At 47.9% G+C, this 72,089-nt stretch overlaps 1 long non-coding RNA gene across 1 annotated transcript; it reads left to right on the top strand.

Annotated features, from left to right (window-relative positions):
- Positions 1–14,079: 14,079 nt before the first annotated feature.
- On the top strand, positions 14,080–39,522 carry LOC129487299 (uncharacterized). Its single transcript, XR_008659285.2, has 3 exons — positions 14,080–14,232; positions 18,975–19,175; positions 39,146–39,522. It is a non-coding gene; the product is annotated as an uncharacterized lncRNA (long non-coding RNA).
- The last annotated feature ends 32,567 nt before the right edge of the window (positions 39,523–72,089 follow it).

Below are 72,089 nucleotides of genomic sequence, written 5' to 3'. Positions count from 1 at the left end.
AGTCAGCTGAGCTGCTTACGTAACCTGCAGGCTCTCCTGGGAGGACCGTGCCGTGAAAGGCAGCTCTGGTTTGCTTCCCCTCAGATGATGTTTATATGGCCTTTAGGTCAGAGAAGAAGGAAAGATAATCCCTCTGACCCTCAGGTTGAGGAGACACAGATCGGCCTTTGCTGTGGGTAGCACAGCAAATGAGGACGCATCTCCCAGCAGGCGACGTGCCCTGGTCCTGTGACTCATGCCCTTTATCCTAGTAAGTGATCTGGCTCTGGTACACTGCCCTAGGGGGCCTTGCCTGGACAAGGAGCACCTCGTGATGGTCTGCCCTGTGCAACCCGCTGCTGTTTCTGACGAGGTTAAGCTGAATTCAAATGCTAGGTGGCAGGGCCTCACCTTGCAAGATGGCTTCTTACCCCACAATATTCATCTCAGGGGTGAGCAGGCTAGCAGCATTCTTGGGTGACGTGGCCATTCTGGTGAGATGGTAAATGCTTGGGGCCTGGACTCTGAAGATCTTCACGAGGTCACTCCCGCATGACTGTCCTGAATAGGCAAAGCAGTCTGCCTGATGTAGCCACCCCACTTTCTAGGGTCAATGACCCACCTGTGGCTCCAAGCCTGGGAGTCCTAGATGCTTAGATTAGGTTCTTTTTCTCTCTTAGGGTTAAATGCAAACAAAAATGCTGTGAGGTGCAGCACATCAGGGGCATCCTAGGGCCTGAATATTCTTACTCTGACCAGAGCCGGCTCTGGGTAGCTGTCCACCATGCCTTAAAAATCAGAAGTCTGCACACTTTTTCTGTAAAGGGCCAGGTATTAAATCTTTCAGGTTCATGGGCCACATGTGGTCTCAGATGCAACTACCCATGCCATTGTGGCATGAAAGCAGCCATAGAGACTTTGCAAATGAATGGGCACGGTGGCAGTCCGATAAAACTTCACTTACAAAAACAAGCCATGGGCTGGATTTGGACTATGAGTTATACTTTGCCAACACCTGGTTTAAATTAAATCTGAACTTCCCTCGGAGGTGGACATATTTCCCCTTCTAAGTTCTCTCTCTTTTTTTTTTTTTTTTTGAGACGGAGTCTTGCTCTGTCACCCAGGATGGAATGCAGTGGCATGATCTCAGCCCACTGCAAACTCTGCCCCCCAAGTTCAAGCGATTCTCCTACCTCTTGAGTACCTGGGATTACAGGCACCTGCCACCATGCCTGGCTGATTTTTGTATTTTTACTAGAGACAGGGTTTCACCATGTTGGCCAGGCTGGTCTCAAACTCCTGACCTCAAGTGATTCGCCCGCCTCAGCCTCCCAAAGTGCCGGGATTACAGGCGTGAGCCAAGGCGCCTGGCCTCCCCTTCCATTACTAGCCACATGCCTGAAATGCTATTGAAACATACCTCTTAGTGGGTGTTTGGATTTGTGGTGCACAGGGGCTGCCAGATCGAATACAGGACACCCAATTAAAATTGAATTTCAGAGAAACAGCCCAGTGGCTATTTTTAGTTTAAGTGTGTCCCTTATACTAAAACACTATTGGTTATGTATCTGAAATTCACATTTAACTGGGCTTCTATCTTTGTATTTGCTGAATCTGTCAGCCCTGGGTGCATTAACTCTGGCTTGGGAGGCTGTGTGCAGCCAGCACAGCGACCGAAAGTGCCTGAGGATGACCCTGGGGACTTGTTCTCTCTTAGGAAGCCTCAGCGCAGATTTAGCAAGACCAATAATGGGAAGGAAGAATTGTCAAGGTGGGAGAGTGGCTGGGCCCACAGCTCCTGTGACTTCACGGTACAGTGCCCGGGGATGTGAGCCAGGCCAGGCCAGCTGAGCTGGCAGCCCCAGGTGACCCAGAGAACTCCAGCCGGCCTGCTGTGACCCCAGCCTTCCCTGCCCCAGAGAGAAGCCAGGTCCTTCTTCCAGACTCACAGTCCAGCGGCAGTTTCTGAGGTCAAAGATTGTAATCTCACCGAAGCAACAGCCTCCTTGTCACAACACTGTTACCCTCTGCTGTTTTCGTAAGAAAAAAAAAGTTATGGATGCACTCACCATTTATCCCCATCCTTCTCCATTAATGATCAGCCTAATTATTTCAATGTGCTGTGTCGGTGGTTTGGAATGTAATAGTTAAAACCTAATGAATTATTAATATGCGAATAAACAATGTTTAATGTTCAGTGATACATTTCATAAGTATAAAACTAACTTTTAAACTTTTAGAACAACATTGCTAAGGGCTGTTATTCCTTCTCTGTTTCAGTTAGGGAAGCTGAGGCACTGGGAAATTCAGGATCATGCATTGGTGGATGCTGTGGGGAAAACAGGATTGGAACTCAAGGAATCTAACACACCACCCTCAAAAAACAATCTTAAAGCACATTTATAATGTTTTCCAATTTAATATCCTCTAATAGTTCGTTTTGACCATATTTGCTTCTTTTTATTTTAGAAAATTTTGAAAATGGAAAATAAAGGGAAAACAACTGCCACCAAGTGTAAAATTGTTTAACTTTGTGGTATATGACTTTCTAGAGTGTTTTGCCCACACAGGTATATATACATACATACAAACACTCATAGACATGTGTGCCTCTATGTGTTTATATACCTTAACTCTTGTTAAATATATTTATTTAACAAAATTGAGAGACTCTTCTCTTACCTGTTAAGATATGCGATCGGTGCCCAGTTTAATATTCGAGAAATGGTATGCTATGACTGCACGGTTCCACAAAGCTGCCATGACTATGCCAGGGTTTAGAAAAGTTTGGGGTTTACACATGCTCCCCAGATACCAAGCAGCATCATCCACTCAGCATTTGAGACAAAGTGTGGTAGAAACGCATTCCCCCAGCCCGTGGGCTTCTGCCCATCTCGGAGATTCCAGCAGCTTTGAGACGCCTCCGTCCAGGCAGGTGGGGAAGGAGCAGAGCAGGCCTTGAGCGGGTCTGCCAAGATCCTGCAGGTGGAAATCCATCTCTGAGCCTGCAACAAGCCCTCCCTGCACTGGGGCCAGCACGTGCCGAGGGAGCAACAATCCAGGCCCCGGCTACCCATCCTGCCACCTCTCCCGCCCACTAGCTGCAGCTCCTTCCCTGCCCTGGTTCCCATCCGTCCCCAGGGGTTTGTTTTTCCTCCAGCTCCAAGTCCTTCTCAGATTTTGACAATGAGGAGCAGGTGCTGCCTTCGGCCCACTTGCTGCACAGACCCTCACATCCCGTCCTCTTTCTCCAGGGCAGTGGGACTCCACGGAAGTTACTCAGAAAGAAACAGCGCACAACTGTCTTTTGCAAATACCCTCTGTTCACAAAGGCCGCAGGAACTGTGTACCTGTTTGTCCTCATCGTGGTGTCATAGGCCAAAGGTCACGGCAAAACAACCAGGCCAGGCGCTGCCCAGGAACACAGAGAAGTGCCAATTCCTGTGCTTCTGTCATCTTTTATTCCTGAATTCACCGTTGCTGATGACAAGTTCAAAGTAGACACCACGACAGAGGGGGTGGGTGGGAGAGGAAAGGAAAGAAAACAAAGAAGAAAGAAAATAAAAAACGGCTGGCAGTGGAGAAACCATTTAACTATTAAGTGCTTGCCTAGGCCAGTGATGCAAAACAGAAATCTACGAAAGATCGGGAGGGCCATGGGCAGTCACTCATTTATTTATTCCGCCTTTCACCGGACACTTGGTGATCTCTAGCTCGCCCCAAATGTACATGGGCATCGGGCCAAGCTTCTCAAGGAGGGGAACGAACTGTCTCTCATGCAGGATCCGGTGTCAGGGAGAGGGAGACCCTCACATAGGGGACAATGGCACCAGGTAGCCAAGGCATGAAAAGGCAGGTGGGGTGAGATCAGTGAGGCAGGGGATGCCCCAGAGACCCGTCCCACCCTGGACACTGCCCAGCAGCTAGCCAAACGGTGGGAAGAGAGAACATGGCCCAGCTTGGATCCAGGTAGCTGAGGTTAGAATCTCTCTCTGGGACTTGCTAGTTGTGGAAACTAGAACAAGTTCCTTGGACCCTCAGGACCCTGGTGTGCACACGTGTAAAGTGAGGATCAGTTGCACTGCATGAAAATATCATCTAAAGCTCCTTGCACATAGTAGATGCTCAGCAAATATTACTTTCCTTCTCTGTGCTCTCTTTTTCCCCAAGCTTTTGAGAGGTGACAGTGTGCTGGCAGTCCTCACAGCCCTCGCTCGCTCTCGGCGCCTCCTCTGCCTGGGCTCCCACTTTGGCGGCACTTGAGGAGCCCTTCAGTCCACCGCTGCACTGTGGGAGCCCCTTTCTGGGCTGGCCAAGGCGGAAGCCGGCTCCCTCAGCTTGCAGGGAGTGTGGAGGGAGAGGTGCGAGCGGGAACCGGGGCTGCGCGTGGTGCTTGCAGGCAAGCTGGAGTTCCGGGTGGGCGTGGGCTTGGTGGGACCTGCACTCGGAGCAGCCGGCCGGCCCTGCTAGCCCTGGGCAATGAGGGGCTTAGCACCCAGGCCAGCAGCTGCGGAGGGTGTACTGGGTCCCCCAGCAGTGCCGATCCACCGGCACTGTGCTTGATTTCTCACCGGACCTTAGCTGCCTTCCCACGGGGCAGGGCTCGGGACCTGCAGCCCGCCATGCCTGAGCCTCCCACCCCCTCCATGGGCTGCTGTGAGGCCCGAGCCTCCCTGACGAGTGCCACCCCCTGCTCCACGGCACCCAGTCCCCTCAACCACCCAAGGGCTGAGGAGTGCGAGTGCATGGCATGAGACTGGCGGGCAGCTCCACCTGCAGCCCCGGTGCAGGATCCACTGGGTGAAGCCAGCTGGGCTCCTGAGTCTGGTGGAGATGTGGAGAACCTTTACGTCTAGCTCAGGGATTGTAAATACACCAATCAGCACCCTGTATCTAGCTCAAGGTTTGTGAACACACCAATCAGCACCCTGTGTCTAGCTCGAGGTTTGTGAATGCACCAATCGACACTCTGTTTCTAGCTGCTCTGGTGGGGCCTTGGAGAACCTTTGTGTCGATACTCTGTATCTAACTGATCTGATGGGGACGTGGAGAACCTTTGTTGTGTCTAGCTCAGGGATTGTAAACGCACCAATCAGTGCCCTGTCAGAACAGACCACTCGGCTCTACCAATCAGCAGGACGTGGGTGGGGCCAGATAAGAGAATAAAGGCAGGCTGCCCCAGCCAGCAGCAGCAACCTGCTTGGGTCCCCTTCCACACTGTGGAATTTTTGTTCTTTCGCTCTTTGCAATAAATCTTGCTACTGCTCACTCTGGGTCCACACTGCTTTTATGAGCTGTAACACTCACCGCGAGGGTCTGCAGCTTCACTCCTGAGCCAGCGAGACCATGAACCCAACAGAAGGAAGAAACTCCGAACACATCTGAACATCAGAAGGAACAAACAACTCCAGACGTGCCACCTTAAGAGCTGTAACACTCACCGCGAGGGTCCACGGCTTCATTCTCGAAGTCAGTGAGACCAAGAACCCACCAATTCCGGACACACTTTGGCGACTCTACCCTTTTTTTATTTTTACTTTTTGAGATGGGTTCTCACTCTGTCACCCAGGCTGGAGTGAACAGGCGTTGATCCTCCCAACTAGCTGGGACTGCAGGCATGCACCACCACGCCCAGCTAACTTTTAAAATTTTGGGTAGAGACAGAGTCTCACTCTGTCACACAGGCTGGTGAGCAATGGTGTGATCACTGCTCACTGCAGCCTCTTATCACCTGGACTCAAGTGATCCTCCCACCTCAGCCGCCAGAGTAGCTGGAAGTACAGGTGCCTGCCACCATGCCTGGCTAATTTTTTAATTTTTTGTAAAGACAGATTCTCACTATGTTGCCCAGGTTGGTCTCAAAATTCTGGGCTCAATCCATCCTCCTGCCTCAGCCTCCCAAGTGTTGGGATTACAGGCCTGAGCCACCGTGTGCAGCCTCAACCCATTTGCTTATCCAGTTTTTCAGCATTGACAACTTTCCCTTTGTTCCTTGCTTAAATCCTAATTCAGGGTTGAAAAAAAAAACAGTTGTGTGGGGGCCAGGGGCGGTGGTTCACACCTGTAATCTCAACATTTTGGGAGGCCAAGGCAGGCAGATTACTTGAGGTCAGGAGTTCGAGACCATCCTGGCCAACATGGTGAAACCCCATCTCCACTAAAAATACAAAAATTAGCCGGGCGTGGTGGCAGGTGCCTGTAATTCCAGCCACTCTGGAGGCTGAGGCAGAAGAATCGCTTGAACCCAGGAGGTGGAGGTTGCAGTGAGCCAAGATACTGCCACTGCACTCCAGCCTGGGTAACAGAGTGAGACTCTGTCAAAAAAACAAACAAACAACAACAACAACAAAACAGTTGTTTGGAGGGAACCTCAGACACATGACTGACAGCAACCAGTCCTGGCCAGAAACCTCACCACCAAGGGACAGCCCCATTTCTGCCCCACCTCACCATCACGTTTCCCCACAGTGCAGCCACACAGAGCTGTGGGCAAAGTCCCCAGCTCTCGGGTGCCAGGCTGTGCCAGGTGACACTCTCCTATGGCAGATCCATGCACTGTCCACCCTCCTCTGTCCCCAGGAGGGAGCTACATGGTGCTCAGGGGCCCAAGAACCCTCAACCTGATAAAGAGAAATGTCTTTCTCAGCGGACCTCATCCCCCGCCACCTTCACTGTCGCTGAGCACAGAGGGCCTTTGCTCCTGCCATCCACTTTCTCCTGCATGAGTATTCGATGCCATCATTGAGACACAGCATGTACTTTTGTGATGGGATCCTGAAAGAGGGGAGCAAGTGTGGGGACGAGGAAAAGTATGTCAGGAAGAAAAGCTGCAGGGCCGCCCAATTTGCTGACTGTCTAGACAATAAATCTCTATATCGTTCATTTCATAGACAAAGTCTGGAACAAATCGCAATATTTAATGCACAATTATAGCTTCAATAAATTGTTCCCGGATGGCTCAGGAAAACAGCATTAAGCGGAAGAAAGAAATGATCAGATTTTAATGAATGTTTGTTTCCCGTGCCTTGTTTCCGTCATAAATTCTAATTGAATCTGTGGTTCAAGAAGTGTGTCGGCATGCATGTGCATAGACATGTGTGAGGCATTAGGCTCACGTGCATATTCAACACATATAAATGCGCATGTAATGAGCGTATGAGGGCATCACGGTATGTACACGCGTATATTTATTCAGTGTGATTCGTATACTAGGCATTGTGCTAAGTTATGTGTATCATTATATTCTTCACGATTATGCAAGATGATATTCTTCCCATTTTACAAATGAGAAAACTGAGGCTAAGAGAGACAAGTAAGCCACTTGTCCAAGGTCACCCAAAAAAGGAGTGATGGAGGCAATAAGTGAACCTGCCTCTGTGTGACCCACAGGCCTTTGTCCTCTCACTGGCCACATCGTCTTTGCCTAAGAGAGGATCGAGATGTATCAGATGGACAGGCAGAATGGGGAAGGCGCCAGGTGAATGCATCATCTAAGAGAGCACCAGGAGAGCCTGAGCACACCAGGCTGGCTCACACTCAGCCCTGAAGCCAATCTCTGCAGGCAGTGGCCCGCTCCTTAGACGCCCATGGCCAGCCACCTCTGGGGACACTAGTCAGGTTTAAATGCCACATCCTAAGAAATGCTCTCCCTGACCCCTAGTCCAACCCCTCCAACTCCTCTATTAGGTCATCCTGTTCTATATTGGTATTGCAACTATACCTCTATTTAATAATTGCCTGACCTACCCCAAAACATAAACTCCATGAGTTCAGGGCCTCATCTGCCGCCTTCACTGCTGAACCCCTGCCTATATTTGCTCAATAAAAAATGAGGGCATGTTTGTCTCTACCCTGCTATCTACTACATCTTTGAGGCTTTTGGGTAAACCTCCTATAGACACCTCTCCCTGTGGTCCATGGGCCCCTGCAGTGGTGGCAACACTAATTCAGGCTATGTCCTCCTGTCCACAAGGGTCACAGGTCCATTGGGGGGAACACTTGTGTTCTTCACAGCCCAATTAAGGGGCACACACAAGAGGGACAGGGTTGCCAGTGAAGAGCTGCTCTGAGGTCTGAGGAAATCATATCAAGTGGAATCAAATGGAGAGCCCACTCCTTGCAGATGTGTGTCCCTCCTGGCTGAGAACAATGTTGATAATTAAGCTCCACACATGCGTAACAGCGCGTGGCTTGCAGCCTGGATAGGGTGGGTCACACTTTCCAAAAGCAGCTCACCGGAGGGCTCAGGGGCGTCGTGAGGACGGATTTCCCGCTGGCGATGTTGCTACAACAGCTCACCTCGGACGTCCTGCACTGTACCACATCTGCTCTGTGTTCTGGAGGACAGGTACAGACGTGGACATCTTACCTCATGTGGCGGCTAGTGTGGTCAAAGGAGCAGGTTCTGGGGACCTGGTGAAATCAGATGAATCTTGGCTCTGCCACTTTCAGACAAGAATGACAGGTGTGACTTCAGACATTCCTCACCTTCTCGGAGCCAGAATGTCCTCCTCTGCTGAGTGGTTGCTCTAGTTAGTCCTTCCGTGGGGCACTGAAGACCAAGAGGCAGTGTGTAGGCTGCTCCACTTGGGGCACAGCATCTATGATGTGCGCACTCCATCCTAACCTGCCCGCAGGTGTGAAGCACCTGTTAAAAACCAGGTATGGGCAGGTCCACCAACTCCCACTACCATTTTTTCTTTGTTCTTCTCAGTAAACAGCTTGTGTTCTGTCAGAGAGAAGGAGCCCCAGTTCTGGGCACAGTGATGGGCCAGTGGCTGCCCCTTCCCCCCTGAGTCTGCAGTTGGGAGAACCCCCACCATGTACAGCTGTGGAATCCGCCACCGACTAGCAGAGTGAAGGGAATCCGCCTGCTTTGCAAACTCCCATTCTTCTCCAGTCTCATTGTCAAGCTGTCCCTCAAGCCATCAAGGAAAGAGGCAAACACAACAAGTATGTTCTCCTTTCCCTCTGACTCCCTCTCACCTTGCTTTCCATCAGCATCCATGCCTGCGGATTTGTGCCTGTGGTTCCAAGCAGGTGCTCACCTGGGAACTGGAGGTCCTCATGCTCAGACAGGCTCTCTGTCAACTGCTTCCCCAGGACTCAGTAGTGAGCCCCCAAATTCCAGGACATGAGGAATATCTGAAGGAAGATGGAGAAGGGCTCATTAGAACCAATGTTTAGAGAAGCAAACAGTTGCCAAAACAACAATTCTTTATTGTTGCCAACTAAACAAGTGTCAACATATGAGCATCAATCAGCTCTTGCTAAATGTCAAGCACATGCACAATCTTTCTTATTTTTGGTAACAATCTTCAGAGGGGGGTGCAACTATGATTGTTCCCATTTTACGGATGAGAAAACCAAGGTTGAAAGAGGGTAAATGACTCAGGCAAGTTGCCCGGTTAGCAGGTAGTAGCTGTGAGCCCTGGCATCCTGCCATCCAAAGTGTGGTTCTCAGCAAGCATGATCCACATCTCCTGAGGGTTTGTTGGGAATGCAGGATCCGGGGCCCCAGCCATACCCACTGAATCAGAAGCTGCCCTTGAACAAGATCTCAAGCAATATATGTGCATGCTGAAGAGCGGAAGCTGGGGTTTGATAACCAACGGTCTGGCCCCCACATCCCACATTCTCCTTCCCTTACTGACTGCCTCATTCAGTTGTCCACACCCTTAGTGCACGTGTACTGAGTGCCCACCATGTAGAAGGCACTCCACAAGTCTCTGGGAATACAAAGGATGTGAAAATAAGCTTTGGCCTGGAATCCATTTTACTCAAAGTGGGGCAACAATAGAAAATCCTTCCAGCTATGAAAAAGCAATTACTTAATAATAAATTATAATGATATTATTTGCTGGGCACAGTGGCTTACACCTATAATTCCAGCCCTTCAGGAGGCCAACGCGGGTGGGTTGCCTTGGCTTCTTGAGCCCAGGAGTTTGAGACCAGCTTGGGCAACATGGTGAAACCCTGTCTCTACAAAAAAAAAAAAAAAAAAAATACAGAAAATTAGCCAGGCGTGGTGGTATGCACCTGTAATCCCAGCTACTAGGGAGGCTGAGGTGGAAAGATCTCTGAAGCCCAGAAGGTCAAGGCTGCAGTGAGCTGAGATCGCACCACTGCACTCTAGCCCGGGTGACACAGTAAGGCCCTGTCTCAAAAATAAATACATAAATAAACTTTGTTTAAAAATAAGAAATGGCCAGGTGCAGTGGCTCACGACTGTAATCCCAGCACTTTGGGAGGCCGAAGTGGGTGGATCACGACGTCAGGAGATCAAGACCATCCTGGCTAACACGGTAAGCCCCGTCTCTACTAAAAATACAAAAAATTAGCTGGGCATGGTGGCAGGTGCCTGTAGTCCCAGCTACTCAGGAGGCTGAGGCAGGAGAATGGCGTGAACCTGGGAGGCGGAGCTTGCAGTGAGCAGAGATCACACCACTGCACTCCAACCTGGGAGATAGAGTGAGGCTCCTCAAAAAAAAAAAAAAAAAAAAAAAAAAAGAAAGAAATGATAATGGTATTATATTTAGGGACATTGTTATCTGACTCAGTTTAAATGTCAAGAAAAATGCCACATTGCCTCATCTTAGTTTCTGTTAGACCTACAATAGTACCAGTCACAGAACTGGGGATTTTAAGATATGCTCCATGTAAGTGCTGAAAAAATGATGGAGGCTTGTAACAAAACAAAAACCAACCAAACAAGAAGAAGGCATTTTCAATAGACAAATCTGGGAAGATTTGAGCAATAAAATGAATAATGACATCAGTGAATTATAACCCACAGAATGAAAGAAATATCTATCCGTTCATAGTGATACAAAGAAGTAATTGAAGACGTAATTAAGCTCATCCTTACAAGAGAGTTCCAATTAACCAATGTAGAAGGAGTAGAAAGTAGAAATAGAAAATGATCCTTTCGCAACATCACAGTAGTAATTGTCATAGGCAAGTATCATCGATAGATGCTGAGTAGGCAAAAAGGATAATAAAAGACAGGATATTTGCATAGTTTTGAATCATCTCCCCGTAAGATACTTAATAAACACAAAGGGGAGGCCAGGCGCGGTGGCTCACGCTTGTAATCCCAGCACTTTCAGAGGCTGAGGCGGGCGGATCGTGAGGTCAGGAGATCAAGACCATCCTGGCTAACACAGTGAAACCCCGTCTCTACTAAAAATACACACACACACACACACAAAATTAGCTGTGCATGGTGGGGGGCACCTGTAGTCCCAGCTACTCAGGAGGCTGAGGCAGGAGAATGGCATGAACCCGGGAGGCAGAGCTTGCAGTGAGATGAGATTGTGCCACTGCACTCCAGCCTCGGTGACAGAGCAAGACTCCATCTCAAAACAAAACAAAACAAAACAAACAAACAAACGAAAAAAAACGAAGGGGAAAATAGTAACTGTGGAGAAATCTGGCAGATACCACCTTAACCGAGTAATGATCAGTAATGAGACATAGCGACATCACGTGTCTCCTGTTATGGTGCATTGAGAAGGTCATAGTATCATTTCTGTGGCATTCTTGCCAAAAGTACATCATCTTTTTTTAAAATTATTTATTTATTTATTTATTTATTTATTTATTTATTTGAGATGGAGTCTTGCTCTGTTGCCCAGGCTGGAGTGCAGTGTCAGGATCTTGGCTCACTGCAAGCTCTGTCTCCCAGGTTCACGGGATTCTACTGCCTCAGCCTCTTGAGTAACTGAGATTACAGGCATGCACTACCACACCCGGCTAATTTTTGTGCTTTTGGTAGAGATGGGGTTTCGGCGTGTTGGCCAGGCTGTCTTGAATTCCTGACCTCAAATGATCCCCCGGCCTTGGCCTCCCAAAGTGCTGGGATTACAGGCATAAGCCACCACACCCCGCCCCAAAAGTACATCATCTTAACCTAACTAGAAAACACAGAAAAACCCAATTTGAGGCACAGTCTATTTTAAAAAATAATAATAATAAAACAGAAACAAGCCAGTACTCTTAAAAATAACACCGAGGTCATAAAAGACAAAGAAAGATGGAAGAAGTGTTCCAAATTAAATATGAGAAAGGAACATGAGAAATAAATGCAATGAGGGATCCTGGGTTGGATCCTGAGGCAGAAAAATTATCTCGGGGACAACCGGTAAAATTCAAATAAGGTTTGTATACAATAGGGTTGTACTGATCATAAGACTCTGGTTTTGATCATTATAGTATAATGATCTGAACATTTGAGGAAGTTGGAGAAAGGGATTTAGAAACTCTGGGTACTGTTTTTACAATTTTTTTGTAGGTGTGTAGTTATTTAAAAATAAGAGTTTAAGAAAGACATGCCTCATGTGACCAGACTCAAGAGCTGCCAGACTGAATGGCACTCCAGAGCCTGCCTGCAGCACCCGAGAGGCCGTCAGGCAGAAACTCATGGAACAGTGCCACGAGCTCTTATGGAATTGTTGGAAATTAATTTGAATTATGCCATTAAACAGATGTGCTCCGTGGGGCATGGACAACTTTTTATTTCTTAAATGTCTAACCTGCTGCCGCATCAGATGGCATCAAATTAATTACACAGAGTTATCAAGGGACATGCCATAACAAGCCTGTGCATGGCTATACATCATCTCAAGTCACCGTGGAAGCGCTGCCAGGCTAGGGAGGGGCATGTTTTGCCATTCCTGGATCAGACCCACCTTGACAGTGCACCTGGTGACTCTTCACACAGTCCCAGAGGACATTCATGTGTGTCCAAAAACTTAAAACATGAGCTAAAAATAGAAGCACTCAAATAATCGGAGACCTATATCTATGATCACTAGAATTGGCTAATTAGCAAAATTTCATTACTCACACATGAAAATGCCAGGTACATATGTGGTATGCTTTATTCGTATACTTTATACTTTTCAATATAGTACTCTATATTTAGAGAACTGTTATATATGTGTGAATATTGTATGCAAGATATAACAGAACAAGATATGTAGAAACATGAGAATAAACAGTCTAAAGATGATTGATTGATAGACAGAGATGGATGGATGAGAGAGAGACATACATACACACATACTGGGAAAATAGAACTAAGATGAGTTAATAAACTACAAAATGGAAAAATGGTACATTATGCTTTCTTAAAAACAAAAACAATGAAAATAACAATAAAATATGCTCTGTTACCATAAGTCACTCTTTTAAAAACTATTTCTTTGTTGATGAATTACAAGGCACTCTAGATGATGCTTATCCTGAATTTTATTCTACAGAGAAAGCCTGATACAAATTTAAGCCAGAGCTAAGCTTTCTTAATGGTTAGTGCTCAGCTTCTCCAGGGAAATGGCAGGAACCGTGAGGCAGACCTCACCCAATGTGTGTTGAATGGATAAATGACTAGATGGATTCAGAGAAATCATACATACCTTTATTTTGGAGTAAGGATTAATGCAGAAGAAACTAACATAAAATACAATCTATTAAAAACATAAAATTTTCAACCCAACACAGGACTTGAGTCCTAACACAGAGAAATGGGCTGCATGCTCCCAGATCAGATTTCTATTTGCACTTACTCATTCCTTCATCCATCCATCCTTCCATCCATTCATCTGTTCCTCCTTCACTCCCTTCCTTCTACCCTTCTTCCTTCCCTTCCTCCCTCCCTTCCTTTCTCCCTCCCTTCCATTAATCCATCCATCCATTTATTCTTTCAGCAAATCCTTAGAGACCCCAGGGCACCATCATGAGTGATACCTCTACTAAGATGAACAAGATGCAGACTCGTTAGAGGGCTCACTAACTTTTGCAAAGGCAAACCTGTAAATCAACACTTGCTAGAATGGACCGCAGCAGCTCCTGTAAGGCCACTGACCCAGCTCCACATAGGCCTATTGAGACAGGCTGAATGACGGCTTGCCTGCCTGGTGCTGCTGCTCAGGGCTGTAGAATCGTGTCTTTAATTCATTCTATTGGCAATTATTTTTTAGGTCCTTATTATGATTCTGTGCTTGGCAACGATCCTACGGTTCTGCACAGGAGAGACTCAGTGGCTGTAACAGGACGAGCATTATGATGCGGATTATGGGGTCTTCAGGAGCACACTGGAGGGCATTTGCCCAGGTGGGCAGCCTCCTCAAGGAAGGGACATCTAACAGAGGCCTGGAAGATAAATGGGACGTGGACAGATGGGCGTGGCCAGCCAGGGGCCGGAGATGCAGGAAGTGTTCCACCCAGAGGAAACAGCAAGTGACAGAGCAGCAGGTACAGGACAACAAGGGCCTGAAGACCTTGGGCGAGGCTCTGGCAATGGTGGGGACAGGGTAGAAGGACATACTGGGTTTATCCCGAAAAGGAAAGGAAGCGGTGCTGGGTTTTGATAAGAAGTAGGTGACTTTGTCCTGAACCCAAGACCTGAGACAGAGCTCTGAAAATTTCCAAAGGCATTGCCCAGAACAGTAAGCACCAAGTCCTTGCACTATCAGGCCCTTCCACGGGACAGTTGTGACAGCAGGCCCAGGCCACACCAGAGGTGGAAGAGGCGAGTCATCAGCTGCTCACTTCTCTCCAGCCCTGGAAGCCAGAAGCTGGGGGCTGGAGAGAGGGAAGATGCTCTAAACTGGATGGAAACCTTTCAAAGTTTTGACATGACAACTTACAGGATTTTTTATTTATTAAAATGAGACTGATCTTGGAACTACATGCAGCTAGAGGGCTTTCAGTTATCTGGGAATGATGGACCAAAACAACCAAACAACGATGGCACTTTCCTCAATTCATTCGGGACAAGTCAACAAAGAAGCGTAAAGGGAGTTGCAGGGCATGTTGTTCCTTCCTGCTTCTCTGATTCTCCCTGTGTGCTAGAAGAGATGTGCCTTTCAGATGGGTTTTTCTGGCATTGGTGAGGGGAGATGATCAGTGGTGGCAGGGTGAGCTGAGAGTCAAGCCGGGAATGGCCTGGCAGGTGTGCTGTCATCCACACCACAGGTAAGATGGCCCAGTGACAGAGGACGGACAGGAGTGTGTGCAGGCTCTTGTCAATTTCTGGGGGTAGGAGAACCTCAGCAGGAAGGGAAACAGCATTTCAGAAGCCCAGAAATCTTTTAAATGGCCACCATGTCCATTGGCCACTATGAGAATGAAATGGAAAAGCTCAAAATGAGTAGCTTTGGCCTCTGGCAGTCTTTCTTCTGCTAACGTGTGTGTTCAAAGCCTGGCATTTTGCGTCACCTTACGATAAGAAAATCTGTGTATCGCGTTGCTGAGGCTGCCCTGTCTGTGCATAGAATCCCTGGGGAACTTCAGGCAAATGCAGATTCCTGAGCACCCTCCAAGGATTCTGGCATGGAAGGCCATACTCCTGAGGTTGGTCATCATTGTAATCAGATGATTACACCGCAGTGATCCTAAGGTGAAACTTTGAGACACGTTGCAGTGCAACCATAGACTTTAAAGAAGACACAACCGTTCCAGGGTTTGGGGATGTCCGGTGGGAATTCTGCTTTGTTATGTTGTAGACATCTTAGTCCCTCTAATCTGCAGAAATTCCTCATCATTTTCAGCCTGTTGATGGCAGCCTTTCTATTTTCCAGTGAAGATACAGAACTTTTCCTTTTCTCACATTTCTTTGATCATGCATGTGAATAAGGGGAGGGAGGAGTTAAACGCTCACAAGTTACGTACCCACCTTGCAACAGAAACCCATGCCCATATTTTTTAAGCCCTAATTAAGGCATGTCAGGATCAGCCACATTCAGAGCCTCCAGTTATATTCTCTAATAAGATAGTCAGTGCAGCTCACGGGATGATAAATGATTTTATCAGCATTATCAAATTACATGGAAAGAATGCAGGAGGGCCTTTAATATGCTGCCTGAGGAGGAAGCACACGTCCTGCGGGGAGTCTGGGCTCTCTGGGTTTCAATCCATTTCCAATTATCCTAAAAAATGACAAGACTAAGGGCACTGAACGGGCCAACTCTTCCTTCAAATTAATGTAGCTCCACTGCCACCCTTGTTTTCTGATCCTCGCTATCTTCAGGCAGAAGGTTGAATTACAGAGTCTCAGAGACCGCTCAGCATTTCAAGGCAACAGTGTGCCCTGTAACTCCCATTGTTGTTAGGTTGGTTGGTTTTTTTGGTCCATTATTCCCAGATAACTGAAAGCCTCATAAGTTCAAGCAGCACAAAGCAAATTCATTTATCTTAAAAAAAATTAATTAACTAATTGTGGAGGCAGTGTTTTCCATGGTCAGACCAAATTCTGCCTGCTTGAATTAAATCCCAGTTTTACCAAGTCTGAGCCATGGAACCTGGTTGGGCAAGTTCCTCTGCTTCTCCGTTGATTCAGTCTCAGTCTCCTCACCTGTAAAATGGGGATAAAATAGTGTTTACCATGTAAAATATTTGTGAGAATTAAATAAAATAATGCCTACAAAGCACTTTACACAGTACCTGGCATCTTGGAAGTGTGCAATAATTATGTGCTATCATTGTTTTTCACACTCTTGGTGAGACTTGGGACTTAGCAGATGGCGGGCTTGCCTCTCTATCCCCTGACTCCTCCATAAAAGCCCCTGAAGTAAAGCACTTATGAACATCTAGATTTTCATGGAGATGATCCCAGGGAACTAGAGCAAAAGACCAGAGGGAGTGAGAAGAGGAAGGAAAGCCAATATAAGTGTATGTTACTAAGATGCTCACCAAGGACAGGGAGAACTCAATCCCACCTGAGACCCTTGCAAGGACCCCTCCAGGGATTCAGGCTAAGGGGCCATCATCTATTGTCTTCCTTCCTCAGTGGTTGGGGGTTGCTCCCAGGCACTGCTCCCTAAATATCTACATTGCTAGTTAGACAATGGGTTTCTAGCAGAGTCTACTTGCTGGGAAGCCCTGGAAAGAAATTGAAAGACACCACTTGTGCTGGAGGATCTCAGGTACAGAGACTCTGCAGGGAATGGTTTGATACCCCCTCACCGAATTCAGACGGACGCGAGTTGGATAGCGCAGGCTTAGGAGCCTGGGCTGGCAAGATCCTTTCTAGAGACACAAGGGGTGCAGGTCAAGGTCAGTTCTGATGCTGTAGGGGTGGTGAGGATGGAGTGGCCAGAGCTTGTGGTGGATGACCCGAGTCAAGGAGTCAAGGTGCTAAAGATGTAGCCAAAGGGAAAAAGCTGAATATCAGCAATTCAGAGAATGCACAAGATAACGATGCAGGGAGCTGCAAGAGCATCCCAAGTTAACGGCCATGCTGTTTCCTTTCACACGCTGCATGCTCACTGCCCAGGGGCCTACAGTACCCCAATACCTGCTGCAAGATGGGTAGCCATCCTGAGAAATCTGAATAATGCTTGACCGTGGTCTTATGTGGTGGCTTGTCATTTTGGGTCTAATACAACTTCAAGCATTGTCAACTTCAAGAAGTTGATGTACTTGGGCAACAAAACAAAAACACAAGAGAAGGAAAAGGGTGTTGGCAGCTCCTCACAGGCTATGCTACTCCCACCCCGCATCGCTAGACACATATCCTGACAAGTCCTTGTGGATACAAGGCAAAAATTTAATCAAAGCAACATTTTCAGAAGTCCAATATCATAGCCCTGATTAGCTAATAAAATCCCAGTGGCCTGACGATATTAGTTTTCTGAATTGTAATTTCCATTTTTACTGCAATTCATCTTTGTCTGAGTCCGGATTCATTTCTTTCCAGCTCTGGGCACCAGTTAATTTGAATAAATGAGACAAGCATGGTGGACAGGTGAATATCCATCATATGTCCCAGGTCTCGCGGGGACGGAGGTGCCCGCACCCTCCCACATGGCAGGTCCTTGCCCGATGTGCTGTGCTGGCATCTAACAGTTTCAGATGAGGGCAGCCGAGACAGCGAATTGCCCAACAATTAAAGGTTTGGCCGGTCTGGGCTCCACGGCGCCTGATTCCCTCGAAGTTTCTGTGACGGATTAAGTGTTCACAGCTCCCCACTGCCATCGGAGCCTCCCCTCTCTTCAAGCCTGCTGTTAAGCTGTCAGGGTAAACAATGGCCCTGCCTTGGGTTGCCCTCAGTGTCCATCAGACTCGGAGAAGCAGACAGCTATCGTCACTGTTGGCTAAACTCCCATCTGCGGGCAATGTGTGTGTGTGTGTTTTATTTTTCCTCTGTGTGGTCCTCATCTGGCTGAAAACAACTTTCCAAAAAGCAATTAACTTTCCATTCAAAATGAGGTGAAACTATTTCTCCTCCCATTTTCTCCCTAAAGATACTTCAATGCTAGACTATCCAGGGCTTTCACTAACTGATGCAACATGGGGAGATTTTGTTCTGGAAGATTCCATGATTTAAGGACTCCAGACCACAACCCAGCTCCATTCCCGCAGCCCCCCAGGCATTCACTCAGAGCTGATGGGAATTTTTTTCAGCTCTCTGGACCATGGCCAGCATCATAGCCGTGGTGTCTGCCTTGCTCTCTCATCTGGGCTATGACTTCCTGAGGACACTGTTCCCCCATTTGCAGATGCACGGACCCAGCCGCCAACCACAACCACACATGAACGCACACACAGCCCAGCCTCCTTGGAAGGATTAGCAAGGGATCGCCGTCAGGGGCCTCGAAAATCAAATACCAGAGATAAGGGGTACCAGAGGGAGCCCAGCAGCCCCTGAGGCCCAACTCCTGCCTTCTCAGTCCCCTGAGCACTGACCTCATGTGTTCCAGCACAGAGGCCACTGGCTGTGTGACTAGTGAGCACTGGGAACGCCCATGCTCAAACTGAGATGCTCTGAAAGTGTAAAATACGTGCCCAATTTAGAAGTCAACATAATAGAACAAGGTAAACTATTTCACACGTAATTCCCATAAAGGGTACCTGTGAAAATAATATTGGATACATTGATACCAATAAAATATATTATTCAAGTTAATTTCACCCTTATCTTTAAAGTTCTAAAGCTTGGATTCTAGAAAATGTAAGGTCGGGTATAGGGCTCACACTGTATTTCCTTTGGGCAGCGCTGCTCTGAATTTCCCTGAGAGCACAGCCAACCCCATTGCCTGGCCCCAAAGGCCTCTTGGAGTCTGAGAAGAGAGGTGCCCCGCAGGACTGCGCATTCTCTGGGGCAGAGGAAAGTACCCTACGTTTGGCAGGCCGTGAAGAAGCACAGGGGGTTACCCACTCATGGCTGCACAGCCTGCTTAGCCAGGCCTGCCCAGGTGACAGCACAGAACCCGTATCTTTGTAGCAAAGTCACTGCGTGTGTGTGTGTGTGTGTGTGTGTACACCTGCATCCATATTCCACGAGAAACACAGCCATTCAGTCTGTCTGACCCTCTTTGTGGAGAACCAAGAGTTTGTGTTATTTATAGACAGCCACATCCACAGCTCCTTGAGTTCCATTCCTGAGTCCTTCTAGGAGGTGCATTCATTTTCTGAGGCTGCTATTTGTAACAAATTACCACATATTTGGTGGCTTATAACAACGGAAATTTATTCTCTCATAGTTCTGAGGCCAGAAGTCTGAGATCAAAGTGGTGGCAGGGCTGTGCTCCCTCCAGAGGGCCTACGAAAGAATTCCCTGGAGCTTCTGGTGGTTCCAGGGACCCTTAGGCTGGAAACAGCACCAGTCCAGTCCCTGTCCCGCCCCCTCCCTGCCACCAGCCCATGGCCCCTTCTCTTCTGCTCGTATGAACTCCCTCTACTCTGTTCTTACGAGAACACTTGCCATTACATTAGGCTCAAGGGCCAAGACCCTTCACCGAACCACGCTTTGTGCCATGTAAGGTAATACACTTCCAGGGAGTGGGAGAGGGACATTATCTTCTTGGAGCTACTGTGAAGCCCCCCCACAGAAAGTGGAAATGAACTGCTGTTCAGGATTCCTGGTGAGCAGGGAACTTCTGAGTTCTCTCTGCCTGAACGTAGCTGCTGTCCCAGAAGGCAGCTGGCACGTACCCTCTAACCCAGAGTGAATATTAAATGCATTTTATATTTTACTGAACTCTTTTTTGATCTGAGTAAACATCCACCAACTTCTCATTCCAGGAATCTGGCAATAAAGTGCCTCAAACCAAAATCATTCTTATAAGCTGATAGAATTGTGTGCACATTTATAGTGCATAGATTTTTTTCTAAACCACGGTGGTGTGAATGAAGCCAGACCTCTGTCTCAGGCTGGTTGAGAGCTATTTATTGTTGTTTGGCTGGAGGCCTTCATCCAGAAAGACTGTGCTCAAACCAGACCCTCATTGTCCAAGCCCCTGCTGTGTCTCTGAGGACAGGCTGCAGCCACCTGCACAAGAATGACCTGGATGTTTGTAAACGTGTCCACTTCTCAACTTCTCCCCAAATCAGAACCTCTGGAGATTCTTTCCTCTGCCCCAGGAGCTGCATTTCTACCAAACTCTCCTGGTGATTTTTCAGTAAAATAAGGCTTGAGAACCACTCCCCGGCCTTCTCTTGACCTCGGTCATTAAGGGAAGCTGAGCTATCGGTCAGCGCCCAGGGACAGGGGCAGGTCTGACCCCAGGGATCAGCCACTGTTCTGCAATGTGGGACAAGTGCAAGCCATCGAGTCGTAAATCACACAGTGAGAACTTTATAGCCTCTGTCTCTGTCTTTGCCGCCTCCACCTTTGACATCCTGCACTGGCTTATCTCTCAGTTTAGCAGAGAGAACGAGCAGGCCTCGAAGGTTGAGACGAGGCAGGTCACAGAAACTACCCTAAGGGTGACAGCGTGATTTGGCCTTTATTCGTGGTAAATGATGGTGGCTTTCAAGGAGAAGCAGTGATAGTAAGGTCCCATTTTAACATAATGTATTATGAAAATAAGTCAGGCAGGGCACGGTGGCTCAGGCCTGTAATCCCAGCACTTTGGAAGGCTAAGGCGGGTGGATCACTTGAGGTCAGGAGTTTGAGACCAGCCTCACCAACATGGTGAAACCCTACCTCCACTAAAAATACAAAAACTAGCCATGCGTGGTGGCAGGCACCTGTAATCCCAGCTACTTGGGAGGCTGAGGCAGGAGAATCACTTGAACCTGGGAGGCAGAGGTTGCAGTGAGCCAGGATCGTTCCATTGCACTCCAGCCTGGGCAACAGAGTAAGACTCTGTCTCAAAAAAAAAAAAAAAAAAAAAAAGTCAATTTAAAGGAAGACGGAAATTATAATGCAGAGAGTAAGCTAACTGGGAAGGTGGAATTGCTGAGTCATGTTTGGAAAATACTGATTGCTTCAGAGAGTTAATTTTGGGTGCTTACTTGACTGGGTTAAGGGATTCTTTGCTGGCTCGTAAAGTGTTATCTCCGGATGGTCTATGAAGTGCCTCTGGAAGAGGCTAGCATTTGATTCCAAGCTGAGTAAAGAAGATCCATCCTCACAGGATGTGGGTAGTACCCTCCAGTGGGCTGAGGGCCCAGATTGAACAAAAGGCCAATGAAAGGCGAATTCTCTGTCTCTGCATCTGGGACACACATCTTCTCCTGCCCCTGGTCATCAGAACTCCAGGTTCCCTGACCTTGGGACTCCAGGACTCTTTGTACGGAGAGTTACCCCCTCAGTTCCTAGGTTCTTAGGCCTTCTGACTTGGACCGGACTAGGCCACCAGGCTTCCCTGGTTCTCCAGCTTGCAGATGGTCTCCTGTGGGTCTTCCTCACCTCCATCATCTCATGAGCCAATTCCCATAATAATATGTATCCATATCTATGCCTCTATCCCATTGTTTATATATACTGACTAATCTAATACACCGTATTTCTTCATCTAATACACCGCATTTCTTCAGAGAAACAGAACCAACTGTGTGTGTGTGTGTGTGTGTGTGTGTGTGTATGTGTGTGTGTGGTGTAGAGAGAGAGAGATTTATTATAAGGAATTGGCTCATTCAATTATAGAGGCCAAGAAGCCCCAACGTCTGCAGTCAGCAAGCTGGAGACCCTGAAGAGCCAATGGTGTAGTTCCAAGTCCCGAAGCTGGCAGGCTTAGACCTAAGAAGAGCTGGTGTTTCACTCTGAGTCTAAAAGCAGGAAACAGCCCATGGCCCAGCTCAAATAGTTGGGCAGGAGGAGTTTCTGCTTACTCAGCGTTTTGATCTAGCCGAGTCTTCAGCTGCTGGGCGGAGGCCCACCCACAAGGGAGGGCCATCCGCTTTCCTCATTCTGCTGACTCAGATGTGGCTGTCATCCAGAAACGCCCTACGGATACACCCAGAGTAATGTTTGCCCAAATATCTAGTTACCCCATGGCTCAGTCAAGTTAACACATAAAATTAACCATCACACTGACCACTGGAACACAAGTGATTAGGAGTGAGGGTAAACACGTGCGTGCAAGTGTGTGCACATGGGAATGTGTGCATGGGTCTGTGTTCGTGTGCGTGGGCATGGCCAGGGAGCAGCCCCTTGGCCCCCAGGACTTGCTTCAGCAGGGGCAGTTAATTGTCAGGTTGACCAGATGGTCATATTGGGATGTTCGTGTATCTTCTGGTCAGGACAACCTTGCTCAAGGAGGGAACTAACACTTTTGCTCTGACCTGTAAGTGTCAACTGACACTAGTAAGCAAATGGACCCATTGGGCCTGGCATCCTTGGGAAGCTCTACATTGAGGACTGATGCCCAATTCAGCTGGGGAACTGGGCTTCACGGCAGCAGCAACCCAGCACAGCAAAATCAAAAGGCAATCATCGGGCCAGGCACAGTGGCTCACGCCTGTAATCCCAGCACTTTGGAGGCTGAGGCGGGTGGATCATCTGAGGTCAGGAGTTCGAGACCAGCCTGGCCAACATGATGAAACCCCGTCTCTACTAAAAATACAAAAAAATTAGCCGGGCATGATGGCATGCACCTGTAGTCCCAGCTATTCAGGAGGCTGAGGCAGAAGAATCACTTGAACCTGGGAGATGAAGGTTGCAGTGAGCTGAGATGGTGCCACTGCACTCTAGCCTGGGCAAAAGAGTGAGACTGTATATCAAATAAATAAATAAATAAATAAATAAATAAATAAATAAATAAATAAAAACAAGGCAATCATCATGATAACCCTGCCCTCTGTACAGCTAATCTGCTTTGAGCTAAATTATTGAACTAGAATATCACTACCAAAAAGGACAGCAATTAATTGTAAAAAGTGTTAATAGAAAGCAGTTGAGAATAGTTTGTTTATTTACAGGATGAATGCTTTCTGAAAAGAGACAACTTGAGGTAAAAATATAATATAATCAAGAACTTCATGATATTACTGTGTTTCCATTGTATCTGAATGTCACCTAAAACTTTAACTAAGATTAGTTCATTCATTTAGCAAATATTTATTAAGAACTACTATAAATCAAGAAAAGCAAGCCTAAAGCTGAGTATCAGGGACTCTTATGTCAAAGATGAAATTTTAAAAAAATATAAATCAGGTCAGTCTCAGTGGCTCACTCCTGTAATCCCAGCACTTTGGGAGGCTGAGGCAGGCAGATCGCTTGAGGTCAGGGGTTCGAGACCAACCTGGCCAACATAGCGAAACCCCATCTCTACTAAAAAAAAGAAAAATACAAAAATTAGCCGGGCATGGTGGCAGGCACCTGTAATCCCAGCTACTCGGGAGGCTGAGGCAGGAGAATCACTTGAACTGGGGAGGCAGAGGTTGCAGTGAGCTGAGATCATGCCACTGCACTCCAGCCTGGGTGACAGAGAGAGACTCCGTCTCAGAAAAACAAACAAACAAACATAAACCTGTCCTCTCACTGGTTTGCTCATAACCTTCAATGGCTCTCTCGTATCTCTCAGGAAGGGTACTGTATTAGTTTATTCTTGCATTGCTATAAACACCAGAGGCTGGGTAATCTATACAGAGAAGAGGTTTCATTGGCTCACAGTTCTGCAGGCTGTACAGAACCCATGGTGCCTGCACCTGCTCAGCCTCTGGGGAAGCTTCAGGAAAACTCACAATCATAAGAAAGGCAAAGGGGGAACCATAACTCACACGGCAAAAGCAAGGGCAAGGTGGGTGGGTGCTACACACTTTCAAACAACCAGATAGCACAGTAACTCACTCACTGTCACCAAGAACAGCACCGAGAGATGGCGCTAAACCATTCATGAAGGACCCACACCCGTGATCCTATCACCTCCCACCGGCCCTACCTCCACCACTGAGGATTACAATTCAACATGAGATTTGGGTAGGGACACAAATCCAAACCATATCCAACTCTCTCCTGTGGTCCCTGAGGCCCATAAGGTCACACCGATGGCCCCTCTCTCACCATGCCCCAGCCACCTTATCCTATTTCTCCAGAGCTGGGATGTTTGAACTTTTTCTCTAGAAGACCTCTCAGTAAACATTTGAGGCTAAGTGTTTCGTAAAGTCTCCATCACAATTATTCAGCTCTGCCATCATACCACAAATATATCCACAAACATTTGGGTGTGGCTGTGTTCCAGTCAAACTTTGTTTGTAAAAACAAAGAGTGGCCAGATTTGGCCTGCCAACCATAGTAAGCTGACCTGCTGTTCCGACTCCAGGCCTGGTCCATGAATCGCCTGCCGCCGAGGTAGCGCCTTTCTTCTTGCCTGGCTAACACCTGCTCTTCCGTTGGGTTTCAGTAAATATTCCTGTCCCAGAGAACTCTTCCTGGAGACTTTAGAATGGATTCTGTCTTCTAAAACAATTATCACAGCTGTAATTAAAGAAAGAGAATGTATGTGTGTGTGCATGTGTGCATGCGTGTGTGTGCATGCGTGTGTGTGCATGAATGTGTGTGCATACGTGTGTGTGCATGTGTGTGATGGTTCAATGTCTGCCTCTCCATGAGCCACCAGGGAAAGCCAGCTTCACTCCCCATACTATTCTCAGCGTGGCACCTGATGGAGGCTCAATTTATATCTGTTGATCAAATTAATAACTCGATGGAGTCATTTGATTAGAAAACTGAGTGGCTGCATAAAAGCTAGGCCAAGTTTGCCTCCTTGATCTGACCAAGCCTAGTAAATGGAAGTATGAGTCGATCCTTCTGTGGCTTCTTCTCAGCTCCCCTCCCCAGGTGAGGCGATGGGATTGAGGCCATTGGTTGTGCCTTCCTGTCTTATGAGTGAGCTCTCTGCGGAGCGTGCCAGCAGCTTTTTCCAGGTCAACGTTCCCCTCACCAGGCCCTGGGACTTGGTGTGAGTTATTGAGCTTCTCTGATCTTCCATTTGCTCTTCTGTAAAAGCGAGAACCACTCTCATCTCATGGGCCTGTTGTGAGGATTAACGCGTTGACCTTCAGGGCCTCACGATTGTTGGTGTGAAAAGTACATTGCGTCCCATGATTTAATACATCAGATTTTCCTCTGTGTGGAAAATCTATGGTAGGCCCTGGAAGACCCAAGAAGAAAAAAGCCAAGAACGCCACTGACATTTCCGATGAAGAAGGGGGATCAGCAGATAATGATTTTCTCTGTAAAGATCTCTTTAATTACAGCTGGGATAACTGTTCTAAAAGACAGGATCCATTCTAAAGACTCAGGAACGAGCTCCCTGGGAAACGAATATTTACTGAAACCTAATGGAAGAGCAGATGTTAGCCAGGCGAGAAGAAAGAGGCTACCTCAGTGGCAAGGCAGAGCGTGGACCAGGCTGGCATTGGAAGAGCAGGTCAGCTCGCCGTGGCTGGCTAGCCAAATCTGGCCCACTGGCTGTTTTTGTAAATAAAGTTTCACTGGAACACAGCCACACCCAAATGTCTGTGGATGTTTTTGTGGTATGATGGCAGAGCTGAAGAGTTGTGATGGAGACTTTACGGAACACTGAGCCAAAAATGTTTACTGTGTGCTCTTTTAGAGAAAAAACATTTAAAAACCAGTTTATTTCTCCCTTCTTCTTGGCAACATCGATCTAGCTAAAATATTTTTCAGGAAAAATATAGGCAGAATTTGATATAAAACGCATTTTCATATCTATCACAGCAATATTTATAATAGAGAAAAATTAGAAATAATCTGTGTCTGAAGTCAGGGAACAGAGTATGTAGATCATGATGCATTCAAGCATTGAATTGTATGTTCATCAAATGTTTTTAAGGCCAGGAAAGCAGGCTAGGCGTGGTGGCTCACACCTGTAGTCCCAGCACTTTGGGAGGCAGAGGTGGGTGGATCATTTGAGGTCAGGAGTTAGAGACCAGCCTGGCCAACATGGTGAAACCCTGACTCTACTAAAAATACAAAAATCAGCCAGGCGTGGTGGTGCGTGCCTGTAGTCCCAGCTACTCGGGAGGCTGAGGCAGGAGACTCACTTGAACCCAGGAGGCAGAGGTTGCAGTAAGCTGAGATCACATATTGCATTCCAGCCTGGGTGACAGAGCAAGACCCTGCTCAAAACAAACAAACAAACAAAAAACAAGACAAAACAGGAAAACACTTGTGTTCTAATGTTAAACAACAACCAAAGCAGGTTAAAAAATTACCTACGTAGGGATTTCATTTATATAAGAAAAAATGTATTTAAAAACACAGATTGTAATAAAACAAAATATTAAACATGTCTTCTTCTTGTTAGTGATATGATGGCTGATGTGTGTATGTGTGTACATGTGTGTATGTGTGTATGTGTATGCATGTGTGTATATGTGTATGTGTATGTGTATGCATGTGTGTATGTGTATGCATGTGTGCATGTGTATGCAGGTGTGTATATGTGTATGTGGGTGTATGTATGTCTGTGTGTGTGCATGTGTGCATGTGTGCATGTGTATGCATGTGTGTATATGTGTACGTGTGTATGTGTGCATGTCTGTACGTGTGCATGTGTGTATGTATGTGTGTGCATGTGTGTATGTGTATGCATGTGTGTATGTGTGTGTGCATGTATGTATGTGTGTATGTGTATGCATGTGTGTATGTGTCTATGTGTGCATGTATGTGTGTGTGTATGTGTATTCATGTGTGTATGTTTGTGTTTATGTGTGTGTTCACTTTTCTGTATTTCCCTAATTTTCTACCCTAAGCAAATATGGCATTGATGCCCAAGAGAGAGGAAGTTTGTCTGATTCTGATGTATGGCACCCCAGACAGAATGTGAGAGAGATGGAGAGGTACCTCTTCCCAGCCTTTAAAGCCTACCTTAGACATTGAAGAGTTAAAAACTCTGGTGTGAGGACTCCTGTGTGGACATCAGGCTGTGGAAGGTGCAGCCAAGTCATGGCCATTGCCACCTTGGCCACCAGCGGATTTCAGACTGGGCTGCCAGGTGCAGGTGAGGGCATTGGCTCGGAGCCCGGTTCCCCAGAGCTGTGCTCTAGGGAAGGGCAGGCCCACCTGTGGGGAGCTCTGAATTGTTCTGTCCCTGGCTACCTGCAAAGAGGTGTGGGAGGGCCGCTGCCCTCTGCCAAGAGCACAGCAAGCCCAGGCTTCAGGATGAACTGCTGACCTTCGTCATGACGCATGGGCCTTCCGCTCACATCTCATTAAATCCCCAAAATACTCCTTGCAGGCTGCCGCTGTTATTGTCCCCATTTTTTCCTGATAAGAAAACTAAAGGTGAAAAAGACTCAGTAAATGGACCAAAGTCTCACAGCCAGAAGTTGAATCTAGGTTAAATCCACTCTAAATTTCTCAACCTTCAAGCAGGGAACAACAGCCCTCTCTTCTCGACCTGATTCATAAGCTTCTCTGCTGGGCCCCTCTGCACTTCCAAGTCCAGTGCCCCCTGGATTTTCTTAATTGGACTTGCTATCCCGTGGGCTCCACTTTCTCCCCATGGGACCTTTATTAATTCAACAATTATGTGTTGCAAGCCTGCTTTCCGCATGACACTGTGATAGGTTGGCCTTTGAGAAGCTGTGCGGTATGCACGTGTGACAGCGCCCCAGTCCTTGAGCAGTGGGTGATGGAATGAAGGATGACTAGGCAATGGCTAAGCCGTGATTCCTATGTGAACTCATCTGAGCCTGGCAGCCCGTGGGTCAGATGCAGGTTCAGGCTCTTTTAACCACGCTGGCCGTGCTCTGTCCCAGGCAGACAGCTTGACTCCAGAGGACTCACAGCATCCCAGCTGGTGGGGACAGGGAGGCCGTGCAGAAGGGAGGCTTCACTGAGAGGGGGACAGTCCTGCAAGTCAGCAGCAGTACAGAAGGAGCCAGTGCAGGAGGAGGGGAAGGAAATGAGCAAGTCCCAGGGCTCCAGAAAGAGCCTGTCCCAGACACTCACTCACTTAGACCTCTAGTCTGGGAGGTGCTAAGTTGTGAAACAGCGACAGTGGGGTGAGCTGAGCTTGGATGGGGGCCCTATTGCATCTGGAAGCTTCCACCACTGACAGTAGCTCCAGCCGGCCTGCAGATTCTCCCCACTGCAAACCATGCTGCAGGTCTTGGCAGGTGGGAAAGGATCCATTAATAAGCACAACGGGCTGAGCCAGTCCAGCCCGAAGACTGTGGAATAGGATGTGTGCTCTAAGAAACCACCCAGCCGACACACCCAGGTCTGTCTTTAGAAACTCGCTCTATCCGTCGGGGGTCCTAATTTTGTACCACAGTGATGTTTGAAAGCCGTTTCTTTTTGCTTCGCGTAAGTTGAGTGTTCCCCTGGACTGACTGTTCAGTTGGGGTTCATGTGCCTGCATCCTGCCTCAGAGACTTCCCACAGGGCTGGGCAGAGAATGCAGAATGCCTGGGAAGCAGCTTGGGCTCATGTCTGCCAGACCAGGGCTGGAATCCTGCCTCAGCCCCAGGACCTCAGTCACAGTCTTCGTTACCTCCATGACAGAGTTCTCATCTGTAAAATGGGATGATCACATCTAGAAGCCAGGGCTGGGGCTGGGTGAGGGGAGAGAGGTGCCTTGGGCACAAAACTGAAAGATCTGCTCTCACATTCTGTGAGGGCAGAGAATCGTATGCCTCTAAATTAGGCACCTTTCTTGCCTCACCCTAGTCCTGACTCTTCCTGTGTCCACACTGGTTCCTGAAACCCAACCACCTGCCTACTTTCACCTTCATGCCCAGAAATCTGGGCTCAAAAGTCCCCACTGGTGTTGGAGGCAATTGCTTAAGGCACCACTTTGCAAATGGAGGGTCTCAACTATGAATGTAGATGGGTGTCAGTTCAATGTGGATGGCCATGACCAACACTTAAAAATTGAAATAGACTAGGCTAGCCTGGAGTGGAATAAAAAAAATCAAAGAAGAGATCAGAATGTATCTTGTGTGATTTTTATAAGACGTTTGTTTCCATTCCATGTGTGTGTACAGTGTGTGTGTGTGTCCCTGCACGCACACTGAGCTGTAGTGTAAACTGTATTCCTGACCTGAGCAGGTATCCAGGCTGAGGATACACCTGCTCTCCCCACCTGTTGGTCTCTACCTGCCCTGTCCCTGTCTCACCCCAACTTGCTTCCAAGCACACAGATGGCTGTCATTCCCAAGGGCAGACACTGCCTCGGGCAGGTCCGTGTACAGGGTTTTATGGGCGCTTTCTTCCTTTGTGGGGGCTCGTGCCCTCAGCAGCCAGCTTCCAGGGATGACAATGACCTACCAGGCCTCACCACAGTCATGGAGTGGGAGGGCCAGACCTATAGGCAAAGCTCACAGTTCCCGAGCAGTCTGGACATGGGCCTGTGGTGGCCCAGGCCCTGGGCGAGGTTCATGGGGACAAGGGGAGGACCCTTTGCCACCCCCCTCCCCCCACCTCACTGTCCCTGAGGAAACTCACCTGGAGTTGGCTCAGAAGAACCAACCGCTTCACCACGTGCCTGAAATGATGGCTGAAGTCTTTGCAAGGGAGGAAGGAAATGCCAAAGCCTATGAGACATGTTGCTGCTCCTGAGATAAGATGGACACTCACCGTGGCTAATGATAAAGGCCTGTATGTGAAGACATCAAGAGGCTGAAGACAGCCGGGAAAGGGAGTGGATTTTTGACAACCTCATATGTGAGGCCTTTTCTGTGCTATTTCAAGAGCCCTGCAATATGATTGTATTTCTATCTACAACTGATGAAACTGAAATTGCCCCAAGTTTGTAAGAGTTGGGAACAGGAGTCACACAGACATCCACACATAATGCATTTCTTCATTTATTCCATAAATAAAGACCAAGCAAAGAGCATACTATGTGCTCAGTAGAATGCCAAATATTAGACAAGTAGTGTCCTGAAGAAGGTCGTCTAGTGTGGGAAGATGGACACACCATAGGTAAGTGCATCCAAGTTATCAATGTTCTCCTGACTCAAAATAGAGAGGGCACTGGGTGAGTAGTGAATTGTGCCAGGAGCGAGCGGGTGGTTAGGGCAGGGAGGTAGGATAAGTGGAGAATTCCTTTCTCCATCTGGGTGAGACCTGTTCTGACCAGGAGACGCTGTTTTGAAGACGTGGATCTTAGAAAATGTCCTGACTGGGGCCCACATTAGCAAGGGCACCGGAGAACAAAATAACCAGCCCCCTAGCTGTGCCACGTGGACAGAATCCCAGAAGAAGATGGCAGGCAGGAGAAGACAGGAGGCAGCTGTCAAGAGCACAAGGAAGGAACTGTGTTATATGACACAGCACATCTCTGCTCTCCATCCCCTGGGTTTACAGATGGAGATTGCATTTTCTTTAATACCCCACTCAGAGGACGACCAGTTTCAAGAGCTCAGCATTCATTGAGGAGTGAAAAAGACCGAGAGCACCTGAGGTCATTATGCAAAGTGAAGTGGGCTACACAAATGTCCATTCGGGCGGTTGTTTTTCAGGATTGATGAGGTTACCACTTTGGAAAGAGTCCACTCGCTACACTTTCCAACAGACACACCTGCATGGGTCTCCTGTAACCACCAGGAGGTAAACGCATGCCACTTCCTCAGAAAGGTAAGGGAGGGAGAGCCAAGAGAGGACCCGAGTGTAGGGAGGGCAGGGAACACGGGAGAGGTCACAGTCACTTTCGAGGAGCTGGTGCAGGCTCCAAGGAAGCAGAGATTTCCAGAGCTTTCACTGCTGCATACTGCTGAATGGTGACAGATGCAATCTGATTTTTATGCTGAAGTCTCAGCACAGAAAAGAGACAGGACTGCAGGCACTCATGAGAAAGTTTATATTCTTAGTGGGGTATATGTGTATGTTTGTGTGTGTGTAAACATATTTTAGCTGTTAGAAATACAAACATCTTGCATATTTCATTTGTTTTTCTTCCATCTAAGAAAAGGCTTTCTTTCGGGTTTGTAATCTGTAATCCCCTTGGAAGCCCAGGATAGAATCTGATGGAAGAAACTCGTACAGACTTTACGGGATACCAAATTGGCTTCTCTCGGGAAATGGTTCCTTCCAAGATTGCTCTCACTGTGAGAATGCCTTTTACAAGGCCATTTTTGAATACTGGATATGACATTTGATTGGGCCTTCCTTTGAAAAGGTCAGGTTTGCTTTAACAATGGCTCACGTCATTACTATGCATAATAGGAAAATACTGGCCAGTTGACAGACCTAAAGCAGAATGTATTTTTTCAACCATTTGATTAAGACCTTCTAGGGATGGTAACCCAGCAGTGTACATAAATATGGGAATATGGTAGTGATTATAATGTGTGAACAGGGCAGGGAGGTTAATTCTGTTTCATTTTGACACCTGAAGGTATCCAGTGAAATGTCAGCTAAAATGTCCATATAAAACCACGCTCCTTTCTGCTTCTAGTCACCAAGATACACGTTTGATATTAGCCAAAAGGCCAATAAGTGGTGGGAAAAAACAGATAACTCAAATCATATTCCATTGTCCATTGTCTGCAGATGGATATCCTAACAGAAACACCATGGAAAAATTTGGCTCATTCATGGAGTCCTAAATAAAGCTGTTTTGTTACTGGAATACTGAAACAGACCCAAAGACAACCAACATCCCTTGTTATTAAGGAAAGAAACAGAGAACTCGCCGTTGTCATCTGAGTTCATGAGCCTGGGCCACGAACACATTTATCCAGGTGATTGTGTCTTCCTGGCACCAGAGTCTCTGCCTGAATGTACCCTGGTCTGGAAGCATCATCTTAATACTCTACCATGGACCACTCGAAGGTCTCACTGCATCAGCCCAGGGCTCTGAGAACCCTGGGGATGGGACGTCCTGGGTCCCGGTGCCTGCACGCCCACCCTGTCCTTGCATGCTGCTGCCTCTCCTGTACTCACTCCTGGCTCTGAGGCGTGCCCCTCACTGCAGTACAACCAAGTCACCACAGCTTTCCAGGCTCCTCTGTGACTCCCATTCAAACCCCAAACCCCCGTGAGTTACGTTCCAGTAACCAGAGCACCTGCTGGCCTGAAACGTACATCTGGCCCCAGCCCTGCTGCTTGAGCAGAAGCCCTTCTCTCAGGACTGCTTTGTAAATTCTATGGGCCTGGCCTGCTTGCTGGGCAGTGCCTGCCTTGTAATAGGCCACGAGACGCCATGACAAAACCACTGACAGTCCCGTCACGGGCACAAAATCCTGATTTGACTCTCATAGTCACATCTTTTTCTACTACCCTTGACCAAATCACACACTGCCCTCCCTCCAGGAGTTACCCAAAGGACAGATATTCAAGTTCACCCTAGATCAATGGCTCCCCTCACCTTGTCTTTGACACTCCTGTAGTGTTCCCAAGCCCAGCACTGGGCCATCCCCGAGTAGCCAGTTTGCCATCATGACCCCTGGGTTCTGTTCTCCTGTGAAGAATAACTGTTGAGATCCTGAGCTCACAGGAACCGCCATTACCAGACAGATGAGGAGTGGCACAGTCCATCCAAAGAGTCAACCTCTGTGCATGAACCAGCCCGAAACTGGAAGGAGTGGCAGGAGGCCTCATTGTTCGATGACTGGGGAAAGCCACAGCCATATCGCGGTACTGGGCAAAACCCAGGGACTTTAGAATAAGACACTCCTAAATATAACTCTTGGCTCTATCATTTACCAGTCATGTGACCTTAGGCAAGGTGTCTATCTCAATGCCTCAGTTTCCTCATCTGCAAAATGGGAAAATTCTAGCCCTTGCAGGACTGTTGTGGAAATTAAAGGAGATGTCAAACCCATTTATGTTCACAGTAGGTGCTCACTGAATGTTACTCTACTTCCCTTTAATCCCCATTCCAAAACCCAGTCCTCAACCATCTCTCCCTGACCTGCCCAGACACCACTGCCACCCCAGTCCTATGCAAGGCTGCATATTCATCTAGAAGGGCATGTCAGTTATAGGAGGTCTTGCAAGCTGCTGGTTTTAGATTCAGCCTGGGTTTAAATTGTGGCATTAGGCCAGGCACAGTGGCTCACACTTGTAATCCCAGCACTTTGGGAGGCCAAGGCGGGTGGATTATTTGGGGCCAGGAGCTCAAAACTAGCCTGGCCAACATGGCAAAACCCTGTCTCTTCTAAAAATACAAAAAAATTAGCCAGGTGTGGTGACACACGCATGTAATCCCAGCTATTTGGTAAGCTAAGGCGAGAGAATTGCTTGAACCTGGGAGGCAGAGGTTTCAGAGAGCTGAGAGCATGCCACTGCACTCTAGCCAGGCAACAAAATGAGACTCTGTCTCAAAAACAAAACAAAACAAAACAAAATAAAACAAAACAAAAACTGTGGCTTTATTACTTGCAAACTGTCTAGCCTTGGTCAAGTTGATTCATCTCCCTGCCTGTTCCCTCAATCATAAAATGAAAACAGGACAAGTCACACTTACCACAAATGATTCTTTGAGAAATAAACAAGCTTCTATTGGGAAAGCACTCATGACAACACCCGGCAAATGCCAGCCCCAGCTCATGCCTTCCTTGCCTTCTCCTGTGGCAACAAGACTCGGGAGGGGATGAGCTTCACAATTGCTTTTGCCCTGCCCTCTCTGACATGCCCAAGGTCTGCAGAAGGAGATGCCAGAGCCCTTGGTTAAGGGCAGGGTCCTGCTCTGCCCCTAACCAGGGGCTGTGTGGGAACCTGCTTCTCTCCTCTCCAAATTGAGGAGGTTAACAGAGTCCCCCAAGGTCACTTCCAACGCTCTGTTTACATCCTTCCATCTTCTCGCCATCTCTCCAGAAGGAGACACGGCAGCGGGAGGATGAAGCCATCCCTTGGGCTGGTACCTGTTCCTTTCCTCTCTGTTCCCCATGACACTTGCCCTAGGTCTTTCTGCCCTGACCTACTCCTAACAGCCTCTGCCACTGAAAGCTCTCTTCCTCATCTTATAAATAAAGTTAAAATAATAACAATAACAACAACAATAGTATTAATAATAACAAGGCTTAGAGGACTGATGATGGAGATGTGGGTACCCTCCTAGACCTTGAAACTGCAGTGACCCGCCCATTTTTCCCTTCTTGAGATTTAACGCACACTAACCTTGGGCTAGAGCAGAAGCAGCCCATTAAATATTCCCCCACCCTCCATACACACACACCACACCACAACACAAAGAGTGTGTTTGCAACAGATATCCCTGGAGATTTTCTTCAAATCATCCCATGCAGGACCCAGATCCACCTGTTACACGCTTTCCATGTGTTTGCTTGGGTGAATGCAGAGCAACTCAAAGCCAGTTGAAGGGAATTGATCGGCCCCTTCTACCTTCCCAGGCAGGTAGCTGGAACCCATAAGTCTCTCAGGGACTTGGAAAGAGAATTTTACCTGCATATGTAGCCTTAGAAAATGCAATTCAACTGTGCAAATATTTGCTCAGGGTCTCCGTGCTTCGAGAAGCATCCCTAAGGATGCTCATTAGAGAGGCCAGCTCAGCAGCTGAGGTGGTCTCGCTCTGGGTTTCTTTCCTGAGCAAGCACTTCACAGTTGCCTGACACTTTGAATTGTGTAAACCATAAAATTAACAACAGCCCCAAAGATCAAGGGCTAAATTAGACGTTGCAAAGCAAGTAATAGTACACAGGCCTCATTTCTGGCATGGTAAAGGAATTCCTCAAACTGCACACAGCAATGAAGAGCTGGTTGGATATCGCTCCCCCAACTCCCTGGCAGGAGGCACAAGCTGCCCCCCAAAATTTTGGACAAGAATAAAAGTATTGCAGATACTGACCGTTCAAAACTCATATCTTTAAATGACCTAAAAATAGAATTAGGTGTATTTCTGAGGATTTGGAAAATCTTTTAAATGGAAAATTATGCTCATTTTTAATGATAAAATACTCCAGTGGAAATACAAAAGTTATAATAATAAAACACATAAAACAATAAATATTTTGACATTCAAAATGGCCAGATTTGAAGAGAAAGCATATGGTGTGTTTATATCTGCCAATTTTCAGTACCATTCTAGGAGATTTTATGACTGGGAAACACAGTACATTATTAAGCAATACATTATTAAATTAAGCATGGCTTTGGGTGCTTACACTAAGGAAAAAAACACCCGGCAATAAAGTGAGAAATTATTTCACACTAAATAAAACCTTCGGCATACTTTGTAAATCTTTCTCCTGCCCCAGAACCTCCATTCATGCTCCCAGCAACCCACTCCTGACGGCAGAACATGCCAAGCCTTGTGTAATACATGCTGCGGGTGGGAAGATTGATGGGCTGGGGTCTGCTTGGAACCGAGCTGTTGCTGGGCTCTTCTCATGGCAGGAACGTCACTTACATGCCAGGAGAATCCGATTTGCGGAAAGAAGCCAACCTAAGGGGGTCTGGGCCATGGATTCATTCATCCACCAGCATAAACTATGCCATTCAATGAGTGTGGTAGGGCAATGAGACGCAGCCCCCTTGGGATCTTAACGCTCTATCAAGCAAATAATGCGTATATAAAATTTAAAAAGTAGAAATAAGAAAGTCAAGATAATAATAAAGAATAGTGAGCACTTAAAAATGGAGCCCATTCTCTGTGCCTGCCCAGGGCGCAGTGCTTTGCAAGCGTTAGTCCGTGCTAAGCCCTCCCCACAAACCCCGGGACGGGGGAGATTCTCCTCCAGGATCTGTCTGCTATTGAGAAGCTATGAGAGAGTCCAAGGCCCATTTCTAGCAACTTTACAAGCTTCAACTTGCTTCTCAATAGCCCCAGGTCCCTAACTTCCTTTATTTTCATAGCTTATTTTTTGTAAGGTACCTTAAACCACTTTGGAACAGATGATAACCTTATAAGAACTTGTTTACTAAATTTAACGTGTCTGAACTTAAACTATTTACCATTTCCCCTAAACCTGCTGCTTTTCTGGAGTAGGTTATTTTGGTCCCCAGAGCTTATACACTGTTGTCTTCTTTGGTAAGTCCCTCGTACCTTCCAAGATTTGTCTCCCTACCCTGCCTGATACAGTACTGGTCACTGTCCATTCTTCCAGCAGCATCTTCCTGGCTCATTCCCTCACTTCCATTCCCACTGCTGTCATCCTGGGTGGTACACAGGATGTTACTAACCTGGGATATGGAAATACTCTTCCCATTGGTCCTTTCCTCTTCCGTTTGCTCTCTCTCAACCATTTTATGTACTTAAACTTAGTGTGTGCCATAATTAGCTTCCAAAGGCAGACTCTTCATCACATCACGCTTTTCAAACCTCGTGTGGCAGTTGGTGCATGTCCCATTCATTGATCCATTCATCCATCCACTTACCCACCCATCCATCCACCCACACACTCATCCACCCCTCCACCCATTTACCCATTCATTATCCACCCACCCACCCACACACACACTCATCCACCCATTCACCCATTCAACTAGCCATCATCCATCCAGTCCCCCACCCACACATCCATCCTCTCACCCATCAGTATATCCACCCATCTAGCCATGCAGAAGCATTAAGGAGCCCTTTCTTGGTGTCTGCCAAGTGCCAAATGATTTATACGTATTAGCTCATTATATCCCCACTTCCCAACCCTGTGAGGACCATTCTCCCCTCTTGAAGAAAGGGACAGTGATAAATACTTTGTCAAGGAAATTAGAGAAACAAAACCCAGAAAGCACAAGTGATTCAGCAAAAGGTTTGAATTCTGGGGAACTGGAGCTGCCGTTAACCAAATTAGGATAATCCAGAAGAAATGCAGATTTGGGAAAAATGATAATGGGTTTGAGTGGAGGCTTGTTGAACTTAGTCAATAAGGCCTTGTAAAGGTATGCCTAGACTTTGGGGAAAGGCTGGAGTTTAGATTTGGGAGCAATTAACATGGTAAAACGAAGTTGGTGTCACAATATCAATGAGACTACCGAGAGAGTATGGAAAAAAAGGAATAAAAGATAAGAAGGCAACTTTGGGAGTACCCAAATTTTATAGGTTAAGACCAGGAGCCAGCAAACTTTTTCTATCAGAGGTCATCTAGTAAATATTTTAGGCTTTGAGGATCACACAGTCTTTGTTGCCACAAATCAACTCTGTCTTTGGAGCAGGAAAGCAGCCATCAACAATACGTACATGAATGGGTGTAGCTGTGTTCCACTAAAACTTTATTTTGTGGCTAGATTGTGGCTAGATTTGGTTGTGGCTAGATTTGGGCCAAGGGCCATAGTTTGAGGAGCCATCATTTAGAGGATGAGAAGAGACATCAAGGCCATCTGAAGAGGAACCAAGGAGCCACAGGGGAGGGGAATGAGGAGAGAAGAAGGCAGGACCACTGTGCACTGAGCACCTCTTCAGGCCAGGGCCCCGTGAGATGTTTTTGCATCTTCATCTCATATGTTTTTCATTGGCTGTGCCATTTATATAGATGAGCGATAACAGAATTATCCAACTACAAAGGTATGTGGGGTCCAGGTTCAAGTCTGGCTGTGTCTTCTGCCTGAGGGACAATAGGACAGTTGCACAGAAGTCAGGGTGGAGAGAGACTTAAAAAGGAAAGCTTAGATTGAGTGCTGAAGAGGGGCAGAGAGGAGCAGGAGGATGAGATCCTTCTCATTGGAGGAGACAGAACAAAACAAGCTTTCTCCTTCCACCTAACCCCACCTCCCCAGGTCTTTCCATGGACCTCTGCAGTTCTGGATCATCTGCAACCTGGGCACTTGCAGGACCCCTGGGCCGTGGAACTGGATTTCTTGAGTCCCTTCCATCAGCACTTCTCCTTTGGCACTATTTTCATTTTTAGGAACTCCCCTTTCCTCTTTCCTTGCCTCAATTGAGAATCTCATGTCAGGATTACCAAAGTCTACATTCCTTTGCCCTTTTTGAAATCTGCCATTTTTCTACTCCTAAGAATCTCACGAGAAAAGACCCTTGAGGATGGCTCAGAGGTAAGGCACTATTAGCCAGGAACATCCATGCTGGGCTAATCCCTAGGGGAGCCTGAGCCACTGGGTCAGATGACGATGTCCTCAGACTTCGGGGACATCAAGTATCCAGGGCAAATATGGGGAGGGGAGCCACCAGCCTGCAGGGCAGACACAAGGGCACTGAACACCACCCAAGTCAGCACTTCTTGTGTCACAGGCCCACCCAATGCCACTGCCACCCTTGGAGCCCCTACTGATGGCTTGGTCCATGTGAGGGGGCTGCATCCACCTCTCCCTCAGCCCTGCCTTCCTGCCAGCTCTGTTCCCTCCTCTGACCTCTCTCCCGCCTGCCATTTTGCAACCTTCTGGAGATTTTTATCCAATGTCTGCAGTGCTACAGATCCCCTCCCCAGCAGCAGCTGTGAGTAGCTCAGTTAGAAGCATCCCAGTGGTGGAATTGCAGGCACCCAGAGGGGACATCCCTGTGTGTGAGGGACAGAGGCCCCTCCTGCAACGTCCTAGTCACACCGGTCACTCCAGTCAAGTCTCTTTTGTGCCACTGGCCAGAGTAGGTCATGTTGGCCCATGGCTGATTCAGGCAAGGCTGCTCCAGCCATCTCAGAAGCCAAGTCCATTGACCTTGACCTAGGAGTAAATCCCAGAGTAAAGCTCTCTTTTTTACAAAGTCAGAATGAGAAAAGGGAGGAAGATCCCCTTTGGCCTGGCTGGCTCCTCAGAGTGGAGATCGGCTGGGTCACTGTCCCCACAGAGGGCTGAGGGGCTCACTCCCCATCCAGGAAGCTGCAGTAGCCCCTGGGAAAGGGCTGGGCAGTGGCCTTAGGGGTGGGGACAACAGGCTTCGGGGGCTGGGGACATTTATGAGCTGGAATCAATGAGATTGACTTCAGGGAATGAGGGAGACAGAGGGCGGATCCTGACCCAGGTGAGTGAGGCAGGTGAGTTGGTGGCAGCTTTGTCCTTAGTAAGCCCAGGGACAGTTATGGGAGGGGAGCCTGCGGAATGCTCAGCAGCAGGCCAGGTGCCCCCGTGTCTGAAGGGAAGCTAACATATTCTGTTTCCACATCCTAGGCGGGAACTCCCTACTGGGCAGCCAAGGAGTTCTGCACAGCAGCTAAACCTACAGGGAGATGGGGGCTTGGAGGTCATTCTGTCTTGCGCTGAGAGCTGACTCGTCAAAGAGGATAACCATTCCCCACAAGGGAGACTGTAGAGGAAGAAGAACAAGCAGACATGGGTTATGACTCCAGGAAACCTCCACACTGAGAGCTGCAGACAAGGAGAGCTGTCGTCTGTCTGTCTCCTCAAGAAGAGATTTCCAGGCTTCCTTCTTCTCCATGTCAACTGCTCCCAAGCAGGAGCTTAATGACGGTGTGATGAATGAATGAATGAATTTGAGGGGCCTACAAGTAGCTAGCTACCCTTCAACTTTGAGCAGGTGGCTCCAACTCCATGACTTTTTGTTTGCTTGTCTATAAAATGCAAAGAATCCCACAGGATATAAGAAAGTGATATGTCACAGATGAGAAGCTGACTCAGTTAGAGTGTCCTGCCTGTTGGTCACCTTTCCTTCCCGGGTCACACTTTCCTCTGCTATAAACAGAGGCTATGGGACTCTTTGTTGAGGTCTCTTCCCGATGGCATTTCAGGACTCTAAATGCACAAAGGAATCCACAGAGTTGGTGGGGTGCCTGGGCAGTGGGAGGGGACAGAGACCAGGAGGGCAGGAGCTGTACCTCTTTTCCATGAATGCAGTTATGGTGGTGGGATTCCTGTGTCTTGGCTCAAACCCAAGATAAGAGAAAGCATTCCTCCTTTCCAATCACTGTCATGACTGACAGGTCCTGCAAATCTCCCTCTGCCCAGGTGGAATGCAGGCTGTAGACGCAAGACATTCCCCAACACCCACCGCCCTTCAAAACTGACAAGGCTTTCCCCTGCTAATTGAGTCCCACTGGGCAATGCTTCAGCCCTGAAACCGCTTTTCTTCTGAGAGATGCTGGAGAAAGGAATGTCAATGAGGCAAGCATGCAGTGTGGTTAACTGAAATCCGCAAGTTTATTTTATGCAATCTAAAGCTAAAAATGTAGAATTGAGATTCTCCACATCCTAATGTGGTATTTATCGTATTATACAACTCTGGCAGAAATCCTGTAGGTAGATCTTATAACCATTTACAGATGAGTGGATTCAAAATTTGAAGGAAAAAGTAAAGTCTGTTGTTTCCAGCCACATAGCCAATAAAGGAGGCAGAACACTCCCTTAAAACGTGAACTATAAAAGACAAGCAAATAATTCCCTAAGAGTTAGACTGTAATATTTACACAGGAGGGGCAGGCCTGAGGTGTGTGCAAACCTCACTTTCCAGAAAGGCAGGGCTCCCTCGCCCACACAGCTCTGCCGTCCTTCCCTCTAAGGACAGGATGCACAGGGCATATGCAGTGACTTCCCTGAGGAGCCCAGGACACAGGGCCCCAGGGAAAGTGAGTGGCAGGATCCGGGGAGAGGGTGTGCCATGCACAGGCATGACGAGGCCAATATCAATTGCAAGTTCACCACAGACATGGATGTGTTGGGCTTACCTGGCCTAATGACATGAAATACAGCAGAAATGTCACAGGCAAGGGCTTGAGGCTCAGGTTGACCATGGGCCTAACTGCAGTGTCCCAGCCTAGCACTTGTAAGCTCATGGCTTTAGACTTTGTCTTTTTTTTTTTTTATGGAGTCTTGCTCTGTTGCCCAGGCTAGAGTGCAATGGCACAATCTTGGCTCCCTGCAACCTCTGTCTCCCAGGTTCAAATGACTCTCCTGCCTCAGTCTCCTAAGTAGCTGGAATTACAGGCACCTGCCACCTCACCCAGCTAATTCTTTGTATTTTTTTTTAGTAGAGACGGGGTTTCACTGTGTTGGCCAGGCTGGTCTCTAACTCCTGACCTCAAGTGATCCGCCTACCTCGGCCTCCCAAAGTGCCGGAATTACAGGCGTGAGCCACTGCGCCCAGCCAGACTTGGTGTTTATCTACGTATCATCTTCCTAATATACGTTCAGTTGGAACAGCCTTCCATCAATATTAGTTTTTTAAAAAAAAAAAAAACCTTGCATAATTAACCCCTTCATAAGCATCTTCTAAATTCTAATTGGCCTCACCTCTGGGAAGTGGCCAGGCTGTCTGCAAGCCCTCACTGTGGCCCTGGCAAGCACATCCTCTTTATTTGGTGCCATTTCTGAGAGGCTGAGGGTATTTTGCTGCCAGTGATACCCAGAGCTCCACTATACCAGGCCATCTTCCATTTTTTTTTTTTTTTTAAACCAGCTTTGCTTGTTACAGCACAGGTCATACATTCTAGGAAGAGTCTGCAGCTGAAAGCCATCTCTGAAATTCTCTCCCTGAGCCTGACCTGCTACACAGGAGGACACCACGGCCGGAACAGGACCTGCTTAGGCTCTTCAGTGCTGGACACGAAACAGCTGCACCCCAGGGTCAAGGGCCCGAGGGCCCATGCTTGCCCGGGGTGGGAGAAAGCATGATGAGCCTGAGGCAGTGAGAAAGAGGCCACACTCAGGTCGGGGCATGTTCTGCTCTGGGGTTGAGTCAAAAGTGCAGAACCCCAGGGCCCAGACATGGAATCTGTGGTAGAAATGGATCTGCCTGGGGGCCTTTCAAGCAGCCTGCCCCACGGGGGTGAACCCTCTGGCAGGAGCTGAGCAGGATCAGGAGATGGCCAAGGGGAGGCAGTGTCCACAGCCAAGGAGCCACACGGGGGAAAGCCAAAGGGAGACTGTATTCATTTCCTGTCACTCCTGTAACAATGACCTCAGACAAAGTGGCTTAAAACAACGCTCATGTATTACCCGGTGGTTCTGGGGTTCAGAAGCCTGGAATGGGCCTCAATGGGATAAAGCAAAGGTGCTGGCTGGGCTGGTTCCCTCTGGAGGCTCTGGGGGAGAATCTATTTCTCTGCCTTATCCAGCTTCCAGAAGCCACTTGTGTTCCCTGGTCCGTGGCCCCTTCCTCCATCTTCAAAGCCAGCTACAGAGGCCAAGTCCTTCTCACCTGCCTCTCCCTGGTCACTCTTCCATTATAAGAACACTGGGGATTACATCAGGCCCACCCAGATAGTCTGGAGTAGTCTTCCTATTAAAAAGTCAGCTGTCCCAGCACTTTGGGAGGCTGAGGCGGATGGTTCATGAGGTCAGGAGATCGAGACCATCCTGGCCAAAATGGTGAAACCCCTCTCTACTAAAATAAAAAAAATTAGCTGGGCGTGGTGGCAGGTGCCTGTAGTCCCAGCTACTCAAGAGGCTGAGGCAGGGGAATCGTTTGAACCTGAGAGGTGGAGGTTGCAATGAGCCTAGATTGCGCCACTGCACTCCAGCCTGGGTGACAGAGCAAGACTCCCTCTCAAAAAAACAAAAAACAAAAAACAAAAAACAGTCAGCTGATTGACACCCTTAGTTCCACTGCCTCCTTGGTTCCCTCTGCCATGTAACCTCCCACACACAGGTTCCCAGGATTAGGATGCAAACCTCTCTCACACCACAGGGAGCCTCCGAGGGCATAAAAAAGCAGCCTTAGGGGAGGACTTCGGCTGAGACATATGCTGGGACCAAAGAGCACAAACCATCTATAACTGAACTATCAAGCAAGAAGCTCCACCCCACCTAGGAGAGGAAAGCCAGCCCAGAGGCTGCCACACCAGGGCCAGCAGGGGACGGGAAGAGACTGGAGGTGAAAGTCAATTTAGAGTTGTGACTTTTAGGTGGACAGTTTTGTTTTTGTTTTTCTTTTACAGAATGGAGACCATGAATTCAAAGTGAATGTAGGATGTTAAGTCATTTCAATGAGAGTAGAGAAGTCAGGAGGAAGGCCCAGGCCAAGAGAAAAACCTAGCCCACTGGGTGAGGACGCAGTAGAGAAGATGAAGTGCCTTCTGTGGTTATGTCGCGGCTACATCTCCAGGGAGATCATCCTCTCTGCTCCATCTCCCTTTCCTCCAACTGCACAGGAAACCATTTCCAGGCCTGCACCACCCCAGCTCTCTTATTTGAGATACTGATAGGCCAGGCGCGGTGGCTCACGCTTGTAATCCCAGCACTTTGGGAGGCCGAGGCAGGCAGATCACAAGGTCAGGAGATCGAGACCACGGTGAAACCGCATCTCTACTAAAAATACAAAAAATCAGCTGGACGTGGTGGCGGGCGCCTGTAGTCCCAGCTACTCGGAGAGGCTGAGGCAGGAGAATGGCATGAACCCAGGAGGCGGAGCTTGCAGTGAGCCGAGACTGCGCCACTGCACTCCAGCCTCGGTGACAGAGCGAGACTCCGGCTCAAAAAAAAAAAAAAAAAAAGATACTGATATATGCCGGTGGCCCTTCTAAAAGGTGAGTTGAAAACACAGCGGTGAGCTGCAGATGCGGGTGGGGGAGCAGCAGCCCCAAATCACACTGCCTGGATTCCAAAGCAGCCACAGCATACGGCTGCTTTCCATGAAAAACGTTCCATGTCATTCCCCTTCTTCTTAATTCCAAATGGAAATAATCTGCTTATCCGTGAAAGTCTTCAAAAAGGCAAGCAAATCTGATATTTAAATAAATCCCCACAAAGATGTTGTTCTCAGTGTTTTTTACATGAGTAAAAACAGCCTCATCCATCACGTCCTGCAATACATTCAAACCATTAAAATAAGCTTATGTGGAGAGATTATGACACATAAAAGCTCAAGTGACTAAACAACGGGTGTAAAGTTAGTCTAAAAACCATGCACCAACATGCTTCAAATGCCTCAATAAGTCAAAACAAACATCTATTCAGTGGCCACTTTTGGGTCATTTTTATCTTCTCTTTTTCCCTTTTCTATATTTCCCAGTTATTATCATTAAATAGGTATTGCTCTTTAATCAGCAAGATAAATATATTTTATATTTTAAACACTTACACATTCCAGCAACTGTATTTTGGGGATCTGAAAGAAAGAAGGAGAGGAGTAAGGAAGAGAATGGGGAGAGGAAGGGAGGGAGGGAGGGAGAGAAGAAAGCCACTCCTGCAATCCCAGTGCTTTGGGAGGTCAAAGCAGGAAGATTGATTGAGCCCAGGAGTTCAAGACCAGCTTGAGAAACATAGTGAGACTCTGGCTCTACAAAAATTTAAAAATTAGCCTGCCATGGTGGTGCCTGCCTGTGGTCCCAGCTACTCAGGAGGCTGAGGAGGGAGGATCACTTGAGCCTGGGTGGTTGAGGGTGCAGTGAGCCATGATAGTGCCACTGCACACCAACCTGTACAACAGAGCAAGAGCAACACTTTGTCTTGTCTCAAAAAAAAAAAAAAAAAAAAAAAGGAAGAAGAGGGAGAGAGGGATGGAGTTGGGGAGGGAGGAGAGGCCCAGTCCTTGCCCTCAGGGTATCCGCAAGTGGAAACAGGAGTGGACAGATGCACGGCTGGTTGCATTGCACCTGAAACAAGTGAGCTGTAAGGGGCTACACAATTGCTTTCTGAGGGTGAGGAATACTTTTACCCAGGTAGAATATCCTATAACTCCCCAGCTCCTGGAACTGGACCACAGCATGGGACCTGAGTGGACCACCTCTTGCCGGTTGTACTTGCCCCCTAGCAGCGTCTGGGCTGCTTGATTTGCTCTGTGTGCATTTCTGTCAGGAGAACACAGGTCATATTTTGGAGTAGGCAATCATTTGGATTCAAGCCAATTCAAAATGCTGCACCTCAAATCCCCATTCTGGGGCCCTCTCCACTTGAGAACAAGACATTCTTCTATCCTGGACTCACGACCAGGAGTCCCCCAGAGGAGCATCCTCATCACAGCAATTCCATGGGCAGGGACAGGCTCCTTTCTGCAGGCACAGCGTCCACCACTGCCCTGTCTCCTGAGTCCCTGCGGGGCCCCAGCAAAGAAGGAGTGTGTGCGATGCCTGCAGAGCCATGACAGACCCAGACTGCGGCAGCAGGAGAAACCCTTTATTGGTAAAAGCAATACAACCCTTATCAAGTTTCGGCTGCTTCCTCCCGTGGGAGGGAGGGCAGGGAGAAGAACCAGCTCCTGAGAAATTGGGTGCCTCCTCCACATCCTTCCCACCCCACCCCACCCCCAACCACCATTTCAGGGCCCTCCCAGCACACACATTGCCCTGGAAACCAGAATAATTCCCCTAACAGCACACTATTCCCACAGCATTCAGGAACTCTCAGTGGAGATGTGTCAGGGACAATTGTGATTGTTTTTACAGATGAGGAAACTAGAAGAGAAAGAGCAAGTGTGTTTGCTGCAGTAAAGAGTCTCCATAATAAGCTGAATCGCCACTGTGCCTCCTTTTAAACAAGCCTGGAAAAGTAAGAACCCAAATTCTCAGGACAGAGAAGTCAGGGGCTTATTGGTCATTTCACAAAAGGAGTCAGCAGTGGCTCCGTCTCAATGGAGCCCTGCCCCAATGCTCCTGAAAGGACCAAGCTCAGCCTCCAAGGGAGGGTGGGAGTGGACACACTCCCAGCCCCTGGCTGAACAGGCCAGATAGGGAAGCAGGAGAACGCAGCACACAGCTCCCAAAATTCAGGTCCCACACAAGCCAGCAGGCTGAGGCCAGGGGCAGAGGCAGAGCCTGGGAGTCCCAGATCAACACACAACAGCCCTGATGCCAGGAGACTGGCAATGAGAGAGAAACAAAATGCCGCCAGATACCTTTGCATTTATTCTAAGTGCAATTTGCAGACTTAGCTTTACCACCATAAAACCCCAAAAAGAGGGTGTCATATTCTGGACAAGCTCTGTAATTTTCTCTCTTGCAACCTCCCAGGTGACCCACAGGAAGCCATCCTTGCCCAGCAGGGTGTGGCCTGTCTCCTCTGTACCCACTCCCATCCCCAGGGAGGCCCCCTCCCTGCTGCCTTCACCAGTTACATTGAGACCCCCAGGCCCTTGACTCTGTGAATCCTATTCCAGAACCTTCCATCTGAGTTCTCCATGCTTTCTGCCTTCATCCCAGACATCCACACCTGAAATCTGTCTTTGCCACACACTTCTGGGCAGAGCCTGCAGTGAGCTGGCACCACACTGGCCTGCCCTGGCTCTGACCCGGCCCCCACACTGTCCCACCCTCTACCCTGACTTCCAGCTCTGGCTGCCACCCTGTGACTGCCAGTTCCTGGTGAGGACACCCCAGCCGCCTGGGCCCCCATCCAAGCACTAACAAGCCCCACGCACCCAGAAAAGGCCGATGGGATGGCCGACTTTCCCCTTCTCTACTTCCTGTCTGGAAACAGCTTCCCGTCTGAGCCTGGAGGGAACGAAGGAACTTCCATGCAGGCTGAGGAAGGCAGGTGGGCCAGGGGCTGCTGTGGGGCTGGGGTCTCAGGATGGTCATCAGATAGGCCCCAGGCTCACATCTCAAGACTCCTGTCCACCCCGCATGCACAAGTCCCACCTCCTTTTAATCCCTGCTGGCATTTGGGACCGGGTCCTGCTTTTGCAAGCAGCTCGGCTTTGCCATCAGTTATTTAAAAGTGGACATTCCAGGTCAAACTTAAAGGGCCAAAAATGCTGTCCCCACAAGCACACACGGATACACACACGCACACACATGGACACATGCTCACACACATACACACACACATACACAGATGAGGTGTGAGAGCGGAGTGCTACATCCACTGGGTCAGGCGTGTTTCAGCCCCTTCCCAATCACCACTATCCTGTCATTCTGGGGGCACAGTGATAAGAAGCGTGTTGTGGTGAGAAAGACAGAAGCAAAGCGGGGTAGACGTGCCCTGGCCACACCTCCAGGGACAGAGGGCGCTGTGTCTTTATCAACAGATCATGACCAGCTCTGCTGGGAGCCAGTTTCTATGCAGGCTGGGGGGCCACTTGTGAGCAGGAGGGGACTGCCCTGTCCTCGGGGCCCTTCCAGGCTCACTGCAGAGGCAGTGACCAAACCCACCACTTGCTATGAAAAAAAGATGGGAGGCAAGTGGTGGAAACCTCAGGGGCAGGGAAGTCCCGTCTGGAGGGACTGCTCAGCCTCCACCAATGAATGAAGCAGAGAAGAGGGCTCCTGCTCATTGGAGGGAGAGCTAAGACAGATGCAGCACCGGCCTCGTGTGCACAGATCCCAGGGCAGGAAACAGCTGGATGTGGTCAATAATAAAGAGAAAGCCAGCAGATTCAAAAGAGAAAGAGTGAGAAGAGGGGCCCGTGGGATGTTCAGATAAGGGGGCAGGGGCCCAAAGGCACACGATTTAGCAAGGAGTTGGGATTTTATTCTTAATGCAATGCTGAGGTTTTGGAGGGCTTTGGGGGGTGGGGGCAGATAATGGGTTTTGTTGCAAGGCACCACCTGGCTGTCATGAGGAGACAGGATATAGTAGGACGGGGATCCCGGGCACATAGAGAAAGATGGAAGGGCACGAGGTCCATCTGGGCGTGGATGCAGGGTGTGAGGAACAGAGGGGACCATGGTTTGTTCCAAGGCCTCTGGATGGAGCCACTGAGTGGACAGTGGGCTGAGGAAGACTGCAAGGCAACGTGGGCAGGGAGGCCAAAGCAAATGCCCCACTGCCCTGGGACACGCCCAGAACATAGGAAGAGGAGGATGACATCAAGGCCATTTGCACACGGGAAATTCCAGCACCAGGGGCTCGGTTCGTGATAACTCAGCATGAGCAAGGGAGGCGGGGGTGCAGTTCGTAGGAGGCTGGCCACCCTCGTCCCCGTGGATGTCTGGGTGGAGACTCCAGCGGGAGGCTAGGGCTGGCAGAGGTTCTCTCATTCAGAGGGCAGGAGGCCAGGGCTGGCCAGATGCATCTCCTTGGCAGAGACTGCTGCAGGCGAGGACACGCACGGACTTTCTCCTGTCCTGAGCGCTCAAGGTTGGGATCATAACTGACTTAGATTTGGGAAGAGACAGCTCATATCAAGCATTTCAAATACTAAAAGCAAGGATGCAATTTGTTTCCAGATAATCTTTTACTAGGGGCAGAAACATAGGGGGCAAAGGTGTAACTTCCAGAATACTAGAAAAGACAATTTACCATGTCAAAAAATCAACCACTAATAAAAACATACATGCAAGCACAAAACCAGCATTTAACATCTTACCAGAAAGGTTAGACAAAGAGGATTCATTCAAGGAGGAGAAGGGGACTTGGTTCAAAAACTCTTAAAAAACAACAAAAAAGAAAACCCCTTTTGCTAGCAGAACAGCCTTCTTAGAACCTCAGAAGTTTCTGGAACTAGGTATCCTGCAGCCAAGGCAGACAGGCTTCTGGTGTCTTCATCTTACGTGAGGCATAGAGAGGCGGCTGCAGGAGGGGAGACCCCCTGGGCTGTCAACCACTCTGACACTCTGACATTCCAGCAGAAGATGTACCAGAACAGTGCATCAGCCAGCATTTGCTACAATGGGGTAGTGCCAGGGCCTCATTCAAAGAGTGATAGTGGGGTCCTTCCAGTCACACATGCTTGCTGCTACATGAGGGTCAGATACAGAAGGTCTTTTAATCCTGGTAGAGGAGAAAGGCTTAAAATACAGACGTCAAGTTGAGGCAAAATAATGGCAAAATACATGAATATTATTAATCTATTATAATAGCTATTAAACAGTGGATTCCTTCTATGTGCCAGGTATCATGCTACTAGGTTTACAGAATTTTCTCACTTAATCCTTACAGCAATCCAAGAAAAAGTAGATGCTACGGTCTCCACTTTACAGAGAGCTTAGAGAGTTTGGCCATCACCCTATGCAGGGAAAGAACTGGGGTTGAAACACTTGCTCTTACAGACTCCCTAAACCCCATGCTCTTCACCACCTGGAGGCCACAGCAGTGAGTTATCAGGCCCTGTCCACTGCACAGGAAATGACAGCGGATTCTCTCGGGGAGGCAGGTCGGAGAGAGCTTGCCCGTTGGGTCTCAAACTGGGAAGGATTCACAGTTAGGAAGAAAGATTTGGAAACTGAAGAGGGGCACACAGTGTTTATGTGACACTGGTTTACCTCTTTCTCCCTAATTTAGACAAGGAGAATGTTTTGGAGATAGACACTCTGAGAGTTAAATCCCAGCTCTGCCAGTTACTGGCAAGCATGACCTCAGGGAGGTGGGGTCCCCTCTGCACCTAGGCTCAGCTGCAAGACTGAGGCAGGCGATTGGCCCCGCCCACCTCTCAGGTTAGATTAAGCCCGTAGCACATTGTCCCAGAGCCTTGCACATCTTAGAGGGGGCAGCGTGGTTCCTCCTATGACAAGCACCAGCTCAAGCCCCAGGATTTATGAAGTTGCTTTGTTTCGTTTTTGAAGCAGGGCCAACGTAGTGTTATAGGCTCTCGCTTCCCAGAATTTGGCAGATGCGAGTGTCTCTTTAGTGACTTACCTTTTCACAAGTCCACGGAGACAAAAGTAAAATTCACTTTCAGAAAAGACCTGTGCCCTCTTTTATTTTCAGTCAATACCAGTAAATCAAAACCATATGATAATATCACCAAAACTCACAGGGTCTTTCACCCACTTATTTCTCTGGCACTGATATTTTCTCACCACGTGTTCACAAAACTTTCCCGAGACTGCACCATCTGCAGGTTTTTGGGGTCTCTGTGTGGAGCTGGTTCTGTTCGCGTGAAGAGCCGCGGGATCTGGATTAGGATCTTTTCCCAAATGAGGCAGGAAAATAGGGTCTGGAGGCGGGGAACACAAAGCCGATTCACACTGACTTCCTAGAACTAAATCAAATGGAAACACTTCAGCTATGACAGGAAATATCTTCTCCATTTGCATAGGGCGTACACCGAGTCAGTGATTTGTAACTTTATTTCATCCTCTTCATTTACATAGGGTGTACACCAAGTAACCAATAGAAACCTCTAGAGGATATTTAAACCCCCAAAAATTCCGTAACAGGGCTCTTAAGCCCCCGCATTCGGGCCTGCTCCCACCCTGTGGAGCGTACTTTCATTTTCAATAAATCTCTGCCTTTGCTTCTTCACTCTTTCCTTGCTTTGTTTGTGCATTTTGTCCAATTCTTTGTTCAAAACGCCAAGAACCTGGACACCTCCATCAGTAATCCAACAGCGGGAGCCCTGCTTAGCCCACCTCATCCCAGTCCTCGCCTGCAAGACCAGGCAAAAGGACCCCCTGCAGAGCAGGCTTGGGGACTGGGCGAGCATCAGGAGCAGCGCGTGCTGCGGGTGCTCCCAACTTAGAACTGCTCCCAGAGGTTAGACAACAGGAGTTGCAGCTCAAAGGACTCTGCTTTCTGAGCTATGAACACAACGTAACTAAATTTCTAACTTGCTGGTATCCCACAATGACCCAGGTGGTTTAAAAATTCCTGACTCCCAAATCCCAGACACTCATGGGGCTCAAACGTAGAGTACTGGGAACAAATTTGGAAGCCCCCAAGCCTGTGATTCGTCTGAGCAGTGTCATCCTGTGGGAGCTACAAAGCTTTCTTAGCACCAGAGGAAAGGGGAAGAGACAGGCAGGATGGCAGAGAGAGAAAGGGAGAGAGAGAGCTGGTGTGGACCTCTCCTTTGGACTCCTCCCTCTGAGCCCGTTTCCCAGTGACACTGGCCCAGGAACCAGGAGATAGGTTTTCATCTCGACCCTGGTGCTGGTTGGCTGTGCTCTCTGCCATCTGGCTGTGGGCCCAGCATCTGTAGCCGGGTGCAGGACAGGCGAGGCCCCAGGGGAGGGAACATCCAGCATGAACCTCCAGGAAGTGGACAGCACAGACCGGCCAGCCTCTCTCCCACCCTGGCTCCCTTGCAGGAGTGCAGTGATCTGAGTCCAGCATGAGAAGGGACTGGAACTTACATTTTATTTCTATGACTAAGCAGTTTTTGGTTTTACAAAAGAGTGACCTCAAATGGCAAGGAGAAGGACATGGAGGTGCATCAGTCACTGGCTATGGGATAGGGCAAGGTTAACAGGTGTGTGGCAGCAGCCAGCTGGGGCTGGGGACAGTTAAACATCTCTCCCTGGGCCACACAGTTCCATAGGAGCAGAGGCACAGAAGGGATGCAATGAGCAGGTCCTGACCCCTAAGCTGAGCCCCACCTCCACTTCACTCTGCCTCCAGGAGCATGCTTCACGGTGGCCTTTTGTCCACACAGCAGAGCACAAGTTCCCATACAGGTAGCATCTCTCAGACCCAGAGTCCTGGCTGGCACTTCTTTTTTTTTTTTTTTTTTTTGAGACGGAGTCTCGCTCTGTCACCCAGGCACCCAGGCTGGAGTGCAGTGGCACGATCTTGGCTCGCTGCAAGCTCCGCCTCCCAGGGTCACGCCATTCTCCTGCCTCTGGCTGGCACTTCTTAGTCCCCTCAGCTCAGGGCACAGTGGAGAAAGGAGCTGAAGGTGAAACAAGGTCTTTGCATAAAATAACTCTAGAACCTTTTAGAAATGTTAACACCGCTAAGTTTTCTCACTATATAGATGTCCCCAGGGGTCAAAGTTCCCATAGGAACACATACATGAGACCTTCACAAGTCCCAGAAAGCTCAGGAAGGAGCCAGTTACTAAGGCCTCCACTACATGGGATCAAACACCAACAAATGCATTGGAAATGGCTTTTTTAAAAATACATATATTAAATAACCTTCCCAATGAATGTTTTTAGATTTTTTTTTTTTTTTTTTTTTTTTTGGTTTTGGGATGAGAGATTAGTTACCAGGTTTCCACTTTCTCTATCCACCCCTCAAGATGCCCTGGTATCCTGCTTCCTGAGGAAATATACCAGCAATACCAAACGTTTCTCAACACCTTTTAGAAGTTGGACTGAAAATGTTGTATGTGCAACATACCAGCACCATTTGCAATACCAAGGCACACTACGTGAACAGAATTGCAACTGTCTTGACACAAAGCACATCGCTAAGGATACCTTTTTGATGGAAAGGGATTAGATGAAACAGAGTTGTGAAGGTCAAGAATTTCCTAAGTGAGAGAGAGCTGAATGCAATTTCATGAATATTATTGGCTGGTGCAAAAGTAATTGCGATTTCTACCATTAAAAGCAATGACAGAAACCGTAATAACTTTTGTACCAACCTAACACTTTTTAAAATTCATTAAGCCATTCTTGAGACGCAGGTAGGGGTGCCGGATAAAATATAGGACACCCAGCTAAATTTGAATTCTAGATCAGTGGTAACAAAAAAAAATTAGTGTAAGTATATTTCATGCAATATTTGGGATATGCATACCCTAAAAAAAATTGGTCAATGGTAATCTGAAATTCAAATTTACCCAGATGTCTTGTGTGTTTATTTGCTAAATCTGGGAACACTAGATGGCGGTTCTGGAAATCGCATCCAGAAGTAATCTTGTTTACCCTAATGCAGTCATTTTTCACTTCTTTTTAGGAATGGCCAATCATTCTGCAGTTCACACCGCTGCCTCGTATGTATTATGGCTCTTAATTAAATGCTTTTGGTGTTTAGCATTTCTAGTTCATGACAACACTTTTCCTGCAACTGCTTCATTACCTCTATATTCATTGATATCAAGTTCCGTAAATAATTTTTAAACTGTGGAAACCCATATATTTATCCTGTTATTACTTGTTTTTTGGTTTGTAGAAGCTTTTTGTCCAATTTGTCTATAAGGTTTGCAGCCTGTTACATTTCAAAGAAGAAAATGTGAATATGATTAAAGTCTCACTTATGTTTTAAAGCTGTTTCACATTGCTTTGTTATCCAAATGTGGAAGCTGAGTTTCTTAAATATCAAGCATAAGGTATCTGGCCTGACTGTTAATTGCTTGGTTGCCTGTAACAGAATCCCAAAGAGACTGAAGGGAGGATTGTTGGGCTGGCAGAGGAGCTCAGTGGCAGGAAGTGCAAAGGGGGCTTCTGGAGGGACTTCCCAGATTCCCCTCTCCTGTGCTGGCTCCCTCTTCCCTCCCACTATCACCTCTCATCACTCACCCTCTGCAATCCTGTGGAATGACCTCACTGGCAGTCCAGTGATCTCCCATCAATGAACTCACAGCTTCTCCTGGTCCACATTTATGTCACTTCTCCATCCAAACACCCAATAAAGACCAATGAGATTCATCGGGCCTTGGGTACAAATTGTGGGGTAGAGATTCCGATGGGCCCCATCACTCCTGGCTCAGCCCTTTAGGTCCCAGGCAGAGTGGGCTGTCTGGGCAGCAGGTGCCATATGATGGATAATTCACTGGTGTGTTGACAGCAGAAGTCTTGGATACGTCCCAGCCAATCCAAGGATCATTATAATAAAGTTGTGAGGAAGGCATCCAGCTTCATGTATCTGAATCACTTAATCATCCAGTGGAATCCCTGGCAAATAGATTCTGGACCAAGCTGTGTTTTGTGGTATCAGGGGTGATTGTACCCTGCAGCCATCGCTCAGAATCTTGGCTCAGAGGAACTCGTCTTGTTTATACATGCCACCCACTTCTGGAAATAAAAGTAAACATTACCAACTCAGTTCAGGATCCCTAAACCATTACTAATTAGTAAGTGGGTTGCAGTTACCGTGCAAATAGTGGAGATTGTCAACTGGGGTCTATTAATGGGAAATTCATAACATTGCTAATGAAAATATATTTAAGTGGGTGTCTGTGAAGGACATGTTTTCTGAAGATTATATACAGACAGGCAAAGCCTGCTGCAGTGAATTCCACATCCTCAGGGACCCATGTACAGTAATCGGGTGTTTCCCTTGGCCATTACATATATCATCTCCCCACCCTAGCCTTCTCCCCTTTTTCCATGTTTGTTGATTTTGATCTGTAATTACTATCCATCAAGACAAAGTAGAAAATAGCCACAAGCAAAAAGAAAAAATGTATATTTCCCTACCACCCACAGATAAAACATAACCACAGTTGAAAAAGTGGGATGACTCTGTATCTATAGTTCCTTTATTTGAGACATATCCCAAGCATCTTGCCGTGCCCATAAAGATGTTTTAATGGCCACAGAGTGTTCCATGGCAAGGGTGTGTCCTGATGTTTTCACTAGCTCCTCGTGTTTGGTATTTTGGATGCTCCATTTTTTTCCACTGTTGCAGTCAATGCCGTAATATGCATCGCTGAATCTAAACTTTTGCATAAATACATTTAAATAGTTTACAGTTGTGGTTTTGATTTCATCTTTGACCCAGCAGTTATTTAGAAATGTTTTGTTTTGCTTTGTTTTAATTTTCCAGTGCCTGCAGTTTCCTGTTTATATCTTCATTATTTAACTCTAGTTTTATTGCACTGTGGTCAAAGAATGTGGATGGTACTATTTCTGCTCTTAGAAATTTATTGAATTTTTTAAAATAGTAAATATACAGTCAATTTTTGTAACTATCCCATGGGAACGTAAGAAGATGCTGGATTCTTCCTTTGTAGACCATACCAGTTGACTCTTAGCTCTCAATTCAAACTTATTAATCATATTCTTAAAATCCTCACTCTCCTAACTTATTTTTCCATTTTAAGTAATTTCTTAAAAGCCAAGAAATTATCTGCCACTACTACTTATTTCTGGCAAATCTCTTTTTACCAATGTAAATTCAGTGTGCTTTGCTGTTGTTTTTATTTGGTTTTAGCTTTAAAGTCCAAGGCAGATCACTTCTATGGTCTGATTGAATAGCTTTCTTCCTTTGTTAGATATTTTTCTTTAGAAACAGAAATTGTAAGTACATTGAAACCATTATGTCTCATCAATAGCTATTATATTTTTCTAATATTCTTCATTTCTTTACCATTTCACTTAAACTAAGAAGAACTTTTACAGATTGACTGATTTAATTTTTTGAAGTTTGATTGACTTTGACTTTTTCTAATCCCATTTTAAATTCTGTTACAGCCTTATTTTTCTCTTCCCAATTTTCCATAAGTCTGCCATTACCTTTTTCATCCCTGTCTTATAGTTCATCTCTTACTGTACAGAATCTATAAAAGGGGAAGAAGATGATGTCAAAGTTTTCCTCCTGTTTCCAGTAGTAAATGTGTTTAAATCTGTTTTCTCCTGTTGGCTGTGATATAAGTTAATCTCCTTCTTTAATGCTGCAGAATCTTGTCATGGGTAAGCGTGTTCGTTTGGATCAGTCACAGGATACTATCTAACCAAAAACAGCGTGAACCGCTCTGAGGGTCCTCTTCTTTCCGGGTACATTTGCTGTTTCCTGCCCCCGACCCTTGCCCCAGACTGCCAGCTGGAGGCCGGTCTGGTCTCAGCAGCCCAATGGTGAGCAGAATTTGGTCAGCCCTTTGATCAGAAGCTCTCTGTGGATGCCTTCTCCGGCAAGTGAAACCCTCATACCAACCCCTCCTTGTCCAAGTCTGGCTGTCAATCTAGCCAGGCCACCACTCTAGTGCCTGGGAGACTTCAGCTAGCCCTCTTTCTGGCACCACGCTCTCCAAATTGAGGGAGTGACTCTTCCCACCCAGAAGGAAACTGTGGGTCATGAAAGTGCTCAGCGCCTGCTGCTGCTGTGGCCAGAAGAAGCTCCCTAGAGACAAACTCCACATCAAGAAGTCTTTGGGCTGCCCCCCTGCCCAACTTGCCCTGCTCTGGGGGTCACTGCTGTGCCAGGACAAAGGGATACCAAGAGGCATCTCCACTTTGGCCCACTCTCAACTGGAGCTCTGTGTCCCCAGGCTAGAGTCTCATGAAGTTCCCTGAAACACCCACTTCCAACAGCCACAGCCCTCATGGATCCCTGGGGAAAAATGTGCTGCCTTCTGTGGCCTCAGCTGTGTTGACCCGTGTGCATTTCATCCACAAAAGTTCCTTACCAGGGCCAACTGCAGTGGCTCATGCCTGTAAACCCAGCACTTTGGAAGGCCAAGGCAGGCGGATCACCTGAGGTCAGGAGTTTGAGACCAGCCTGGTCAATGTGGTGAAACTCTATCTCTACTAAAAATCCAAAAATTAGCTGGGCATGGTGGTGGGCGCCTGTAGTCCCAGATACTCAGGAGGCTGAGGCAGCAGAATCACTTGAACTAGGGAGACGGAAGTTGCAGTGAGCCGAGATCGTGCCACTGCACTCCAGCCTGGGCAAAAGAGCGAGACTCCATCTCAAAAAAAAAAAAAAAAGTTTCTCAGCAGGCTTGACCATGGAGGCTGTCCCTGTCAACTCTCAGTGCTAATGACCTTTGCCCCCACCTATGTTTGTTTTATTGTCAATCTTTCCATCTGTTTCCAGGAGAGAAAGAGAATCTGGACAGTTCATGGGAATAATAATATAGCTACTAAACCAATAAGGCACTAATTATATGCCAAGGACAGTCTTAAGAGTTTAACATTATCAGTCCATTTCATCTTCATGAAGCAGATACTATTATTAGTATTATTGACATTTTACAGATGAGGAAACTGAGGTGCAAAGAAGCAAGTGGCTCATGCCCTGTCACACAGCTGCTGAGTGTCTTCAATGATTAAACTCAGTCCAGCTCCAGGATCTGAATTGAGTGCACCCTAGATGCCTCTCCATTTGCTGCAGAGAACAACCCCAGCTGTAGCATGATCCCACATTTAGGTCCCCAGATGTTAGAGAAGGAAGAACATGGGAAATGGTAGGGCAAGCTTCAATTCTGGCTCCGACAAACAATCTCAGAGAAGACCTCGGAACATATGGCGGTTGTAAAATAAACAGGCTGTAGAGACAAAAGCCTTTTCTTTTATGTGTTCCCCCAAGACCCAGGCCAGGACTGTTGGAGCAGACACCACCTCTGCAATTATCGGGAGAAGCCCTTGAAATGGCCTTTCCACTCGTGCTTCAGAGAAGCAGTTGGCAAAATCATCACTACATCCTTGCACGAGAGACACAGGAAAACGTCTTGACCAGGACTCAGGCTGCCATGAAGCACTGGGGCTTCAAACTCTATCTCTTTCTTTTAGTCATCTGCAGCAAGCTCAATGTGGTGTCTTTTCCGTCTCAGGCACAATATAAAGCTTTACCTGGCAAATACAAAGCATGCCCCCAGAGTGCTAAGTCACTATATTATAGCCAGTGCCCAAGAATCACAGAGAGATGAATGGTGATGTCTTTTGGGTGGTGGAAGGCACCCCAGAAATACTTGAACACCTTTCTTTGATGCCACCTCCCCACTCTACTCTGCAGCTGTGTGATCCCACCCAACCTCCCAACCCCGCGCCCCCCGCCCCGCCCCCTGCACACATGCACACACCCTAAGCCAGTGTGAATCTTCTCTGGAAGCCATGGAAAAATCACTACCATTGTCTCATCTAAATGGGACACACTCCCAACTGTTTGTTCTCTGACTACCAAAATGTTAACTTCATTGCCAAGGAATCAAAGTTCTTAAAAGATATTGCCCAGTTAATTCTATGACACATAAACAGAGGTGTTTGTGGGGTTTCTACTTTCCTTAATTAAGATCTCCATGGAGAAATAAACAAATACTCTCCATTCAACATTTAGATAAGAGGTTGGGAATGCTGCACCATCTAAGGCACAGAAACTTCTAAGTGTCAGGAGGTATGTGATTAATTTAGGGGATCCCATGGTCTTCCTGGGTGATCTCAAGCAAGTTTCCATGCCTCAATTGACTTTTCCAATCTGTAAAATCTTGCAGGGATATTAAGATCAGTCAAGGAATGTCTGTAAAGTGCTTTGAACTCCTAGAGTTAGACATTAAATAAATACCCAGTGTTATTAGAACTCCACTGGGGCACTAGAATGTTCGAAATGGGACCTTATTATAAATACTCTCTGAAGTTTGCCAAGAATAAATTGAATGGGCAAAGGCAACATACTTGGCTGTAACTTAATCCAAACTTGGCTTATTTGCCAAAACTTGGCATCATGATACATGAATAGGGAGTTCTGGAGAGAACATGAAAGGGTTCTATTATTCTGAGCCAACAGTTTAACCACATTTCCATATCTTCCATTTATTTGTTCCGTTCTTTAAATTGCTGCATTATAGAGGAAAGCAGAAGTACAAAATAAAACTAAAGGACCATAAGCCTGTTTGCATTTTCCTACAGTTAATATGACTGAATGTAAGCTGGCATAAAGACCAGAGAATCAACCCCCACGTCAGTTGACTAAGATGGATAGAAACCAAGATTCCCTTTTTTAAGTTCACACAGCAAAAACCACAGCAGTACTACACGGCCTTTGCATGACAATAATATTTCTCTGAGTCGATCAGAGAAAGCTATGCCTACAATCAAATTAAGTGATTTTGAAGTCTAACATCTTATAAAGAAAGCATGATTTTCCTTGCATTGGAAGAAAGTTTAAATTTGCAAATTCAAAACTTTTACATTGCTTGAACGTGTGCATTATGATTGGGAATTTTCATAAGGACATGACATGAGTGAATTATCATGACTAAGAAGCAGGACATTCATTCTGTGTCAGGAAATCAATCAGGAGACATCTCAGGGTGCAGAGAAATTCCCAAGACTTGGAGCTGAGATTTCTGGAGTCTGATCTCACTTCTGCCATGAACTAACTGTGTGCAAAAGTCAAATCCCCTTCTTGAGCCTCAGTTTCCTGATCTGTAAAATGAGGGCAGAGATCCAAAGTACTCTCTTCTTCAAACAGCCATGTTTCTCAAAAGCATTACAAGTGAGAATGCAAGCAAAGTAATACATTCCTAGAAGGAAATAGCCCCAAACCAAGGCTTACACCCTCACTCATACCCAAGAATAAACTTGAAATGACATTCTCCACTCCGCCTTGATGTCTAAGTTTTTGTCCCATCACCTGCTGACAGAAAAAAGAAAATGATTTCATCTTGACAAAACACTGGGTATTTTCAGCAGCAAACCTCGGTCCCTGTGTGTCAGAGTTTAAATTCAGCACATATTCTGAATTCTTGCATCCAAATAAATACTTAGAGGTACATGTCCAGATATGTTTCCTAGGAGATTAAATTCTCCTGTGATGGGTGGCAGGGTTTGCCCAAGAGAGACTTTCACATTCACTGAGTTGCATATTTTCTGGATCTGTAAACGGGGAAAAATTATAAAGTTCCAAATGATTACTGGACACCAAATGCAGTGCACTTGGGTGTTTTATTTTTGTCTAGAATGCATGCTTTTGGCAAATCAGAAAACCATCTGGATTCTCTAACTAATCTTAGGATGGAAAATAAATGCCACCCACTCGGCCTTGAGGAAAATGTGGGTGTTGGAAGCCATACATGAAACCAGACCAACTTTGCACAAGTTCACCTTCTTCCAAGCTCCCAGCCCTCAAGCCACAGGAAAGCCGCCGCCACCGCAGCCAGACAGTGCTTTAATTGGGGTTTGAGCTTCGCTCGTGCTGCGTGGCTCCAAGAAAATCTGTTCTTTAAAGTCTGGGGGAGAAACTGCAAGCTTGCCCAGTCCTTAAACACAGAGTCTGTCTGAGAGTTAAATGAGATAATGCACCTAGAACTCTTGGAGGCATGTTGGCTATTGTTATTGTTAAAGATGTGGATTCCTCTGCCCCGGTGGTGCTGCCCTCCCAAATACTTCACACCATGGCATCTGTGGGGCCTCTCAGGTACCCTGGATGCAGGTGTGCATGACATGCCCCAGAGCCAGCGATTTGGGAGCCCCACTGGTCAGTGCACTGGCGCCGGCCTGTGAACAAGAGCTCCTCATCCCCAGCATGGCTGGACAGTAAGTAACCAGAATTCCTTCACCGTGCACTGTGATAACGCAATAACCAGTACTAACTATAAAACATGAAGGGAAAGCCGATCCTATTTCATACCCCTGTGTGAACTAAGCGCTCCTGAGAGCATCCTGTCTTGCAAATTCCCGCAGCCACCAGAGGAAGCGTTGGGCCTCCACCTCATTGTTCTAGCCATCCTGACATCAGGCTAATCTCAGCGCAGTCGCCCCTCATCCCCTTTTCCACATCCTTGCCCAGAAAGGTCAGTCACCTGCTTGGTTCAGAGTCCAGGTGGGTGCTTTCTAGCCCTGCTCTGAACTTTGGAGGAATGTTTTCCTTCTTGCAGAGAGTGGTGGGAGGAAGTGGAAGTTATAGCTGACAACCACACACACTCACATGTGCACACCCACTCACACACACACCCACTCACACACACGTGCACACCCATGCATGTACACACACGCACACATGCACACCCACTCACACACGTGCACACCCACACTGACACGTGCACACCCACACACCCTCACACACATGTGTACACATTCACACACGTGCACACACTCACACATGCACACCCAGTCACACACACATGCACACCCACACATGCACACCCACACACTCACAAGTACACACACTCACATACACACATGCACACCCACTCACACACACGTGCACACCTCCCCCATCCTCACACTTCCATATTCACATGTACATACCCCCACACACTCACAGTTGTATACCTGCTCAAATGTGTACATATACTGGTATGTATTCACATGTGTACACACATGTTCACACTTTCATACCCATTCATACACATGCACACACAAACTCACACCTACACACCAAAACACAGACGCCACCTATAAAAATGCATGCTGACAATATGGGGTTGCTGCCCAAATCCCTACACTTGGACAATCACTATCGGGCCCCTCCCATCCTCAGGTCACAGGGGAGCTTGTTCAGTGGATGCCATCGCAATGACAATATTCAGGTTTACTAGACAAGAATCATCCAGCCTCTTCCTCCATTTGCTCAATTTACCCCACAGCTATATGTGGTTGTGCAAGGACCAGCCTTCCACAGCCCTGCCTGGCCTGGCAGAGCAGGCTGGAGAGGAGCCTCCCCTCACTCGCAGGCAGAGCCTGGGTTTTTAGAGTTCCAGCTATACCTGGGGATCTTCCTCGCGCTCCGCCCCACTGGAAGGGTCTAAACTCCCTGCTGCTCTCTCTCTGAGCCGTCTTTTTTATTTTGTTAAGATGAAGCCTGGCAGCTCAATGAGCTGAGCACCCTGACTCGTATTACTTCTAGAACACTGACACTTCCATTTCAAAAATGCAGATGACAACATTTCCAGCAGCAGGCTTTAGCGTTTCACACGCTTATGAATTCCACTCAGCTGACGCCAATAGGCTATCAATTTATTCCTTGTCAGAAAAGCAAGACTGGTCCTGAAATGGCGCTGTCAGGCTTGGGGCAGATCCTCAGGCCATGCTTGGTGTTTGTGGTCGTGTCTTCTTCCCTGATCTCTTCCCTGATGGCCGGGGCATCCCTCAGCCCCTCCACTTCAGCCAGAGTTCATGCCAGGCACCACCTGCCTCCTATATGCCACACATGTGAGGGCTCCTGTGCCCGTGGGAAAGACCAGCTGGAGCCAAGACCTGTCCTCAGCCCCAAGTGTGGCCACCGGCCCAGGTGTCCCCACATCCCCCGCACACTCAGCACGGGCTCATTGAGCAAGCTGTCAGAGGCCAGGTTTGGTGCAAAGACGATCAAACCTCAGGAGCGGTCGCTGCAGCAGCTGGCCCCTAGGAGAGTGCTCTGGTGAGGTTGGCTCAGGTGCCAGGGACTCTGAGGGGCTCCCAGCTCCAACAGGGGTTTAGGAAGGGCTTAAAGGATGATATGGGGTTACTGCCCAAATCCCTGTACTTTGGGAAATCACTAATGGGACCTCCCCTCATTCTCAGGTCACCCAGGAGCTATGCACATGGGAGCCGAATCATGACGGGGAGCAAAAGCACGAACCCGTTTATGCTTTTGTTCTTGTGGAATTATTTATAAAAGCAAACAATAGACGAAAACAGCTGCAGTCATCTACCAGGACTGCAGTAACAAGTACCACAAACTAGGATGCTTAAGCATTCATTCTCTCAAAGTTCTGGAGACAAAGATGTTCTAGATCAAGGGAGGGCAGCACTGGTTCCTTGCAGGGCTGGGAGGGATTTTTGTCCCATGCCTCCCCTTGGCTTGCACATGACTCCTGCCTGTGTCTCTTCATGTCATCCTCTCTCTGTGCCTGTCTCTGCCTCCGAGGTTCCCATTCTCATAAGGACCCTGGCCATTAGATTCTGGGCCTATTCCAGTGACCTTATTTTCACTTGATTATCTCTGTAAAGACCCCCTCTCCAAATAAGGTCACATCTCGGGGGTTAGGACTCCAACAAAAGAATTGAGAGACACAATTTAAGCCATAACAATGTCCAATGGCAACGATTAGTCAAATAGTGGTAGATTATAAACCATTTCAAAGATGAATAAGAACACCACATAGGAACATGGGGAATGCTTGGGCTGGGATGTGAAATAATAGAAAAAAGATGCAACAGAATACAGACAAGTGAAAACCATGACTATTTTCGGGTCAAAAGTTCATACATGATTTTGTCCTTTTTTTTTTCCAAATGTGATTTGATGTGGCTCAGTGACATTTACAATGTGTGTTGCAGCCATTGTCCTGGCAGCCACAAGCCCATGTCCTCTCGCCTGCTCTGGAAGCCAGGATCAGACCCACACAAACGATCCTTTCAGTTATTGAGAGACTGGCCAGGCAAGGAGGTCCAAGCAAAACTCAACCAAGTGTCTGGAGGACCCTGCAAATCTCCTCACTGTAGTACAGCAGCTCCATCATCGACAATTGGCCACAAAGACCACAAGCAGGAACTCTACCTCCTACCCACAGACAGGCTGGGACAGCAAAAGTTTCAAGCCTTTCTATACCCTGAGATCTATGAGTTCTGTCCAGATAATTCCACTCGGTCTGGAAGAGCAGGGCAGATGCTTGCCCTCAGGCCTGGAGGCAAGACTGCACTGAAGGGAACAGGAATGAAGCGAAACCCCCTGGCATCATGGCATCCTGTACCATGAAGACCCCGGCCCTCCCGGTGGGCCCATTAGCCTGACATGAGAGCTACGTGTCCAGTAGCTCCCTGAGTTGGGCCACTCCTGGCTCCTTAGGAACTCCGGCTGCCTCTCCAGGGACAGTGAGCCTCTCCTGGACTTGATGGCCACATAGCCTGGGGATGGGGACTCTGGTATGACAGATCCACCGGATGTCTTGGGCTCAGAACATGTGGCCAGGCCATGGTGACTGCCAGCACACAGAGAAGTCAGTGACACTGCTCCAAGCCAGGCTCTGTGTGGGGGTGCAGGGCACCATGCTGGCCGGGAAGGTGGTGAATGCCAACTGGAAGTGGTAGCAGCTGCCTCCGCCTCACTGGCGAGAAGTTTGGGCTTGTCTTTAAAGGCAGATTGCTACTCAACTTTGGTAAAACCAAAATCCTCTCCCAAGATGGGGATGTTAGAGATAGTCAAGAACTAAACCATTTGTGTTCAGTAAAGAAGGTCAAAGGCTGCCTTTGTCACGGCATATTCGTAACTCAGAAGAGAATGACAGGGAGAGCAGCTGGCCTTGGGGACAAGGAGAACCCTGTTCTCCCTCCAAGCACTTGGGGGTCATGGACTCTGGCAAGGAGGGCGTGGCCAATAGCAGCCCCAGCAGAGAGGGAGGGGGAAGGCCCCTAAAACACAGCTGCAGGGGTGAGCTGAGTACCAGGGGAGCCAGAAGGTTCCACCCTAAGCAAGGAACGTCTGGGAGTAGGAGTCCTCACATCTGGGAGACCTCGCTGAGCTGACTTGCCCATGTCATAAGCTCCCCACTGCCCTGGCCTTTAGTCAGGTTGTGTTAGATGTGAAAGCTCTGTCTTTGCTTGGCTTTGAGTCATTGATGGAAATGGTTGTGTCTCTGATGGGGAGAAGCTGGGTGCAGAGGTAGCAGAAATTAGCCTGGAGATGTTCAGAGGGGGTGTGCAAGGGCCCTGAGCCAAGGTTCAGGGGGACTGCTGGCTGCTGTGACCACGACCGCCAGGATGGTGTTGGAACAGGCATCCCTGGGCTCACCAGAAATGTGGTGGGGAATTTGGCCGAAGAACGAACTTCCTGCAGCCACATGGGATGGGAGTGTGGACTGGGATGTGCGTATTAAGAGGCCCCCTGGGGGCTGGGGGCGCTGGCTCACACCTGCAATCCCAGCACTTTCAGAGGTCGAGGCGTGTGGATCATGAGGTCAAGAGATTGAGACCATCCTGGACAACATGGTGAAACCCTGTCTCTACGAGAAATACAAAATTAGCCGGGCATGGTGGCACACACCTGTAGTCCCAGCTACTTGGGAGGCTGAGGCAGGAGAATTGGTTGAACCCGGGAGGTGGAGGTCGCAGTGAGCTGACATCATGCCACTGCACTCCAGCCTAGCAACAGAGTGGGACTCCGTCTCAAAAAATACAAACGAGGCCCCTTGGGGCACAGAAGTCAGGAGCTCCAGAGCATGGTAGGGTCTTGGTCCTTATCACCTGGACCACTGACCCTTGAGAGTTAGTAGCAGCTAGCGACGGAGTGGCTCCAGGTGTCAGGAAATGCCAGGTCATACTGTATAATAACCTAGCCCCACATGTCAGCCTAAACAAGGGGGTGTTTCTCACTTAGACACATGTCCCCAGAGGGACAGCTGGGGCTCTCAGCCGCTCCGAGAACCAGGTCAATGGAGCAGCCTCCATCTCAAACCAGGCTTAGGGAAAAGAGGGCCCTGGAGGGTCTTACTTCAGCAAATAAATGCCCCACTCCCAGATGATGCACATCTGCTCACAACTCTGGACTCGTCGCATGGCCCAACGACCAGATGGACATTAGAGGTATGATCCCACCAGGCCCCAGAAGGCAGCAGGGGACACCACTAGCTGCCCCTCCAGAGGCCTTCTGCACTCCAGTGAGAAGCTGCCCTGTGGCCTGGTATTTGCAGTCGCAGCTGCTCCCTGCCTGGCCTTCTCCTAGTAGATGGAATATCTTGTAGATGGAGAAGGTATCACCAAATCTCCAACCTCCCTCCAGCTGCCAGCTCCAGCAGAATGACAGGGGCAGTTTCCCCAGGTGGGCAGTTTGGGTTCTGCCAAGAACACAGTGAATTTAAACACCGCCAACTTGTGTGGCTGACTGAACCACAATAGAAAAGGCCCCTGCCTGCATCCTGGGGTGTGCAAATTTACTCAAGTGTGTGCCGTGACCTACAGGTCACTCCAAACTTCCACTGTAACTTCAACCTACAAGAAAATGATTCATCCTTGATATCCTAACGAGAAGACTTAAATGGAGCATGAGACAGAGATGTCCTTCATCTTGAACTGTTATTTTTTTCTGTCCACTAAGTACAGCAACACAATTCCATCAGTAAATGTAGAAATTCCTCATTGAGTAAGAACTCTCAGCCACAAAGCACGGTCTGTCTGTAATTACATTTAACCCTCACATTGTAGCTGCAGACAGCAGCCTGCAAGCCCCATCAAGGTTGAGTGATGAGTGGCCTCAAATCGTTCCAGTGACCTTCGCTTCGTCTCTCCCAGGTTACTTTTGCCATTTGATCCAGATTCAACAAGAACAGCTCCCACTAGCCCAGAGGCGCCCAACCAGTGGCTGGCAGGTGGAATCCAGGTCCCAAAAGTGTTCTGTCTTCACTATTTTAAAAAATTCAATTAGTTGCCAATATTTTTATGATTAATTTTAATTGAAAAGATTTTTTTTTAATTTCACATTTTAAGATACACAGATATCTGGCTTCCCCTGACAATCAAAGTGATCCAAAAGCCCTGGGTTTATATCTCTGCTTGGAGAACATCAGATGGAGCCAAGGGGCTGGGCCTGGGTCATCCTCCTCCACTCCCCAGCCCTCCCATGTCACCCGCTCCTCCCTGTGACCTCCCTGGCCTGAGACAGCTAAGGCTGTGGCCCCTGAAGGGTGATGCCATGAAGACGTGCTCTTGATACCCCAGGCCCCAGCCCCCAGAGTGATGCCTGGCTTGTGGCGGGGGCCAATGGTGCTCGTTGAATGAATGATTGAACTAGTGGGTATTCACGTAGAGAAACGTGCTGGACCTTTCCATCAGGAGCTTGTGCTGACACCTCAGCTCAGTCTCTTACAGGGCTTTTGGCCATTTGTGTATAAAAACATACATAGAGTCTGTTGGAAGGTAGGGAAGATACACAGGGGACTGTGCCCAGCTTGGCAAACCTCTTGGTACCTCGTGTTGTCTGGCTGCTCAGGTGAATGGAGAGATCCTCCCTGCATCTCAGCCCATCCTTGGGGTCAGCAGAGGCAGTGACCAGAATTGCTCTCATCCTAACACCTGTTCTCTCAGAGAAGGCACCTGTGGGCAGGTGGGTACCACAGGCAAAACTGGCCCCATTAAAGGCAGGAGAAGCTATAATCCCAGCACTTTGTGGCCAAGGTGGGTCAATCGCTTGAGCCCAGGAGTTTGAGAACAGTCAGGGCAACATAGCAAAACCCCATGTCTACCAAAAAATACAAAAATTAGTCAGGTGTGGTGGCGCTCACCTGTAGCCCCAGCTACTTGGGAGGCTGAGGCTGGAGAATCCCTTGAACTCAGGAGGCAGAGGTTGCAGTGAGCCGAGATCGTGCCGCTGCACTCCAGCCTGTGCTACAGAGCGAGACCTTATCTCAAAAAAAGACAATAGAAGCCACCCTGGCCTTGGCTCCCCTGAGAATGCAGAGAATTCTTGGCAGCCGAGTTACCCACGATACCAAGGACCTCGATCAGTTTCCTGTTGCTGCTGTAACAAATCACTACAACGTAGCCTAAAACAACCCACATTTACCATCTTTCAGTTCTGGTGGCCACATGTCTGACACGGATCTGCACGGCTGAAGTCAAGGCGTGAACAGGACTGTGCTCTCTCCGGAGGCTCTGGGGAGAATCCAGTCCCTGCCTTTTTCAGATTCTCAAGGCTGCCTGCATTCCTGTGCTTGTGGCCTCTTCCATCTCCATAACCCACAGTTAGATCACGCTGTTCTCTGCTTCCGTCCCTGAATCTGCTCTCCTGACCGACTCTTCGTCCTCCCTCTTCTATATTCAAAGACCCTTATAATGACATTAGGCCCACCTGGAAAATCCAGAAGGCCCTCCCTGTGTTAAGATCAGCTGCTTAACAACCTCAAGTTCATCTGCAATGTTGCTTCCCCTCTGCCCTGTAACTAACATATCCACAGTTCCCAGGGATTAGTATGGTAACATCTTTGGCGGCTATTATTCTGCCCACCACAGTCATATTCCCAGGAGTAATGAGAAAATGGAGAAGTCCTGCCTGCAGGAATTTTCATTCTAGCAAATACATTACTGAGCAAACACAAACACAGATTATGGTAACCCAGTGCAACTGCAATTCCAACCAGCTGAGGCCAGTTTCGAAGGGAAAATGGGATGCAATCCATTAAACTCAAAGGACTCTTCATCAAGTGCTCACCATATGCCAAGTACTACATCAGATGCTTGGAGTAAGAGGATAAATAGGAGAGAGCTGCCATAACAGAGCTCACGGGTTAGTAGGGAACAGTCCCAGTGGCTGAAGCCTGGTACCATACACATTCCCATGGCAGGTGGGGTGGGCAGGTGGAGAGACCCCAGGTTTCAAGCCATGTCTTTGGGTAAATTATTCACTTCTTTAAAACTCCACCAATTTAGCCGCAATGTGGAGATGAGAATGGCTACTTCCTAGGGTGTGGTGGGGAGGGAGAGATACTGCAGGTGGTGCCTGATGCATCACTGCACAAGGCTATGTTGAGCACACGGTGGTCACGTGGTCATTGGGGTGGTGGCTGCATTTCCACGCAAGCCACATCAGAGCAGTTCCAGTCTGTGCTCCTGTCATTCCATCCTTGGTTTTCTCTCCCTCCTTTGATCTTACAGAAGCACCAACTTCTCCCTACCCCATCACTAATATTGCTCAAGTCTCATCTGCCATCTTTTTTTTTTTTTTTGAGACAGAGTCTCACACTGTCGCCCGGGCTGGAACGCAATGGTGCAATCTCGGTTCACTGCAACCTCCGCCTCCAGGGCTTGTGAGATTCTCCTGCCTCAGACTTCCAGGTAGATGGGATTACAGGTGCACACCACCATGCCCAGCTAATTTTTTGTATTTTTTTTTTAGTAGAGACAGGTTTTCACTATATTGGCAAGACTGGTCTTGAACTCCGGACCTCGTGATCTGCCCGCCTCGGCCTCCCAAAGTGCTGGGATTACAGGTGCACACTACCATGCCCAGCTAAATTTTTTTATTTTTAGTAGAGACGGGTTTTCACTATGTTGGCCAGACTGGTCTCGAACTCCTGACCTCGTGATCTGCCCGCCTTGGCCTCCCAAAGTGCTGAGATTACAGGTGTGAGTCACTGCACCCTGCCTCATCTGCCATCTTTTAACCTAAAGGATGAGGAGAAAGGCAGTTCCTTAGACAGCTGTCTGGGAAGGCCAGTCCTGCAGCCCCTTAAGCAGTTGTCCTTCCTGCTGAAATAGGCACTGTCTTTGGTGGCCCCTCAGGCTGGCTGTACAAAGAGCGTGGTCCCACTTCAATTTGGCCAATTATTATTGATGTGACCCCAAACTACCTGCATAACCTCTCTGGTCATCGCATATAATATCAGGAAGTGGAACAGTCAGGTTTGCACATTTTATTTTTCTTTTCTTTAGCAGTAGTACCCTTTCTTTAGCAGAAATCTTGAGTAAAATGCAATATGTGAAACCAGTCAATAGGAGATGTCAGGGACCAAGAGCCCTGCCTCCTGGTGACCCATCACCTCCCTCCTGCTGCAGAACCCCTGGGAGGCCCTCGAAGGAGGCACAGGTTGAAAGGCTCCCTCCTGAGTGGTCCTAGAAGCCCCTTTTGCACCAGGACCCCTTGAGCCTCTGCCTTCCAGACCCATGGGCTGTCTTGTGCTTTTTTTCCTGTTGGTTTTTTTGTCGTTTGGTTGGCTGTTTTGTTTGTTTGTTTTGTTTTGTTTTGTTTTTGTCGCCCAGGCCGGAGTGCAGTGGTGCAATCTCCGCTCACCACAACCTCCACCTCCCAGGTTCAAGCGATTCTCCTGCCTCGGCCTCCCAAGTAGCTGGGATTACAGGCGCCCACCACCACGCCCAGCTCATTTTTGTATTTTAGTAGAGACGAGAGTTCACCATGTTGGCCAGGCTGGTCTCGAACTCCTGACCTCAGGTGATCCTCCCACCTTGGCCTCCCAAAGTGCTGGAATTACAGGTGTGAGCCACCATGCCCGGCCTTTTCCTGTATTTAAATTGAGATTCCATATGGTTTTGTAGACCATTTAGACATAATAATAATAATAACCCAAGGATGTGTGAAATGCTTCTGTATCCTCTTCTCCACTGTCAAGTTTGCCGTGATCCTCACTCACATGATTGCACTGGGAGGCTGTTGCCTTAGTGCCTTTTCCAATTCAGACCAAGGACAGGCTTCTTCTAAGCTCGGTTGACAGCCCTAGGTCTACTCTGTCCCATATCAATATCCTGTTTCTGTGTGTGGCCAAACAAAACAAAAAAAAAACATGATTCACCCAGAAACTATGCCTAATGATAGACAAATTAAATGGCTATAACTTGTTGTAATTACTTAATAAAGTTTGTCAAGCGCTTAAGAATCCATCTGGATGAAAGAAACATTGTTAATGTAAAACATTATTACAGCAACAGCTACAATCATGCCAAAATTCCAGAGTCCCACCCCCTCAGTAAAGAGCATGAGCTGTGCCATTGGTATTCTGCCACGGGATGCTGCCCTGCAAACCAGCATCCCCGCCGGCTCCTGTTACATCTGCCCACGCAGGGTATTTGCTGACAGGCAGGGTGGAGTGGGAGGTGTAAAGGAAAGAAGTGCAGTCCTCCAAAGTGAAATTATTCCCTTGTCTCCATTCTGTGAAAGCTCCGAGTCCAAGTGGGCTTGCTAAAATGTCAGCCACGTGCCTCAGTGATTAGGGCTGCGGTTTGGGCAGCCTGTCAAAGATTTCCCCAGGCGACGTTCAAGCCCCTTCTCAGCCCAGCGCAGGAGGTTCGGTGCTTTTACTGCAGGGCAATCCAGAGTTTCTGGGAGAGCAAGTGATATCCTATAAGCCATCCATACACCTTCATTCCCCACAGGGATCCTAAACTTTAAGTTAATGTTCTGCCTTTTCTTTTTCCCATTCAGGGAGATTCATATGTTTGGCCAAGATAGCCTGTCCCACTGACAGGACCATAAAGCCAATCCAACTGGGAGGAGAGCCAGGGAGGCTGCGTTCGTGGACTTGAGGAGTCTAACAGGCCTGCTCCTGGAATTTCATCCCTCGCTCTCCTCACTTCTCCCCCAGCCCAGCATGAACTTCACTTGTGCCAAAAAATCAACTGCATAAGAACAGGATTAAGCAGGAGGCTGGAGACGGAATTAAATAAAGTGCATGAATGAAACCTCAAGATTTTCTTAACTGTGAAATCACCAAGAGCCAACAGAGCAGAGCTTATGAAATTTCACTAGGTGAGACTGTATAAGTGCTTCCTCACCAAGCCAAATTCAACCTCACCATAGCTTCCCCTCAACATTTCTAAACCTGCCCTCTGGAATCATACCGATCAATCCCAATGTCTGAATGCATGTTCATGCCCAGCGAAGCATAGAAGATGACTGCTGGGCATCCAAGTCTTCCCTTTCCCCAGATGAATTTTCGTGGGTCTCCTGTCCCTTGCTGCCCTGACAGTTCGCCAGCCACTCATCATGTTGTGGGTGGACCCCAGTTTAGGGCTGCTGCTCCCACGAATAGTTTCTTGAGCTGCTCTTTCCCTGGAGCTGTCCACTCTGATGCTGGAAGGGCTTCAACTTTGGGGTAGATCACAGTTTCTCAAACTTAGCTCTATGGATTGCCCAGAGAATTCTTTGTTCCGGGAGGTGGTCCTGTGCACTGTAGGATGTTTAGCAGCCACCCTGGCCTCTACCTGCCAGATATCAGTAGCAACCCCTTCCCCGTAGTGACAAAAATGTTTCCAGACATTGCCAAGTGTTCCTTGGGGAGCAAAGTCCCTCCTGAATGAGAACCACTGGGATAGAATGTTTGATTACGGTCCCCTTCAACTGAAAGTTTCTAACCATTCATGATTTCATGAACTGCCCACATTTTCTCAAAACCTCTGCTCAGTTCAGATTGTGAAACCACTAAGAACACAAGACTACTTTAAAAAAAGGAGCTGGTATTTTGAAAGTTCTCGATGAGTAATAAAAAGATGATGATGGTCAAAATAAAATTGCAAAAATGCCCAGTCCCCTTAAAATGAAAGCAGCAGGAAGAGCGGCAGCCCGGGGTGGAGGGAAGGATTGGCGAAACAATTCCTGGAGGATTTCCCTCTTTGGCCAAGCGGGTTCATAGCAGAAGCTTAGCAAACAAACTTCACAAAATGTTCTTTCCACCTGAAAATGGTGGTCTCCCGTAATTTTAGCTGGCGAAAAGAGGGAGGAAATAAAGTAGCCAATGTTTAAATGAAATGAAATAGAACTGCTTAGAACCCTTCAGATCAATGGCAGGCTGGCTGAAGCAAAATCCTTTTTTAAAAAAATTGAGAGCCAGCCTTCTGACTCCTCATTGCTGGCTGAAATGTGGCTAGAACTGTGAATTGGTTTAAGAGTCCAGGGGAAAGTCTGACCTGAGATTTCAAAGCATCCCATTTTAGATTGAAATGAATTCCTAAATCCACAGGAAGAAAGACCATGCCATCCACGTCCAAGCATTGTGAAATTTCATTCCCGGAGCCCAACATTGGATGTCATCTCAAGGAGATAATTCCTTCCCTTACTGGCTGCCTCTGAGGCCTCCCGGAAAATATCTGGCTTGATTTTCTTTTATATGTTCAGATCAGTGGCTAGGACTAACAGGATTGCTTTTAAACAAGCTCCTGCCCTGTTCTCATTCCTCAAGCTTTTCTACCTGGACCTTCACTGTGAGGCCCACACGGGTGTGCACGGGGACTGGGTGTGAACCAGCTTCCTCACTCACACCTCCTGAGGACTTTCTGTTATCCCAGGAGCTCTTGTCTCTGTATCAGTTCCAAATGCTGAGTAATACCGAGCACACAAAAAGGACCCAGAGCAGAGAAATGTCCCTGGTCCCAGAACTCAACAAAACCGGAGTGTGAGTGAGAGTGTCCCAGAGGCAAAGGCTAATGAGAAAGCAACCAAGTCCCCTGCAGTCCCTGGCCTACATTCCAAAGCCTTATTGTTTTCCAAAGCATTTCCTCCCAAGTGACCCATTTTACCCTCCGAGTCCCTAGTGATG

This window comes from Symphalangus syndactylus, chromosome 8 (assembly GCF_028878055.3).
Source record: "Symphalangus syndactylus isolate Jambi chromosome 8, NHGRI_mSymSyn1-v2.1_pri, whole genome shotgun sequence".
Lineage (NCBI taxonomy): Eukaryota > Metazoa > Chordata > Mammalia > Primates > Hylobatidae > Symphalangus > Symphalangus syndactylus.
This window is presented reverse-complemented; position numbering and strand designations above follow the sequence as displayed.